General features: G+C 37.6%; 3 protein-coding genes and 1 long non-coding RNA gene across 5 annotated transcripts; 2 read left to right on the top strand and 2 right to left on the bottom strand.

The window, feature by feature from the left end:
- Window positions 1-12,818: 12,818 nt before the first annotated feature.
- LOC110711181 (eukaryotic translation initiation factor 3 subunit B-like) lies at window positions 12,819-17,756 on the bottom strand. Its single transcript, XM_021889560.1, has 11 exons — window positions 17,519-17,756; window positions 17,185-17,422; window positions 16,945-17,091; window positions 16,140-16,268; window positions 15,824-15,952; window positions 15,652-15,735; window positions 15,424-15,548; window positions 15,150-15,342; window positions 14,470-15,002; window positions 14,248-14,356; window positions 12,819-13,453 (listed from the first exon to the last, which is right to left on the bottom strand). The coding sequence occupies exons 1-11, from the start codon at window positions 17,623-17,625 to the stop codon at window positions 13,124-13,126; spliced, it is 2,124 nt and encodes a 707-aa protein (XP_021745252.1). The 5' UTR covers window positions 17,626-17,756; the 3' UTR covers window positions 12,819-13,123.
- A 3,207-nt stretch (window positions 17,757-20,963) lies between these two features.
- Window positions 20,964-22,238, bottom strand: LOC110711145. The gene is made up of 2 exons (XR_002509279.1): window positions 22,144-22,238; window positions 20,964-21,173 (listed from the first exon to the last, which is right to left on the bottom strand). It is a non-coding gene; the product is annotated as an uncharacterized LOC110711145 (long non-coding RNA).
- A 3,521-nt stretch (window positions 22,239-25,759) lies between these two features.
- LOC110711130 (autophagy protein 5-like) lies at window positions 25,760-36,501 on the top strand. Of its 2 annotated transcripts, none has more exons than XM_021889511.1 (8): window positions 25,760-26,040; window positions 28,024-28,148; window positions 29,244-29,310; window positions 29,872-29,961; window positions 31,025-31,112; window positions 32,145-32,285; window positions 34,834-34,965; window positions 35,893-36,501. In XM_021889511.1, exons 1-8 carry the CDS (start codon window positions 25,927-25,929, stop codon window positions 36,216-36,218), a joined length of 1,083 nt encoding a protein of 360 aa, XP_021745203.1. In that variant the 5' UTR covers window positions 25,760-25,926; the 3' UTR covers window positions 36,219-36,501. The 2 variants fall into 2 exon arrangements, with proteins under 2 accessions (XP_021745203.1, XP_021745204.1); XM_021889512.1 differs by lacking the exon at window positions 25,760-26,040 and adding an exon at window positions 26,070-26,851.
- Window positions 36,502-50,487: 13,986 nt separating this feature from the next.
- Window positions 50,488-54,308, top strand: LOC110711179 (NAC domain-containing protein 86-like). The gene is made up of 3 exons (XM_021889558.1): window positions 50,488-50,933; window positions 52,405-52,682; window positions 53,295-54,308. Exons 1-3 carry the CDS (start codon window positions 50,777-50,779, stop codon window positions 53,583-53,585), a joined length of 726 nt encoding a protein of 241 aa, XP_021745250.1. The 5' UTR covers window positions 50,488-50,776; the 3' UTR covers window positions 53,586-54,308.
- Window positions 54,309-72,089: the final 17,781 nt, after the last annotated feature.

Raw genomic sequence — 72,089 nt, 5'->3', positions numbered from 1 at the left:
CGTCACTCAAAAGGGTCTTGGAACAGAGAGTTGGGAGGGAAGTATCCAGAACATATTCCTTGGAACAACTCCGGAGAGTTTTCCTGAGTTCTTCTTCCCATTCATCAAGGTTTGTTAAGTTAAGCTTGATAGCTAACTTATCGGGGAGTTCCGGGCACATTTGGTTGTTGTTTGAGTTACTTGCAGACATGATTTCTACAATTGAAAGAATTTGAAGTGAAAAACCGTTCATACATCAATAAGTTGAAATTTAAAGCGTTCATGCACTTATTCACACTTATTGAACATTTTATCCACGCATTTTAAGATTGTCCCTTATGGGCGAGAATAAAATGATTCCGAGATCCCAAAGATCAAGAAATAGTTAAGCATGCTTTGGCTTGTCTTAACCATTAAATATCTTAAGGTAAGCAACCCAATTGTTAATAGCTCCAAGCTACTCTCGGTTTGATAAAATGTCGCATCTAATGCATTCCTGACATTTTATCTCTTTTTCCACGACATCTAAGGACTCCTTATTGATATCGTTGAGCTTAACCAAGACAACTTGTATACCTAGTATACCTTACGTTCCTAGGGAAGTAGTGATGCCTCGCTTTGGCGTAATCCATCACATACGCGCATTAGTTCGGTAAGTGTTGCTCTTGGAACGGCAAATTTTAGCTCAATATTCTTAAGGGACCTAGGGTTTCTATGTTGGTTGATTTAAGTGAACTTAACTAATCATCGCAACATCATAGAAAAACTAGACATGCATCTATATATATATATATATATATATATATATATATATATATATATATATATATATATATTTATATCAATATATAAGGCATAAAAATAGATGCATTTGGCAACTAGCATGACCCCTTGAAATCTTCAATTTCCATGGGTCTTCATCTTGGCTCGTCTTCGTCGAAACGTCGTCTTGAGACTTCTTGGCCAAAATGAAATAAAAGAAGCTAGCTAGAACGACTAAGATTAATCTAAATAGTACAAAAATACTTAACGGTTCGCAGACCGTATTTAGATTTACAAAAATACATAACGGAACGCAGTCCGTATTTTCTATCCTAGTCGGGCCCCACTAGTTGCCATTTTTCAAACAACCTGTTTTGAAAGCAATCTTTCATTCACCCGTTCACTATTTGTGAACGGCCCATGCAATTTTACGAAATACACAATTAAACACGCAAAACTAGTAACTAACTTAGGTCGTTAATCCAATTAATGCGCCTAATTAAAACTAGTCAAAGTGGTTTAATCCATTATTTCTAAACGCAAAATGCTAACGCATTTAATTGAGCTCCCACTAAATTCTGCATCCGTACTTAATTAATCCGATTAATTAAGTCGGCATAACCCGTAATTTGTCAAAATTTTGCAAAATCAAAATCAAGGTTTTTAGCCTCGTTAAAATAAATAATTAAAATTATTAACATGAAAAAACGCAAAATCATAGCTCAATGTTAAGCAAAATCACCCAACAAAGCCCTTGGTGGGTGCGCACCATGGCTCCTAGGCAGCCCATGGCATGGCGCCATGGTGCGTGGTTGAGGCCTGTTGTGCCTAGCAAGCAGCGCCTCAAGCCCCAGCTGCCAGGCAGCATGCTTCGCATGCTTGCTAGCACGCTAGTGCCTGCGAGCATCTGGCCTGCTGGGCAGGCGCATCATGATGCTCGTGGTGCGCTGGCTGATGCTTGCTGCCCTGCTGCCCAGCAGCTTGCTTCGCAAGCCAGCCCAGCCACCCCACGCACCCCTGCCATGCATCCCAGCCACACACACAGCGCATAGCAGCATCAAGCCTTGCCCTTGTGCGCACCATAGGCAGCCACATGTGGGCTGCTAGGCAGCCCGGCTAGCCTTGGTGGCACTTGGGTGTGTGGCCTTGATTTGCGTGCTATGACTCGAGATTTTAATCCCGATTTACGTGTGACATGAATTAATTCCAAATTATATTTTAGAATTAATTTTAGGGAAAATAAAATAAAACAACCATTAAGTCTAACTTAAACAAATTTTATTTTAATTGGTGCACAAGCCTAAATTTATCCAAAATTACAATTTTGAACAAAATTAGGTCAAACATTATGCTTAAAATAAAATGAGCTATGTCCAAAATTAATCTTGTCAATATGCAAATTAATCATGGATTTGACAAAAGGGAGTTGGAAAAATAAATTAATCATCCAATGATAAAATTTTCCAACTTGCATACTTGTGTAAAATACCAAGATTACATCTTCCAATATGAAGATTAATCAAATTTTACTCACAAGTAATTGAACATAATGGATTTTAATCAACCAAAATATGAAAAAATCAAAACTTTGTTCAACATGGAATTTAGGGTTAGGGTTCCAATCATTTAAACACTTAATGATTAGAACTTTAATAATACTAGGGAACTTAAAATACAAAATCACAACAAGTTTTCACACCTTATTGCAATTTATTTGCAAAATTGTGAAAAACAAGTTTATGTGATTACTTGGTATATCAACTTAAGCACTAATAAACACTCCATTATTATGCTCAAGGATATTTTAAAACCAGTAGATTAGTGATGCAAATGTGCATTTAATCTAACCTTGTAATGCTTGCATTAATCAAGGCTTAAAAAGAATTAAAACTTTCGTTGAAAAACAAAAAACCCCAGAAAAAAATGGGTTTCTGGTTCGAATTTGGCTTCTAGACAATCCTAAAAGGGCTGCAACAGTTCCAGAATGTCGATTCCACCCAAAAATCACTATTTTTGAGCCAAAATCTGGGTTCGACAGCCAAATCGATTATAAAATCGAGTTTTAAAATTTAATTAAAACGAGCATCTAATCTAATTAGATGAACATGAACCAGAAAAATAAATTCTTTAAAACACCTTAATTAAACAATAATTGCAAAAATTAAAAGGAGCGTGGCTCCGATACCGCTGTAGGGTTTCGTAGTGACCCGACACTACGCGGAAGGAAACCCACCAAGACCCGCCCCTTAATTAAAGCAATTAAACAAGCATAATTAACTTAATCAAACAAGATTAAGAACAAGAATTATACCTTTGACGCGTGCTTCGCTCCCAATGAGCTCTTACTTCAAAATCTCGAAAAGACGAGATCTCCGACGGATCGTACCCTCGACCCGACCCGAGCGTCCCAAGTCTTGAAGGTTAGTCAAGACCCGGACAAAATAACTATGAGTTTTACGAATCAAAGGTTTACTCTTTTCTTAAAGTTGCCTTTTTAATTCCACTCAAGGTTGTCTCAAATCCCAATACCAAGCTTGGTATTTATAGGGAAATGATCCCTTGATTTCCAATCTCCCATCAATGTGGGAGAGTTGGTAAAATGATAATTATTTAATTCCAAAAATAAATAATTAATCAACTCAATCACAAATCGACACATGGCACAAATATAGAGAAAGCCAAGTGAAGACCAAGGCTTGGGGGGACCATTGCCTTGATCCCCAAGGCCATGTATTGGTCCCCACACACCATTCCCGAAACCGGGTCAAGGTGTGCCAGCTAGGGCTGCCAGCTAGCGTGCCTTGCTGCCCAGCACCCAGCCAGCCAGCCAGTGCACGCTGCTGCTGGGCTGTGCTGGTGCTACGTGCTGGCGTTGGGCGCTACTAGCACCTAGTGCTGGCATTAGCCCCAGCAGCCCACGCACTCACTCTTCGCACCTCACTGCTAGCACAGCCAGCATGCGTGCTGCTAGCGAGCCACGCATGCTGGCCACACTGTCCCCCCGCACCATTCGCATACCCCATCGCACACACGCACTAGCATGATGCCTACGCTAGCACTAGCCAGTGCCTAGCACTGCTTGTGCTTGATGCAAGGCATGTGCACACGTACACGCACTCGCATGCGTGGCGCTGCTGCCTAGCACCCAGCCAGGAATTGCACGCACACGCACCATCCATGCGCCACGTACCACGCACTGCCAGCCCACACGCATCACATGCGAGGCTGCTTTGTGCGAGGCTAGTGTGCGAGGCTGCGAGTGCCAGGCCCTAGCATCGAGCTGGCGCGCAGCCCCTCGCGTATGCTGCGATGCTTAGTGTTGTCATGCGAAGGCTAGCACTCAAGCACACGCACATGGCGCGCCATTGCCAGGCAGCCAGCCACGCCAGCACCTGGTGCTTGCGATGGTGCTGCCAGGCCAGGCACGCACGCACGCAGCACCTAGTGCTTGCGATGGTGCGCCTGGTGATGCCATGGCCTGCGATAGGCGCCATATGCACCCAGGCACCACGCTAGCATGCTTGCTAGCTGCTATGGGCTGCCTGGTGCCTGTGTGGCCTGCGATGGCTGCCATGCGCACCTAGGCACCCATGCTAGCTTGCGATGGGCTACTAGGGTGCGCCTAAGCTGCGATGGTGCCTAGCACACCATGGTGCGCCTAGCACACACATGGTGCACCCAGGTTTGCGATGAGCTAGCCTAGCCTAGCTATGGCTACGCTCATGCTTGTCGATTGTGATTTTGCGACGCTCGGTATCGACGCCCTAGGCTCGATTTCCGACGTCTGTATTCGTAAAACTCTGTCGACTCATTAAATCCTTTCGGATTAATTCGACGTCTCGGATCGGAGATTCGATTGGGTTCGACCCGAAAGGTTCAGTTAAGATTAAGTTGTAATATCAATTGTATCCTGATATTACTGATCGAAAGCAGCCTCCACCTAGGAATTCCGATCACTTGACCTTACTGAAGAATTACCTCTGTAATAATTCTGAACCCTCTATCGGAATAATACACTTGTTGGAAGGACACCATTCCTTTCAATAGCATCAAACATTCAAACCCGAGGAAATAGAAAAAAAAAAATAAAGAAAAAAAAAAGAAATTTTGACTTTTGCTACCACTAAAGTACACCACTTTGATTTTTGCTACCCATCTAAATTTTTATTTTATTTTACTCCCACCCAAAACCCAAAACCCAAAAATATAGGTTTTACTACCACTTAACAGTTTCTGTTACTAATTCCTCTAGTGGGGCCCACTTAATTACTTTCTTCCATTTTCTTTTCTCTCTCCATGTAGTTCATTCATAAAACCCCACCCTTCGCAGCACCCTTAACTATTCTCCACCAACCCCTACCACTTCCCAGCAGCCCTGCCCATTCTCCGGCAACCCCTAACCCTTAACAGTAACCCCATCCACGCATCTCACCTCCATGTCTACCACCTCAACAACACCACTCTACACTCACAAAACGAAAAACCACAACATCCATGCATCTCTAATCAGTCATCAACACATCCACACTAACTTCTCAATACACCATCTCTAAGAAAGCTTGATGATTATTTTAATCAACGGTGATGCTTATAAATAGGGTGGGGTGAGCAACTCTAGCAATACCGGTTTTTCAGCCAACAAAACCCAATTAAAACCCCAATTTCAAATTACCCAATTGAACCCCAAATTAGCAAACCCGGGATTCCGCCGGTTAATTCAATGAGGAAAGAGAAGCATCTTGTCATCGATCGCGGAAGCTTTTGTGGGAAATTACTTCGAATCAATTTTGAAATAATTTTTTCTTAGAAAAGATTTATTCATCAACAAAAAAAGACGGTTAGTTGAGTCAATCATACCTCCAAATCGATGATAAGATGCTTGTTGTAATTGAATTGCTACTTTGCTAGGTAAGTGTAAGGAAATTTTGATCTGCGCCCTATTGTGGGTCATGTTTTTAGGCATGCCGGCGCTCCAAGGAAAAGAAGCTAGAGAAAGAGAGTTGCCAAAAAGTTTTAGGAACTTGTCAATCATTCACGATTGTGAAGGTTACACCCCATTCACAATCACAGAGATTACTAACTCCATAGTGGTCTGGAATCATGACTGGATGTTCAGGGATGATGGTACGAATTTAACCTTAAAGAGGTCAAACCCTCCCTAAATAGGCCTCTACTTAATTCTTATTGATATTCATGCGCACTTTCGATCAACATACATACATCTACGTTGGTTGATTATTAATGCACAATTAAATCTAATACTTGTGATCACTTGAATTAAAATCATATTAAACCTAAATCAAATTATTAATTATCTTAAAAGAGGGCATGATCAAACAATAACAATAAATCATCAATAATAAAGCAACATATAATTAATATAATAATCATCACAAAAATATCGTTAGTAGTAAGATCCTAGGCATTTTACTAAACAGATTAATAACAATCCTAACATGTTACTGATAACAAAATCAACACATTATCCTAAACATGATTTCTATTCAAAAAAGTAATTAAATTACTTACTTTGATGCTTCGACCTTCTTGCTATTAAACAATACACACGTTAGTAAACTTCAAGAAAGTAAAATCAATAAAGTAAATAATAAACTAAATTAATTTGGAATAGAAATATAGATTTGGGTCCAAACCCTCATAAATAAAAACCTTTCCCGTCGAGGTCGAAGACAACGTCGAGTATGGTTTGGAGTATTCGAATCACGCAAAGTATGGTGAATGATTTCGATATGCTTAGGATGTGTTTAGGCTAAGAACATGGGTTTAGGAATTCTTGTTGTGTGTTGTTGATGATGTCTGGAATCGAGGAAAACGACCTCTATTTATAAGGAAAAAGAGAGTCGAACGATCGGAAAAAATCAGAAGTCTGAACTGCGATAAAACTTCTTGTCGCGTAACGACAAGCTTGTCGCGGCGCGATGGCCTTTATCACGTCGTGACAGGGTTATCACGGCGTGATGATCCTGTCGCTATGCGATGATTCTAAAGATAGAAAAGTTCAAAAGGAGTTTGGTTTCTGATGGTTTATCTTTCCAAATATATCCGAACGCCTTCTAAAAAATTAATCTCAAACCCTTGATCTTTATCTTTTCTAGAAGTTCCTAGCTGGTTTAGGATTAGGAATATGATCATATAGGGCCTAAATAAAATATTTGGACTCCATATAATCATTGGGTCGTACTAAGGTGGGCCTAAGCTCGATTTGGGCTCAGTTTAGTATTTTGGCCATATCTCACTCGTTTTAAGTTGGATTTGGGATTATAATATATCATTGGAAAGCTCTCTTCAAGCCCCATTCAAACAAACAATAATTGGATTGGGAAAATGGACCAAAATAATCAGGTTGGACGTTATTACATTTTGGGCACAAAATAAATGTTTTTAAGGACACGAAATGAATATTTTGGGATTTAAGGACACAAAATTAATGTTTTGGGGTTTAAGGACACGAAATGGATCTTTTGGATTAAACTCATTTTGAAAAATGCTCAAGGCTTAAGGATACTTTGCGCAACTTTTCAACTCTTTGCCAAACTCGGCAATCAAAACATGAAAGGCACTCATCACTGGGTTTGGTGTTTGGGAGACACGATCAGGTGTCTACAGTAAGAAAAAAAAAAAAGTAAATGTCTGTAACCTTAATTCTTTTGGTAGTGTTGATATTCAATTTCTGTTTGAACTCTTCATTGACTTCGCCATTTGAAGGAGACAACAGGGGGCTTGGATAAGATATTGGCTTAAAAGTCAATTGTTGAACAAAGTGAAAAAAAAACATATGAATTTCCTTATAGGGGGTGGGATTTTGGGGAAGGGGGGTAGGGGTTTTGGATGGGGTTGCTGTTAAGGGGTGGGAATTGCCGGTGAACGGGTGGAGCTGCCAACGCAGGAATAGGTGGGGGTTTAATGGAGAAAGATGGGATTAAATGATTGTAGGTTGAAAAACTATAAAAATTAGAAAATAAAAGTTGGAATGTGGGCAGAATTTCTTAATGTATGCAAAACGCTGTGACGTGTTAGAAACACTATATTAGAAGCAAAATTTTCCACGACTATGGTGCAATCGGAGATGACGTTTCCCCCCAAGATTTAACAATGCGATCTCCCTTAATGTGCACTCAAAAAGAGAGATTAGGAACTCACAATATGCTCAGAACAATTTTAGAGGAAAACTGAAAATAATAGAGGAAGAAGAAGAAAGAGTTTCTGTGTGTTTTCAAAAGCCACGAAAACATGAGTTTATAAGGAAGAAGAAACCGTAACTGCCGGAGAGAATCAAGCCACGAAAATGATAATGGAGAAAAATCAGCGACAGTTACAAACGTTTCAAAATCGAGTCAAACGCTGTTGTGGGCTTCGTAACTGTACAATCTCATAAAATCTGGAACGTTAGTTACGACACACCACACCACACCACACCGCGCACGTGCCACGAACACGAACACGACGGCGGCGGCGGCGACGCGTGCGTTGGGATGCCCCCTTCTAGCCAACAACAATAAGGAAAGCACTTCAAACATCAAAGTATAAACTCAAATATTTAAACCAAGTAATATTTGCTTCTCCCACCAATGTGGGACAAAACCCCTTTTCCTCCAATATATAAACCAAGTAAAGTCTTCCTTATCCCACCAATGTGGGACAAAGAGTTTTCCTCCAAAACAAAATAAAACCTTCCTTTGCATTATTTCCAACAATCCCCCACAAATGTGAAGGAAAAAGAATTTAAGAAAAATAAAAACACCTGTTCTGAGCATTTCAATAGGTTTAATACTTAAGTACTAGTATCTTTCGATTGAACCAATACATAGTGAAAGTTAGGCAACTCCTGTGTTAAGTGGGTGAACGAATTTGGAACTCACTCAACTCAAAAGTTAATCCTAATAACACATATCTTACCTTAAAACATTGTGAGTTCCGCGATAAAAATCAACCACCAAGATTGGCCATCAAACTTGGGATGCTCATGAATGCCTTAGAAAGACTGCCCATGTCTTTCATAGAAGGTGGCCAAACCTTGTACCCACGTAGGTGATTTCATCAAGTCTATCACATAGACCACCCAGACCCTGGGATATGAAATCATTAAGCGCCTTTGCTCAACCTCACATTATCAAAGTGGTGTATTCATCAAGTCCGTCTCATTAGGACAACCCAAATTCTGGGCTATGAATTCATTAAAAGCTAAAAGCTTAACCTCACCAAATGTACAAGTCATAGGAATGGGAAGTGTACAATTATGAGTCTTTCCATGGCTTCGTTAGTCCACATGAATCCTTGTGTGAACAAGGTCGGGTATCCACCATGAATTCCTCAACTAACGGGCTTAAGCCCCATTCCCCTCGACGTATCAAGGACAAGTCTCCTATTTAGTCCTTTGGTCAATGGATTTGCTAGATTCCTCTCAGATCTTACATATTCCATAGTGATAACACCACTTACTATCAAAGTCCTCACAGACTCATGTCTCACATGAATGTGCCTCTTTTTGCCATTGTAACACTGTTTTTGGCAACACAAATAGCAGCCTGTGAATCACAATGTAAAGAAATAGGTGGAGCAGGTCGCCCCCACAATGGAATATCTGTTAATAAGTTTCTTAACCATTCTGCCTCTTGCTTGGCCAAGTCCAAAGCAATGAATTCATACTCCATAGTTGACCGGGCAATACAAGTCTGTTTTGAAGACTTCCAAGACACAGCTGCTCCACATAAAGTGAAAATATATCCACTAGTGGAGCTTACCTCATCATTTTCAGACACCCAGTTTGCATCACAATATCCTTCTAACACAGCAGGAAAACCAACATAATGCAAACCCCAATCCATAGTGCCTCGAAGATACCTTAATAGGCGTTTAAGGGCATTCCAATGTTCTCTGTTAGAGTTATGGGTATACCGACTAAGTCTACTAAGCTATGTCATGTCGAGTGTAGTTCATAAAAACATTAAACTCCCAATTACTTTAGCATACTCAGTTTGTGACACACTATCGTCATTGTTCTTTTTCAAGTGAATGCTAGCATCATAAGGAGTTTTAACAGGCACAACATCATAACTATCAAATTTCTGTAACACTTTTTCCACATAATGAGATTGAGACAAAGAGAAACCATTACTAGTTTTGGTAACTTTAACACCAAAATCACATCAGTTTCACCTAAGTCTTTCATCTCAAACTGAGAGGAAAGAAATTCTTTTGTTTCATTAACAACATCAATATGTGTACCAAAAATCAACATATCATCTACATATAAGCAAACAATTACACAATCAAATCCAAACATTTCTGAGTACACACAAGTATCAGCACGGTTTGCAACAAACCCAAGACTAAGTATTGTTTTATGAAAATTTTCATACCACTGTTTTGGAGCTTGTTTTAACCCATACAAGTTCTTTAACTTACACACTTTTTGTTCCTGTCCGGGAACCACAAAACCTAGAGGTTGAACCATATAAATTTCCTCCTCTAAGTCGCCATTTAAAAAAGCAGTTTTTACATCCATTTGATGCACAATCATATTATAGCTAGAAGCTAATGCAAGTAAAGTATGTATAGTGGCGATCTTAGTCACCGGTGAGTAAGTGTATAAGAAACCACACCGCGCACGTGTCATGAACCGAACCGGCCAGACGGCGGCGGCGACGCGCGCGTGGGTATGCCCTCTTCTAGCCCACAACAATAGGGAAGGCACTTCAAATATCAAAGTATAAACTCACTATTTAAACCAAGTAATATTTGCTTCTCCCACCAATGTGGGACAAAACCCCTTTTCCTCCAAATAAACCAAGTAAAGTCTTCCTTATTCCACCTGTGGGACAAAGAGTTTTCCTCCAAAACAAAATAAAACCTTCCTTAGCATTATTTCCAACAATGATGAACAATTTTCTGGAGGTATGATGGAGAAAGATGAGGATTTAATGGAGAAAGGTTCGTGGAGAGAGAAGAAGTTGAAAGGGGAAGGAAGTCAAGTAAGTGGGCCCACAAATAGAAATTGTAACAAAAACTGTTAAGTGGTAGCAAAACCTATATTTTTTTATTTTTGGTGGTAGTAAAATAAAATAAAAATTTAGATGGGTAGCAAAAATCAAAGTGGTACATTTTTAACGGTAGCAAAAGTCAAAATTTCCAAAGAAAAAACCAAGGACGCCATCACAAGAACAGAAAAGTATGCAATTATGCTCTTAAATGCAACCTAAAATGAACTTATGTATTTGAATTCCTACCCAAAATGGTCCTGAATCCTGATAAGTGAGTATAAAATTCACTTCTTCGACTCCCCAACCCCCTATTAGCTTAGAAGTTTGCTTATTCTCAAGCACATAGTCGGATAAAGAAAAATGAAAATGCATGAATGGTTAGACTTCTTAGTAGGGATGGCAATGGCCATTGGGTTCGGGACCCTACCTAGACTTGTCGAACCCTACCCTAATATACGGGTATGGGTCTTAATTTTCTAGACCCTATGGGACCGAGTAGGGTATGGGTCAAGGTGGCATCGGGTAGGGTAAGGGTTCGATATAATGTTTTCAGACCCAAACCCTACCCATGGACCCTTAAGACACATACCCTACTAAGACTCATACACAAACTCGCACAACATATTAAGCTAGAAGATGGTTCAAAATCAAATTTAAATGATAAAAAATAAAATAAAATAAAATAAAACTTTAGGATCTTGATTTGATGATAAATAAATCGAGTATTATATAAAAGACGACTACAATTAGGAAGCATATTAACTTTATATGTTCACTTAATGTTACGAAACTTTGATTGTAATGTAATGTGCATATGGATAACATTTTGTTTATCTATCATTCTAAATAAATTTAAAATCGCACACTAAATAATAGACGATTAACATTTGAACAAAAAAAGTTGGTAAAGGGCCCAAATTAGACCCTATTAGGCCCATAAGATCTGAGTAAGGATCTTAAAATTATAGACTCTAAGGGTCCGGGTAGGATATGGGTATGGATTAAAAAATTTGGGTCCGGGTCCAAGTATTACCAGACCTTACCCATTGCCATCCCTAGTTGTTAGTTGTTACCTAACACAAAATATTAAGGGTTTGTTTGGTTGGCACGGGGTAAACGAAATGTAATGAACAAAGGGAAAGAAAGAGAATGGAATGAAAATCCCTCAAATTTATGTGTTGTTTGCTTTAAAAAAAACAAAGGGAATCGCCACAGTCCCACCATCATACCACCACCACACAACAACCTATCTCCTTCACTGGCGGACGACAGTTTTACAGGGATAAGGATGGGTTTCTAGGATTTTACAGGGCTGGGGATGTTTTTCGAGGGAGGGGAGAGTTTTGCGGGGGGGGAGGGGCAATGAGGGTCGGTGGAGAGGCGGCGAAACACGGGTAGTGCGGTGGTTGGGTTTTCCAGTGGTGTGGGTAGGTAGGAGGGTGGTGATGTGGTGGTGTGGTGGCTAGGAAATGGGAATGAAAATACCTAGGGGGAGTGGAAGAATTTGGTGGAACAGAGAGGGTAAAGGAAATGGGGAAAAAAGCCTAACAAACAGCAATAAAGGGAATCAGGGTCTAATGAATACCTCCAACCAAAACGGCCCCTAACTACAATAGAAGGGAGGAAAGGAAATAGATAGCAACCATAGTGATTTCCTTACTATAACCTATTTTCCCATCTGCCACAAAAAAAAAAAAAAAAAAAAAAAAAAAAAAAAAAAAAAAAAAACTAAACTGAGAACAAATTGCCTCTCTAGTCTCTATTCTAAGGCCCCATACTATATTACCACATTCCCTCCCCTAAGCTTAAATTTGACCAAGTATTGACTTCTAAGACTCCTTTCGATAAATAAAGTTCAAGTGCGCACTGACCAATTTATTTTAAGGACTACCAATGTATTTGAGTAATTACATTTCCCAAAATTATGGTAAGAAAGCATAAGTATTTTAGGAGCTTCTCCAACATTTATCAGTTCTAATTAAGCCGGACCTACTACAACCAACCCTAGCCAAAATCATTCAACTATTCAAGCACCCAGGAAAACGATTAATCCAACGAAACTTTAGCAACGAATGATAAAATCAGAAAGATTAGCACTTAAAACTCCAAAATATTGTGGTTCAGTAATAAGCATAACAAGGAATAAAATTCTCTCTATAAATCTTAAAACTCTGGCACATAAATAAGATTGACATATTTGACAAACAAATGCCAAATAAAGGCCTACTCTACTGATCCATACAACGAACATTTCAATTAAAGCAAAAAAAAAACGAAAACAAAACTATCTGCCGAAAGTTGTCCTCTCAGCAGTAAGCAAGTTGCGCCTTCAAGTTATGGTGAAGCAGATAAAAAAATTGATGTGGTTGTACACCCTGCAATTAATCAACAATTTCTTCTTCAACACCCACAACCTCTTCATATTCAACTTCCTTGGCTTCGTATTCCTCTTCTTCATCATCACTGACTTCACCGTCTCTAAGCTTTTCTCTCGTCAATTTCTCTTCTTCATGGTATTTCTTCCATTTGTTGACCCATGATTCCCATTCTTCCTTCAACAACCTCCTCTTCTCACGATCTTGTTCACTCAACAGCATGGACACATCTTGGTCTTCTGCTTCATACTTTTTGCTGTACTTCTTCAGGTTCTTTGAAATTTCCTCCTCCTTTTCTGGAGTCAACAAGGATGGTGGTCTGGGGCGCCATATAAACTGAGAAAGAAAATTAATTAGACATAAAACAAGAAATAATTACATCTTCCAACCCAAATAAAAAAGTAGTCCCAATATCTCATAATTAAGAATATTCTGCGTACATCTTATCACAGAAATAAACTTTATTGCAGTCTTATTGATAGTTTGTTCAGAGATTTAAAACCAATATTAATATTTTAAAAACAGCAACAATTTTTTTCCAGAGAGCCGATTTCATAACAATCACAAAGAGTATTTGTAACAATGGTTATGACCTACAACTAAGCATAGAGGAACAATCAAAACATCATCATCAATAACAAAGACATTGACACTGTAGGCTAGACTTATAGTAATCCAACTATACTCAAATTATTAACAAACCAGTCAAAACTACAAGACCAAAAGCATATATTCAATTCAAAGGAGCATCAAGACAGCACTTGCAAAATTAACAAAACTTCTATATCGTATTTGGGGACAAATAGACAAAAGCAATATAACCATGCAATATTGACATACACAACCTACGAAACAAATAACAGAGCATATTAATTCTGGAAAACCTAGCCAATAGTAACCCAAGTTGACAATGTCACAGAAGACGGGAGACAACCGAACAACTCACATGTCTATCATGGAGACTTCACAATTCACGACCAAATATCACTAATTCAACTCATAAGTGTTAACCAAGTTTTCGCAGCCTATAGACAAAGCATCCTAATTTTCTTAACTGTCTAAATTTCAGAAGTCAAACTGTCATCTGAAGCAGGTTACTCAAGCTTTGTAACATTCAGTAATTTTCTTACCTGGAAGAAATGGTCCTTTAGTATTCTGTAAAGCAGTTTCCCATTGAACGACCATATATGAAAGCCATTCTCCATCTCATGAACTGATGTAACAACAGTTGCAACATACCTAGCAAAAATTTAAGAAAAATTTGAATAGTGCATGGCACAAAGCCTCAGATAAAAGTAAAGAACTGCAAGATATTATTGCTAATTAAAAAAACTAAAATAAACAATTTTTACCTTCCAGTAGGATCCCACTCAACATCTGTACACATGAAATGCTCAGTTGTTGCCATGGTTTCAAGCTCATCAACATTGAAAAATTCAAGCTGCCCATTGAACCCCTTCAACCCTGCTAATATGATGTACCGACCACTAGGTGACCAGTAAAGAGCATTTGCTTGCTTGCTTTTAAGAGTTGTCAACTTAGAAACTCGGCTCGTGTGGTGAGCGGTCTTCATTGAGTAAAAACTTACATCAGGTCTAGGATTATCACCGTGGATTACAGCAAATCTATGGCCTTTGGGCTCCCATGCAAACGCAATGATTTTATCATTTTTATTTTCAAGCTCCAGGACTTCAATAGGTATGTCCCGTTCCTTGATCCGGAAAAGCTCAAAGCCAGTATATGTGCTTTTCTTAGTTTTTGTATACCTGTCGACTTTAACAGCAAGGTACTCTCCATTGCTTTGCCAATACATTTTGCAATCACTGACACTAAAAAGATTTTTCTGTCTGATTTCCACTTTGCTAGGGATCTGATACAGACACACCTGCAGAAAACAGAAACAATAGTAGATGAAAACTGGCTAAACAACACAATATTAATACATTTTAAGGTTCCCAATACTGCCTATTTCCCTTCACACGGACACCAATTCATACAAGGCAACTGAAGCAGATAAAAACAAGGGACTTACCTTAGCCGGTTGGTTTCCAAGCTCTGGAACAAAAAGTGACAAAATTGGATCTGTAGGAGACCAACTGAAGTCCATAACATTTTCCACTTTTATAGACTTCTTGTCTATTAGACTAAACGTCTCAGTTTCATACACAGACACAACATTCTTCCCAATTCTGGCAAAATATTTGTCATCCCTGCCACCAGCCCATCTGAAAACACAAACAAAACATCCATGTAAGAAATATATATAAAGATATACACTGAAATCACATTAAAGTCAAGGTCATTACTTGAATATAGGCCAATTGACCCCAGTCAAACCACCAGTTCCACCAACTGCAAACTCATCAGCACTTCCTTTGAAGTCTCTCCTCACCTTTCCCGTTCTTACATCAAAAATATTGATTACAACCCTCTGACACATGCACAAAAGTTAGGTCAGTAACATCCATGTTTCAACAAATTAAAGCTTAATAGTAAAGAAAAAATAGGGTTTGGTGAAATGCAAAAACACCTACATGTGTGTCACGTGGGTTGCTTGGTTCTTGGCTGCTGTAAGTAACAAGGTAGTTTTCTCCAGGAGAAAAGTCAATAAACTTAACCTACAGTGGACTCAAAAATTAATATTGGTAGGAAAATAATCAATTTATTAAACCTCAAGCACGATACAGCTATAGGTTAGAAGCAAACCATATTATGAGCATAACGTTGTATGCGATTAAAAGATGAGGCCCCGCCCCAGACAGCAGCACCTTGGCGGTGGACAGTGGCCAAATAAGTTCCCAAAGGTGACCATTGAACAAAACCTTCAGTCCAACACTGCATATATTACAAACAGAAATTTCAAATATGTCCAATAAACAAATCAAAACAAAGCTCATATATGTAGATGTCAGTGAAAGAAAATCAAGATGGAAACTTTAGCTTCAAAACAACTAGAGAAGAAAATACAAATTGACATCTACTTGCACAATGTATAGAGGAACAGGAAGAAAATAAAACATACAGGTCGCTTATAAACGGGATCAGGCTTCATGTGTCTAGCATCGTTCCATAAGACCTCAGTATCTTGGCCAGCACGAATAACAAACTGATCACGAGCTTTTGAATCAGTGAGCCAATGATGTAGGTTTTCCTGCAAGATCATAGAAGCAGAGTAAGCATAAAAGTGGATCACAAAAGTAACTCATTCATTCCAAATTATCAGTCTGAGAGCCACCAGAATGCAGCACAACAACTTATTAGACGTTTGGCATTCTAAGGAAGCAGTGTAAAGACTAAAGAGTACCCTAGATAAGAAGATCAATACCCAGCTACCCAAGGTACAATAAAAGAGAGAGAGAGAGAACCGAAAGCTATTTAGCATGAAAACACAAACAGACACGAAAAAAAGGGAAGAAAAACAACATCTCAAAAAGTAGGCAACAAATAAATGTCTAATACAAGAATCTCTGAAAAAAATGAGTCAATCTTCAAACTTTTCACCCCAATTCTCCAAAACAACAACTCTTTTATTTCTTACAGGTTAATGCGGAATTAAGCATTAAACAAATCGTTCTACAGTTAACAAAAACAGCTACTGAAATTTTGCTTCACATGTTTCGAAGAGCCATCTAAATTCCTCATGAGTAAACAGTAATATATCCCTCATATTTGAACACGGGTGATTATGTAATCGACTTCCATATTCAATTATAATTTACTACCAAAAAATTCACTAGCAAAGCAAACACTAATAGTTTAAAGAACTAAATTACCCAACAAATTCAATACAAACACGCAAAATCAATTTCAAAAGTAATTAAACTTACAGTAGGAGTATACGGCTTTGTTTCGGGGGGAGCCCACTCATCAGGAACATTCATAAACTTCTCAATTTCATCAAACAAATTGACTGCAAAGATATGAGACTTATCCAATTTATACCCATGAGTCTTCTCCTTCGCAAGTTCAGCTTCCTATCATAGAAAATCCCAAATAACACCATCATCAACCAAATTTCATCAAAAACAACCAAATTAAAGAGAGAAAATAAAATTAAAAATACTAACCTGAGGTGTATTAAACTCAATGAAGCAGTAACCTAGGGTTTTCCCAGTTGAAGGATCAACCGGCATCCAAAATCCATCATCCTTAATCACACCAATTTGACTGTAAATTTTACGAATAACACTTTCCAACTTATCGAATTTCTCCTTCGGAACTTGCGGAAGATGATCCACCACAATAATATTTGAAAACCCAATGTCGAAATCTGAGTTTTCTTCTTCTCTAAGATCTTCGTCATCACTGCTCCAAATTCAAAACTCAAAAAATATAGAAATCGAATAGAAAAAACTGATTAAAGGATGAATTTTTACACCAAAAAAGAAGAAATCAAACAACCTTTTGATGCCGAAATCTTCGCCGGGAGGAAGACGAACAGAGTCCCAATCGATTTGGGAGAGATCGATGTTGAGGCGAGCTGCCATTGCATCAATATCCACCGTCATGGTGGCTGAGTGCAGTTGTCCTTCTTCTCTGAATTCGCCCTTTTTCTCTTTCCTTTTCTGTTTGTTGGTCCGCTAAAATTAGGGTTTTGGTGTGCGGAGTAGAGCAGAAGAGTAAATTGGGATTGGATGAAAGTAGAGTTTTATTGGGCTTAGGCCTCTATGAGGCTATGAGTTACAAATTTTTACCTAGACTCTAGTCTAGGATGAAATCCCTGCACCCTCTTGCAAACGACGCCGCATCACTATTGTTTTTAATTTCTTTCACCTTCAAACTACAGGACAATCTAACTTGATCTCCATCTTACATCTTTGTTGATCTCTATGCCATTTCTACTTTTCCGTCGATCACAAAATAACTTTCGGTAGAATTGCTACATTTGCATGCTTTAGATATATTTATGAATTGCAGAGATTATTGTGTATTGATTTGATCAAAAATTGATTGCCGTAACTTACGATCAATTAGTTCAACAAGCAAATAACGAGCTTAATCAAACAGGCAAGCCATATCAAGAAACTAACACAAAAATTATAAAAATAATTTGATCCAATATTTCCTGATTTTTTTTGTGGGATGAAGATCTGGAATTATATATGCTAGTTTACTGTTGTGGTGGAGGCGATGACGACGCAACTAAAGTTGTGGATTACTTATTGTTCCAATTTTTAATTTACTTTGTAGTTGATGCCAAATATGAAAGTAATAGAGAGGGAGAAGAAAAAGATGAAGAATGAAGCTTAGAGGATTGTAGAGTACTAAGAAAGAGAGAGAAAATTATGAAGACTAAAGCTGAAGAAAAGATACCAGAAACACCGTACCGTACTGTATAATGAATTTGTTCATGAATGAAAGACAAACATAAATGAACATATAATATTTTGTAATTGAACATTTAATTATGGTTTGATAGAACATTTAATTATTTTCATAGATGATTAAAAATTTATAAAAGTTATCTTTTTTGTATTATTAAAGGAGTTTGAGGATAATTATTGAGGCTTATGTGAAAAATAAACATATATTAAAAATTTGTGGAGTATATAAAGTATATAATATTTATACATATGAAAATGAACATCAAATAATATATAAATGAACATTTTTTTTTATCATTTTCATGAAAAGCTATAGAAAATCAAATTGTTTTTGAAATTCCTTATTAAATATGTAGAAAATATATAAAGATCGAAGATGGAAAAAGTGTGGACATTTATCAGAAATCTAATGATCGTCTATTAATATGCGAATAATGATCATATACTAATATATAAATGAACATTTATCAAAATGAAAATGAACATTCAACAAAAAGAATGTATTGTAGTTCATCAAGTAAACACTATAGGTTGTGCAATATGAGTTTGTTCTCATGTAGCTATTGATTTCACTATATTGTCAATATATCCATAACTTGATGTACATGTATAAATATGACAATGAACATGCATCCATTTCTAGATGAGCATATTTCAATACAAGAATGAACATTTATTAAAATATCCTGAAATTAAAACAAAAATTAACAAACATCTTGACCGTGCATTTAAATTATGGGATTGAACAATTGCAATACTACATGTATAAACATCTACTAAAAAAATCGAAATCTACATCTATTAATATCCTGGCTATGTATCTACATGAGAATAAGCAAAAGGCTTTGATAAGAACATCAAATTTATTTATAAGTAGTTTAAATATAATAAATATGAACATTAGACGCTATATATGTATGATAGGAAAAATAACACATGAAAAACTATTAAAAAAAAACAATTTATACATAAAAATGAACCTAAAAGAGTATAGAAACTAACGTGATCAACATATTATATAATGAGCATCTACTCACATATAAATGAACTTATATTGGAATGATAATGAACATGGCATAAAATTAATGAGCATTAAAAAATATATGTGGTTAAACATATAAAGCTCTACTCAAATTTTTTAGTATCTTACTGCTTGCATAAAATATACTTTTATCTTAGGTGTGACATACAAATGATACAGGCAGGCTAAGTAGTAAGTACTACATATACTTAATTACCTACTACTCCATACTATACATAAAAAAAAGTACGTATTCGTAACAATCAATACACATTATTTACAAAACGTGAATGAATGTCTATCAAAATTGAAATAATAAACTTATCAAAATAAAAAATGAACATTTATTAATACGAAAACGAACATTTATTAATACGAAAACGAACATAAACCATGTATGTATCAATATCGCAATAAATATATAAAATAAAGTGATCTTGTATCAATATGGAAATGAACATTTATCAATATGAAAATGAACATTAATAAAGTTAAAATAAAAATAAAACTACTTTAAGAAATTTTTTTGATTAGGGAAAGGAAAAGAAAGCAGCTATGCTTATGATAACTGTCAATTAGAAAGACAAAGTAGAATTAGAGACTAAAAAATTTAAGAGGGACAAAAATTGATGGGAAATTCAATCAATGAAATTTTTGTTGATTGAATTTCCATGGAAATTACTAGTAGAAGAACAAATCACACACTTCTAAGTTACATAAATTTTATGTTAATTTTGTTGTATTTTCAATATATATGTGTATATGTCTATTTTAATGATAATCATTGGTTTGTATTTGTTCATATGCCTTTTAAATAGTGAACAAATTTTATTATATGTTAATGTGTAGAGTTATAAAGATGTTCAGTTATGTAATGATAAATGATCATTTATGTAGATATATATGTTTTTTAATATAATAATAATATAATTGAACATTATTGATATTATATTTGTTTATTATAATTATTGCAGCCGATAGTAGAAATGCTCAAGATACTCTTATTGTTTCAAGGAATGTTCACGCTGCTTCTAACTAGTGCTTCAACAAATGTTCAAGCTACTACAAGTGTTTCAAGAACTGTTCAAGCTACTACTAGTGTTAGTTCTAAGAAGTGTTCGAAGTGGTTTAGGACATACTTCTATTAAGTATGATAAGTTCTTAGTCTTTTTTGATACAAATGTAGCTAAGAGGTTCACTAGTAATGGTAAATGAGGGAGTACATTAGGAAACCATAGCTTTTAAATTACTACTTTCATGAGACTGCATTTTATATTTTTATCATGTAATGGATCTAAGGTTGTGTTTCTATTAAGCAATGTTTTCTTTCAACCTTAATATTGTTAGTGATATAAATTATTTGCAAATGAACATTTCATAGATACAAAACACCGAGTTGTTAAATATGTTAAAAAAAGAAATACTAGCTATTTAACATACAATATTAAAAAAAGAAATATCAAATTCTATTAAAAAAAATAGAAATACCAAATAAAGACTCTTAAGCGAGTAAAATCTATAAGTTCTATTGAACACATATAAGAACATATATCTTTGTATAAATGAACATATATAAATTTATAAATGAACATGTAATACTACTCTTTTGTAATTTTTCTTGATAATCTTTTGTTGATCCTACATTCAGTGTTTTCTTCAAAAGCATTAGTTGAGTTGTGTATTGCATCCTCAGCTTCCTGATTTGGTCTACCTGTTGATAAAAATGAATATATAATATAATATTAATTGTTATTTAATAATATATAAATGAACGATATATTTTAAGTAAATGATCATTTGATGGACTAACATTGTTTGGGTTTAAGTCACAAATCCATTTTTTATTTTGATCACCAGTGAATGTTTCCATGTGTTTCATAATGTAAACTTCACAATTTGTGTAATCCTCATTGCCACTTTAAATGACACATCACTACAATATAGATTATATCAATTTATATGAAGAAAAAAAAAATGTTCAGTATGTATTTCATATATGTTCATATATGTATCTACAAATGAACATTATTTTTTAATATAAATGGCATATTTTTTTACAGGTAGATGCTCATATATGAATTATAAAATATGAATAGCATATCCATCTCTAAATTCCATCAAATGTTTCACTTAAAATGGTATAAAACTATAATCTAGCTTTGTTTATTATGCATTTAAAAATGTTCATATATGTATGTAAAAATGCTCATAATATTTAAAAATAATGAACATATTAATAAATGTAAATGCACATATATAAACTATTAAAAAAACATTTGAATGTATTACCAAGTTTTGTATGCATGCGTTCATAATGTTTTATACAAATCAATAACACATATTTAAAATAAAAAAAAATCAAATCTGAATATGTTAATAAATACATATTAACATGTAATAATAGGTAAACATGTGAATATTTTCATAATATGATATGAAAATGAACATATAGTGCTTTATAATTGTTCATTTTACCTAAGCATCCGAGACACTATTTTTACATCTGCAGCCTTAACGCTTGTATATCTTTGAAAGTGTTGGATCTACAATAGGAGATTTTTGTTCGCCGGTTTTTTTGTAGAGGTGTTTCACCATCATCTCAATTTTTACATTATAAACCATTTAATAATTTTTTTTTAATAAATTCTTGTAAATTTAAGAAGTTTGAGTAATATACTTACATTTTTGAAGAATCGTTGTTTCTGTTCTCTGAAATAGATTTCTCCAAACTGAAAAATGAAATTGAAGCAAGTAGATGTTAATTTTACTAATTATTCGAAATAATCACTTTGAAATTGATGAATTATTAACATAAATACTTACATATATACCTTTTCAGTTATTAAACTATCAATTTGTTTCCTGAAACACAATCACAAATAAATTCTCAAAAAATTAGTTTTTTTTTAAAAAAAATAAAATAAAATTATATGAACATTTATACTTACTCTTTTGATTTTCGCTACTTTTTTTCGGTGAAATTTGCTTCGGTTGTTTGACTTCGTCTCTAATGTCCGCCATGGTTGAAATTTTAAAGCTTAGATGAGAGAGATAATGGAGAGGGAAAATAAAGAGAGAACAAGATTTTTTTTTTTTTTTTTTTTTGGGTATATATATTTGTGGGGTAGAGGAAGTTACTGAATTTTTTTTAGGATTTTAGGGAATAATAGTATGCTGCATTTTGTGAGGGTATAGTACTGCAGAAACTATGAAAATAGGTAGATGGGGGAAGGGGTGTTAAACGATGTGTTTAGAGAGGGGTGTAGGGGATGATGCCTAGACTAGAGTCTAGCCATAAATAATTAGGCTATGAGTCCGTTCAACTTTGATCTGTGTTTTTATCGAATTTGTAATCAAGTTGGAATAGTGTAACTATTAAGGTTCTTGTTTAATTCATTTTGCTTTTAATTTACAAGTTTTTATATGTGGTTGGCCACACCGTGTAACCAGTTATCATAAGGGTTTATTCGTTAGTATAATACTATAGTATTAGTCTCGTGCGATGAACAAATAAAAATTGGTATAATGTCACAGTTGCAAAGTTATTAGACTAAGTTTAAATATTAATTAATATACTAAAATTTCAAATTACAAAGAAAATGAAAATTACATATATGCATTTTTTTTTAAAAAAAAGGTAGTAATTAGAGTATATTAATTAATAAAAAAAATATAAAAGTGGATCGGAGTGAAATATTTAACCAAAATTTTTATCAAATAACAAAAATATAAAAAATAAATAAAAAAAAAAATTGATGAAATCACATATATTTTAGGCGAGAAAATTTTTAATCACAACTTGACATGTGTATACTTAGGGGAAGAGATGATGTCTGCGGTTGTTATTTAGTATTATTTATCAATAGGTAGATATAGATTATAGATGGGTTATTTGGTAAGGGGTTACTTTGTCAGTGTTATAGGAGTTACTCGGTTAGTGTTATAGGGGGTTAGTTTGTTCTTTTATAAGTGGCCACACAGTACAAGACGAACTGTGTTTTAATTATTTAATCTGATTTAAACATATTTTTCCTGATGATTTTATAAGAAAATTCAAAATAAAATAAAACAAAATAACACTTATTTTTCTGTCTACTCTAATATAATTATTTCTTATTTGATTTCATCTGATTGTTTTGTCTAATTTAACCCACGCTAATCTAATGAAAATACATCAAATATGGTTTTTTTAGTATAACAATGTGTATTTTATTAATATGTGATTTTCATAATTTTTTATTACAAAGGTGAAGATATCTAGCTATAAAAAATCGCACATAAAACAATAAAGTATATTCATAACTTATTTTTTTTTACTTGAACTTAATGTGAACTAAACATGGTCTAACTTGATGATTTTAATGAAACTAGGGTGTTTACCGCGCGCATCATAGCTAGCCATGTTTAGTGAAGCCTTTTAGTTGTTGGAAACATTAATGAAGGAAAATATGTAAAACAAATATTTTTAGGGGTATAACGGTCTGCATACTGTTTTTAAGAGTTCCAATTAACATTAATAAGGGCAAATAAGTAAGAAAAACATTTTAGAAGGAAAATATACATTATCCAAATACTATTCATAAGGGTTAGATCATACACAAGGAAAAACTTAGATGCAAATTAACATCATTTCAATAGGGGCATATACGTAAACAAACATTTAAGGTTATAATTGTCCTCACATTATTCATACGTGTTGCTCATACTTTATATAAGGTAGGGAAAGTGCAATGTGATAAGTTTTATAAAAGTAATTAAGTCACTTTGACTCTCTGAAATTTTAATTTTCACTCACTTACATAAATTAAGTTTGTCAAAAAAGTATATACATGTATAATTTTTATTTATATTAGGGTAACTTTTATTTATTTCGAATTACCTTTGGTCATTTTAAAACAGTTGTACAGACAACAAATATACGATATCCATACCTAGTAGTCCATAAAACACAAACCTTCATGCCACATGTCACTTTTTTAAAAAACAATGCCATAGGTCACCTTATTTTACATTTTTTTTTATCCCTTTCAAAAAAAAGAAAAAAGAAAAATAAACTTAATTCAATTTATGTATTAAAATTCTTTAGTTTATTCCCCCAACTTATCTTCAACAAGTAAATCAATTTTCATCTCGTCTTCTCCTTTATAAACCATTCATTTTTCAATAAAATCATATTATAAAACAAAAAATTATATTATATACCTATAAACAACTTGTGCATTGTTGTACGGCCCAAAAGACTAGTTTATTATACATCCGAATATTTTAAAAGTTTGTTTTTTAAAGTGCGTTTTACTTTCATTTTTGGCAAACTAAACTATTCTAATGTTATATCTCTCTCATCTCGTGCTCCTTCACTTGGGTCTTATCCTGTTCACCACATTGAAAATAATATTCATTAAAAGTAATTTCAGTTTAGTTTAAGTAAGATCAATTCGGTAAAAATTATTTCAGTTCAGTAAAAATTAGTAATTATAAAAAAATATATAATAGACAATCAGTACAAATAATTTCAATTATGTAAAAATATTTTTTTGTATAGTAATATTAATTTAAGTTCGAAAAAAATAATTTCAATTTAGTAATAATATTTTTAGTTTTGAAAAAATAAGGTCAATTGAACAGAGCCGTAAACCTACTAATTTTTTTGTATTACTTTTCAATAAAAATAAGTTGAAAATCGTTCGAAGGGCGCGTGAAATGCTCCAAAAACAACACGGCAATGTCCAGTAATCCAGTTTATCAAGCTTGCTTGCCCAATCGGGCACAGACCAAATGGTCCAGATACCTTTCTTGAATTTCTAGCAACTTTTACAACATTGGTAAACAAGAAGGGAGTGAGTTATTTGATTCATGTTCTTAATACTTTACCATTAAGGTATTGACTTAGTGGTAAAATCTAAGGGCCTGTGTACAGTAGGTTACATGTTCAAATCCCCTCACCCCCATCGTTAATTTGTTAGTGGTTAAGACTAATAGGTCACACAGCTCACAGATTCAAATCCCCTCACCCCATTTGTACTTTGCTAGTGGACTAGTGGGTAAGACTAAAGGCTTGTGTACGAATGTACGATAGGTCACAATTTTAAATCCCTCTCCATTTGTAATATGTATTGCCCTCGTAGTTCATTCAAAAAAATAAAATTGTTCTTAATACTTCACCTATATTCATTCACATAGTGACATACACGCATATCATACACAAGTTAGTGTTGTTAATTCCTGACCCCTGACCCGACCAAGCCTGACACGAGGTTATAAAGAGATAAAACGATCTGGCCCAAACTCAATCCAATTGGACCCATATATGGTGATAGAGTAATTTTATTTTTAATGCGACCTGAAATCTAAACCTGTCTTTTTTTATATTTTTATCTTCTCAACAGGAGATCAATCGCAATCTTGCCGTGTTTGCGGTGTAATTGGGGCAATTGAGAAGTTTCGAAATTGAGTCAAACAGAGAGATGGGTAACGAAGGAACAGAAGCACTCAAATACGTTTGGAAAGGAGCAATTCCCCTTCAAATTCATCTCCATGATTCTGAAGTCGCCACTCTTCCTCCTCCTCCCCCAGTTCTGGTTTGCATTCGTCTTCATTTCTTTCATTATTCACTTCTAATTTGTTCTGGGTTTTATCTTTTTAGTTTGAATTTGGGTTTTCATGTTGCAATTTTATTAAATATGATCGCATTAATTTCAAGTTCTGTTCTTGTTGGGTTGATTATAATACTAGTTGTTAGTTTAAATGTCATTTGAATCTTGGTTTTGTTGTAAAACTTGTTAATGCAATTTGTTGCTTGTTTGTTCTTGTTGGGTTCATGCTAGAATCATTGTTACTAATTTGTGCAAAACAAATCGATGTTAGTAAGTTGTTGCCAATTATGGTTGGCTGGGCATTTTCAGTTGGTGATTGTATGTTGTGGCGTCGACTCGAATAAAGACTTAAACTGTTTCTTACTTTGTTTAAGGCAATGCGTGAAGTGAGGATAATCATTTAGGGGGTAATCATAATTTACAATTGTTGGGGTACTTTAGGAGGCGAATTACTATGTCGATTATGTCTGAAAGGGTTTAATAGGCTTTCCTATCTCGTGATCGAGCAGTAATGTACTTCCAATTAGGGGCATTAAATTCCTCCATTTGCTCTTAACCATATTCTGAGCACGACACCACTATTAGCTCCACCTTTACCCGTTGACCACCTATATTAGTTTCTAATTGATTTATGTTGCCTTTTTATTCATAATTCTCATACTAGCATGACCCAAGTAGAAAATTGATGCTGATGCTACCTCATACGAGTTGTAGTTCTGTGGGTGAAGAAGTGAATTTTTCCATGGAATGAATGATTGGCATTGAACCATCAAGTTTTTGAATGCTAGTTTGTGAGGTAAGTTTTCCTTAGTTGTGACTTGGTGCTCAACTAATCTTAATTTGGTCTCTTCTATAATAAGATGTTAATTTGGTCTCAAGAGCAGTGATGCTTGTTCTGTAAAGTGATTAAGGCTTTATTTGTGAAGTAATAAAGTTTTTAGTATATGTGATCCACTTTAGAAAGAGCTCCAGCAATTGAATTTTTTCTTATGTAGAGAGAGCTACAAGGGCAATGATGTTGATTGGATTTGATACCATGTCTTTGTATCACCCCCTCAAGACTTAACCAAGTAAGCTAGTTGATCACTCTGAGATTATAGGAGAGGCGTCCTTTGGGGTTGCAGCCCTTGCTGGAAGATCTATTGGTGTATATAATTCCCTCGAGTTAATGTCCAATGACAGATAATTAAAATGAATATTTACTCTTATGGAAATAGTGCCGACATCTATTTTTTTAGGATGGTCTGGAAAAACAGTTACTTTCCTCTTAGATTGAGTGATGGAGAGTGGAGGAGTGTGATGAATGTCAGGAAAAGAGAGTGTGTCAAATTCTGATTATGGCATCATCACAATCACAAGAAGAAAAGCAATGACTTAATATCATCAAATTCTATGACTCTATGTTTATTTTTTTTAATTAATTAAAGGTAAGGGTATTGAGAATGTAGTATGCCTTTTGCAAGTGATATGGTTACCTTTAGCTATCACGTGGAGAATATGCTTTAGATTTTGAAATGGCAAAGCAATGAAAATTAAGATCAGTCTCCTAGAGCTTATTATGAAATTAGAATTTTGTTTTAATTTGAGGACTTCAGGAAGGAAATAGGATCAATGGAGGAAAAAAGTATGTTTTATTCCCACCATTTGCTTCTTTCTCACAAAGATCAATATATTGTTATTTTGTGGTGAAAACATTTCTCCTCCATCTCCCATATGTTAGATTCCACAATAATTATAGAGTCTCTATTGAGATAGACTGAGTATCAGAGTATGTATGCTGAAGGAAATGTTTGATATGTCTGAATACACAAATTATTTTCCTTGTAATTTTTCTTTTTCTTACGGAGTGAACTTCCAAGAACTATTTCTTTCTTTTATTGTCCTTAACAGGGTTCTCTTTGTTTTACACATAACAGCAGATTTCCTTTTTTTATTTGTTGATGTATGCTGGTTGTTTTGGTATTACAGTTGTTAGCTCCACGAATAGGTTATCTGCCACTGCTAGCACCTCAAATTAAACCCCTCTTCAGCAGCACACTTCCTCCAGGGGATGATACAGTTTGGTTTGAGTACAAAGGATTACCCTTGAAATGGTAAAGTCCTGGTCTTGCTGTAAATGCTTGATTTTTACACTGAATAGCATCATCATTATACTCATGAATTTAAGTTCTGATGGATCTGTTTTACGTATTTTCTTTTACCCTACTCCTTTCCTGATGGAGATGTTTCAAAGTTAGCTGTATCAGCAGCTGATGGAAATAATGTTGTGCTTGGCAAGAAATAGCACCCCTAATCCACTTAAACTGCAAGAAATGGATGAAATCTAAATTCTTGAACTGTCAACCAGCTTATAAGAGTTTCAGCAATCTTTATTCTTTACAACTCACGAGTTATCAATTAATTTTTCTACATTATGGCTCAAATAAATGAATACATACCTCATCTTTAATTAAGTCTTTTGCATGTTAGTAAATAAATTACACAATCATGTTGACACAGCACTTGCGCAGCTTAAAAAGTTCAAGAGCGAGCACATGAATGTCATCGTAATCAAGCTACCAAACATGAAAGATGCAGCAGCATCTTAAGATATGAGGTATAGTCATTTATAAAACACCTGTTATGGGTTGAGGGTAGTTCACTGTAGGTCTGCAGCTGCATATCATCATTCAAGCATAACCGAATACTTTACTAAAAACTGTAGATCCAATGTTAAATCTTAAATGCTTTTAATGTGTGCTAATTAGTTAGGGAGTCTGCAAAACATTTGTCCCTTGTGCGTTTTAATTATCAAATTGTCAATGTTAAAAGTGATGTGCTTTCTCATCCCTTGGAATTTTTCATTGTTGTATATGTTCCCATGTTTTGGTAACAGTATACCTTGAGATTAGCATATAGACACACTAGCCTGTATTTGTAATGATGTATGACATAACTCACATATGGTACACCCTACCAAGATGTCAGTATGAGATGTCGAGTCAACTGGAGTATAGTTGTGGGCTACATTGTCTTCCTTGTCTTTGCAGTGACTATATTCATCGATCGAATTTTCTGGATTCTAAGCATTTTTAGGTGTATTTATGACCTACATTTGTACATAGGGGGCATTCAATAATCATCTTTTCCTGTATTCATCTTTGGATTTTAAATTTGGATTTTTCACCATGGTTGTGTTTCTTGTACAGGTATATACCAACGGGCGTTCTATTCGATCTTCTGTGTGCGGAGCCTGAGAGACCTTGGAATATTACGGTATAAGTGTTGGTTGATCTTCTTAATGAATGCACCTGAACATGTTGCGTTATTTGTTAATTTGGCTGTATTTATTATTTGCAATGCTCAAGTGTATCAGTAGGAAATCAAGGGATGTATATTTGATGTTTTCAATTAGGGAAGCATAAGTTGCATTTTGGTTGTTATTGTGTCTTAAGCATTTCATTTTTTAACTGATGAATGTTCTTCATTTGTTCTGCTGTCATCTCGAGCTCTTTTTGTAAGGATTTATTGTCGTCCAGTAACTAATTGAAATGTTAAGTCTGTGCTAAATTCTTCAGGGCAAAATTTGTTAAAGAGGTTAAATGATGACTTATGAGTTTATGATGGCATGTTGATGACATTAGTTTTGCTTATGGCCTGGATTTAGCTTTTTAAACAAAGAGTCCTTATCAATCACATGTTTTTCTACCTTATGGGGTCATTTTCTGTATACTTGTATGTTCATATGGAATGCCTACTAAGTAATGTTGTGTACTTTTTACGCATTGTAGTGAATCACTTCTTTACTTTGCATTTAACTTTATGTACTATATACAGGTTCATTTTAGAGGTTATCCGAGTAATACACTAGCTCCTTGTGAAGGTGAAGATGCTGTTAAGTGGAGTTTCATCAATTCTTTGAAAGAGGTAAATTGCACGGACAAAAACTACATTTTGCGTCTATAAGACATGTATATTCTCTGTACATGTATCCTTGTGAAGGTCATCTTCTGTTATTGTCACTTGTGCTTGTTGACTGAAAATAATGTATGTTGACTATCACTTGCTGGTATCATCTGTAGTGTACTTGTGCTATCTTTCTAGTGCTCCCTTCTCCACTTCCACTTGCTGTGCTTACGATCTTCTTATCTCTCACCAATGCAAATCAATAAAGCTTGATGACCTCTACCATGTGTTACCCTAGTGGTTCAAAAATTTCCATCTGGTCCAATATATACCTATGAAATTATTGAACAAAGGCATATCAAACATAGCCTTCTCTAATCATGAATGATCTCTTCCATTTACAATTCATATCTTATTTCTTTTCAATTCAGTAAACGAGCATGATGTATGAAATAATCTGCAGGAACCATATTTCCTCTCTGACACTGAATTGAGAGATGTTCAGCAGCCTTGCATATGGCAAAAATATACTTCCCTCCTTTTATTATCACAACAATTGGATTTTGACTCTATTCACATACAATCATATGACTTTCTATTGTGATATTTTTGTAAGTGAAAATACAATCATGTGGAGGTCTTTTTAGATTAATCTTGATGTTTACTTTCACAATATCAAGTCTTTATATAATTATTAATTTAATTAAAGATCATAATAGTTAAAGTTGTGCATTGTATGCATGAAACTCCAATTATTGCAACAAAGAATGAAGGAAGTTTTATGTATTTGCCTAGCTGGCTCTTGCACGACAAGGCAACAGCTATCTGATTGAAATCCTTGATTCATTGGTGCATAAGTGTAAGAATAATGTCAAGGTTTTTGTAATATGCCAACCTAAGCTTTTTAATCTTACTGACTGAAAACCTCACTGGTATTGTGTACTTATTGTAAATTCACTCTCCAGGTTTAGACTTTAGATTGGAAACACCTTCTGTTTTCTACCTCTAAAGTTGGAATTTTATTGTAGTAAGCTTGGTTGCTGTTAGTACATCATATAATTGATGTCTGTCTTTGTCTTTTCAGGCTGCCTACATAATCAATGGAAACTGCAAGAATGTAATGAACATGTCACAGTCCGACCAGTTGGAATTATGGCGTTCTGTTTTAAATGGTGGGACAGCTTATTCATTAAATTTAGACAAACATCTATATAGCTGCATATGGATTTAAATCTTTTGTGGGAGCACATTAGAAAAGATGTTGTCAGATTGTGGAAGCAGTGATATAGAATAGATGAGTATCATGAGCTAAACTTACTGTAGGGTGTTGTTTATTAAAACAAGGTAGTTAACTTCTAGTCTTCCACATTTACAAAGAAGAGAGGCACCTCATCTTAAAGTGTTTGTTCTATGCTCCAGCATTGCCCAGACCAACTTTTGCACTTCTCCACCCACTTTATACTTTTAGCCTTCTTCACCGTGACTCCGTGAGAGAACATTTTCATTTGTGGCAGAATAAAATATTTAATTCCTTAAGTGGAAAAAAGTACTGTCCTTTCCTGCACAGGCTCGTAGTGATATGTTGATTTTTCATGGCACTTGTAGTAGCCAAATGAACCAAATGAACCAAATTCTAACAAATGCCTGGATATTTATCTAAACACTGTAGGCAATTTAATTATGCCAAGCCAATATTTGGTTCATTTAGAAATAACTCAGATTAAACTAAAATTCTGGATTTGGACAGTGTTTTGGTAAATAAGCATGTGGTTAGGATCCTAGTGTGAACAAATGCGAAAATTTTTAGGATTTAGATTAAATGTTTCTCATTTTAGGAGTTCTTGGAAGTTATAGCTCTCTTATCTGCTGAAAGCTACTTTAAGTGGCTTTTTTGCATTTGCTACCTCCCAGGGCATGAAAATTCATGTCAAAAACTTAAACACCAAACTTAAATGCTGTCTCAAGAACTGATGATAGATGCAGCCTATATAAGGGACTTGTGGCTTTTTGGCTTTGACTTCATGTTCATACCTGAAAAGGTTTTTTAAAACTCAATCAAAGAACAATTTCCTTGATAGGCCCTTCTTCTGATTGCTTTTTATCTCCGGATTTTACTATTTCTTTCTCTTTTGAGCTTATCGTCTTCTAATTCATTACAGAATTTGTGCTTGTGCATCAATAGTTTACCTATCTGGTTGTATCAGGCAATTTGGACTCCTTCCTCAAGGTGACATCAAAGCTGAAGCTTGGAGCCATTGAAGATGATTACACAGCAAAACTGTATCCGTCGTTAAAATCCTCGTCTGATACTGGTAATACAGATAATCCCGGACTTGCCAAAACAGGTAATCCTATACTTCAAGCCTGCCTAAAATTTCCAAATTATATCATCTATACACAAACTCTTATGACTCCATAAGGGTTCATCCCTACTTTACTAGTGCATCATATAACTTTCCTGAACTTACTTGCATGACTTCTGCTTTTGTCCCTCTGTGGTTAAATAGAGAGCCAAACAAACTTGTCAAGGAAGTTGTTGGATCTCCTTTCTTATACTTTCCACCTTTTAGACATAGCTAAGATAGGAGTAAAAAAAATATTTGTCATTGACAACTTTGGAGAAACATGATGATGGTTATTCATGAGCCTATAGATGATTATTAAATGAACTAAAAACAATCATATTCACCAAGGATTCTCTACCAAAATTTCACGCTTACTGTCCAGAGCAATGTCAGAATCATCATTTTTTTTGGTAATTATTCAAGAAAATGGCAGTAATAGATGCATAATGTAAGGCAACTGGATGCTTTTAAGATGGGCAGAGCAGATATTTCAATCCGTGTAGAGGGAGTCATAGCTGGTAGGTTGAATTGCTTATGGCTTGCTTTTGAGGAGGTAGACTTGGGCCGCAAGCTATCTGTCCCCGACAGCAAAAGTAGCTTGAGCCAAAGGCGAGAGTGAGGCCACCCTGAGGGGTGGGTAGGGGCGAGCGGGGATGTGGGCGCCCTTCTATTGAGCGAATTTCATTTAGGAAGGTAGTATAGAAGGGTTTCATGTTTGCGCTCATTTCGAATTGTATTTCTCTGCTTCGGGGAAAGCAATAGCACTCGGCGTACCAAACTCAGAGGAAAGCGTAAACCAATCACCAAACCCCTGACGTTTACCATCCTTTACTGGATGACAACACTCGATTCCAAGAACTAAACGAGCGGGGAGCATTTGGGCTCTTCTCGCGGTAAAGCCTCTCGCCTATTGCGTATAGGCTTATTCACTCTTCTATAGCGCTTATTGAGGGAATTGTTCTTCCTATAATCCTTCTTAAGGGAAGGCTCTGAGCCTCTTCCTGCTGATCGGACGGAGAATTCCAGCCATCCATCGGTCCGAGTTACGCGGGGTACAAAAAGAGAAATAGAAGCAAAGCTAATCGAGAGGATTGGCCAGATGGAAAAGAACTGGAAGGCTTTTAAGAAAGATGAGGACATTGTGGGCGCATCATCCTTGGTTGTGTTCCCCAATGGGCTACCCCAGAAGTTTCAAATGCCTGACATGGACAAGTTCGATGGAACGGGATGCCCTAAGACACATCTCCTCATGTATGCCGGGAACAGCTGTATAGTTACTTCCATGAAGACTCAGTTCTCTTCACCTTAGTCGAAATCAGATTAGACCAGACTAGATCAGACAAATTCAGAGAGATTAGACAAATTAGGATAATGAGTTAGACCATAAATATAAATCAGACCAGAGCTTAGAAAGTTCAGATGAGGAAAACCTGAAATAAGGGTGAAGAGAACAAATTCTTTGACCCATGTTCAAATATACATGCTAACAGCCATCCAAGACCTAAAAATCTCCACATTTACCATTGAATGGGGTACTTTAGCCCCCCCCCCCCCCTCTCTTCTGCTGTGGTTCCTGAGTAGGTTTAATTTAGGAACTGTTTGCCGTTTACAAATGAGGATCACATAAAGTGACCCACATACTTGTTGGTTCATCTTTGTTAAATTGACCCACATTGTGTTAAATTGTTGAGTTTTTGAACAACTTGTTGAACACTCACATAGTTATGAACTGACATAATTTGACCTATTTAGTGATGTTGATCATAATGATGGTGCTTATGATTGATAATCTGAAAATGTGAACTAGTAACCGATGAGCATAAGCATTTGAGAGACTTGACCCTCCCAAAATACAAATTAAAACTAAAAGAGAATTCTCATCAACGTCCACCATGATTCTCTTTATCTCCAATTAGCTCTATTTATAGAGCTATTCCTGTAACTAAGTAGCTTATTAAGTTATTACCCAAGCCACTAGATCATACTGCAACTATCTAAGTTGCCCCTCCCTCTAATATCAATTCATAGCACACATTGAGAAATGACTAATACGCTCATGTTCCATAGGAAACTGTTTTGCTAAAGTACTTCTCTACATTAAAAGCTTCTTCAAAATCTTCATTGCGATTTCAGCGCTCTTGTTTGGGCAACTGGTATATGTTATGCTAACTTTGAGTAATGTGAAATTCGTTCTTTTCAGGGTAAATTTCCCTTCCACCAAATTCTACATTTTGCGTTCCCATTAAAGAGTCCTTACAGCTACACACATGTATTATGTAGATAATTGTGGCATTAATGTTAAAAACTGGCAAAAAGTATTGCATAAATTGTAAGAATTGGTGCATTGTTATTCTACATGAAAAATTATATGGTGTATAGATTATTCTAGTGCCCAGATAGTATGAAAACGGATGAATTTTAGATTTATGGTACCTTTTGGATTAATCTCTCCCTTCTTTGTTCCCTGTCTGAATTTTTATTGTTGTTAGTCACTATTTGCCTCTCTGGTACAACCGTTTCAATAGCCATGTTTGACCAATTATGGCAGGTAGGATTCCAGTTCGGTTGTATGTTAGGATTTTTACCAAGGTGTTTGATGACTTGGAAAATGCTCCCGAGATTGACAGCTGGGAGAAAATTTCTTACATAAACAGACCCATTGGACTCAGTAAAGATGAAGGTCAGTATAGATTTCATTTCTTTAAATCAAAGACATTACTAGCAGACCAAATTCTTAAATCCTGAACAGCCCCTTTCCTTTAAGTTTAAATACCTGTTATACTCTTAAGACAACAAAACTCTAATTGTCTGGTGATCTGGTCAATTAGGATGTTTAATATATCCATTGTGTAAAAGATGTCAACTACTGTTATTAATGCTACAAGTTGTACTGTATGCCCTCAGCCAGTCATTAATCATGTATATTTTCTGTTTCTGTTTCCCATGTCATTTTTGGCAACTCTGTGCTTTCTTCTGATTACTGGCAAATGACAATATCATTCATTTGGTACAATCACTACAACAGATGGAGGTTGAATTCTCCTTTGAATTATGAAGAGAGGCATTGATCTTTCTACTTAAAGCTGTTTTCTCTTTTTCCCTTGCACTTTTTCTGAACATAAAAATTACAATGGTATTGAATATATTATTTGTGCTGATTCTGAAATCACAGCAGTTCTTGAAGAAGTCTGATTAAGCACTTAATCGGAATTGCTGACTTGGTTGCACAAACTATTGTAACACTTTGTTTGGATTGAAGGAAATGGAGGGAAAGGAAGGGAAGGGAAATGGAGGGATGAATTCTCTTTCATCTGGATAATAAATAAGGAATGAAGGGAATTGGAGTGGAGAGTAATGGAGAGAAAAAATTGTAAGAAATTGTAATTGGTTTATAGGCACCAATTGCTATGCAATTTACTTGGAGTATAACTGAAAAACTGATTACCATCATATAAGCTTAGAGGTTCTCTTTGAAAAACCTTTGCTTGGTTTTCTGACCTTTTACATCAGTAATCTATAGGCATGTACCAAATGGTGAAATGGGTACTGAGAGTGAGATTTCCATTTTTCTGGAGACGAAATACTCAAAATGTGAATATCACTGCAGGAAAATGCTCTACTTTAACTGATGCTATGAAGACTCTCCTGCCAGAGTATTTTGGAGAAGGGACACTCAACAGTGAGAAAACAATTGAAGAGGAGGTTCAAGACGTGCATCCAGAAGATGCTGGTGACACAAAAATTACAGAAGAGGTGACTACATCTGTCAGTGAACGTACTGAGGCCAAACAACCGTCAGAAAGTGCTGAAATCAAGCTCATACGAATTCAAGGTATCAAGCCAAAACCCGAGATCCCTTTCTCTTGGGTAGTCAACAACCTAATGAACCCAGATCACTACCTTCACATATGTGTGTCTTTGATCCATCACTAGCCTTCGCTATACAAGCGTTGCTTTACATAGACCTGGTAACTTCTGTATATTTCACTTAGCTGGCCTTGTGGCTTCCACGTTGGTTTATTGAGTTTGCACACCCTTGCATTATTTGTTTTCCTATGCAATCTGTAAAGCACAATTAGTCTGTACATAACAAAATAACCTTCTTTTACTTAGATTGTTTCCCGTTAAAGACCCCCCTTTCTTCCATGTATTGTTCGCATGACGCACTTGAGAAAACGAGGGGTGAATCAAATGACAAGGTTAAGTTTCTATACGAGCCGACCTTTTTAAGCTCTCTGATTCGTATACATGTTTGCTAAATATAGTCAGTTAACTGTACAAGTTGTGTTAATTGTGTATTGTAAAGTTAGCTATACACATGGATTTTTTTTTACACAATTAGTCTGTACATAACAAAATAACCTTCTTTTACTTAGATTGTTTCCCGTTAAAGACCCCCCTTTCTTCCATGTATTGTTCGCATGACGCACTTGAGAAAACGAGGGGTGAATCAAATGACAAGGTTAAGTTTCTATACGAGCCGACCTTTTTAAGCTCTCTGATTCGTATACATGTTTGCTAAATATAGTCAGTTAACTGTACAAGTTGTGTTAATTGTGTATTGTAAAGTTAGCTATACACATGGATTTTTTTTTTTTTTTTTTTTTTTTTTTTTTTTTGGCAGTTTGATTTTCAAGATATTTACATCCACCAAAATTCTGTGTGAAATGGTCCTACACCTTACTAAAAAAAATACAGTGAAAAGAATCATCTCAAGGCGTTTCTTTAATAAAGCTGAAAGACGCAATGAAACAATACTGATATCAGATAAGCAATAACTCCCTCCTCGTCCTCTCCTCGGAAATTGTCTCATACAACGGTTACAACCCTCTCATATCTTCCACGGCTCCCCGCCACCTCCCTCCTCCCACCCGAAAATGAAAGAAAACCTATCACGTTAATCATACAAATGTGCTTTCTCAATTCTAATCACCTACATAAATTATTACCAAACACTTGATAATACGAATGTTATAAAGTACTATACTTCATGCTTAAATTTTTTTCCTACTTCGCAGGCAATATATATATGCAAGTATGCCACAAGCATGAATAAGAAACATAGCAAGTGTTTCGGGTGAAAACAATGGGACCTTGCCGAAGGTCCGCTGAAACGGAGAAGACTGGATTCGGTCCAAGTTATGTTGGGCCGAAGGTTTCCTGCACAGTAAACACACGTAAGCTAGCCTCGGGGGTGTTGCCGAGGAAGGCCCCTCCGATGCTAAAGTCAGTACAATGTGTATAAAGAGAACAATATGCAAGAGAGTTTGTTGCTTGAGGCTTTGATGGAATATATGAGAATATATCAATCAATGAGAATGTATGTGAATCTATGAATCTATATATCTGAATGTATGAATATTGATGGCTTTTATACCTCTTCATACATGGAGAAGTTGGGCCTTAGCCCAATTGGCTTGCTTTGTGGGCTGACCTTTGACTTTAGCACAATTGGAGAGTTGAACCTTGACCTTGGACTTTTAATTGGATCATTTAATGCCTAGGCCCAATTGGACTAAATTGGACCCAAACAACTTGCCCCCCAGACCCGATTTGGAAGGATGACGGGTCGGGTTTGATTTAATTCAGAAAAGGAGGGAAGTAAATGATTTAATTAATCCAAAAATTTGAATTTAAACCGTAATTAATGAGATAACAACGGTTAAGGCGGATGATTGTGGAAGTTGGACGGATAATGGGCAGTTTAATCACAAGATCATGTGTTTAACGGTTACTTAGTGGAGTATTTAAGAGAAATTGAAACGCAGACTCCTCGTATCCCATTCCTGGAGATATAAACAGAGGCGCGTCATCTCTCCTCACTTATTCACCAACACAAACCCAGAATTCTCGAGAGAGAAACCAAGAACCCGCATCAAAACTTCGCAAATTCCCCGAGCATTAAGCTTAGAAACTGAGACTTGCCACTACGAACTCGTAAATCGGCAACTTTCGCTTCAGATTAAGGTAAATTCCTTTGATTTCAGTTTATTTTTCTTCGAATTCGAACTCATTCCCCTTTTCTTTCGACTTTTTTCTTCGAAATAATCAATGGCAAAAGGAGTTAGAGGTAGAGCCCGTGCTCCAAGAAGAGCAAGGCCGATTCCCGATCCTAGGAACAGGATTGGGACCTGGAATGGACAAAAGTCAGAGTCTGACCCTGCTGAAGGGATTAGGGCGACTCCCCTTTCCTCGGCTAATCCTCAGAGAACGGAGGGGCCGAGCGCTTCTGGACAGGATGATGAAGTTCCCGCTGTCCTTTGGGATATCCTCCCCGGGTTTTCAGAGTGGGAGAATGCCGAAGTTGCTTCGGCCATGATAAAGAACCGCCCCTACTCATGGTGGGTGGAGAATGCCGATCAATATCGATTTGCCGAGCAAATTGAGTTGCATTACGGCATTTTTGAAGCTGATGGGTATTGGTGCCGAATGCCCTTGGCATCCGATAGAATCCATCGTCCACCCCCGGGGTATGTGGGGGTGTACACAAGACAGCTTCAGTACGGGCTGAGGTTCCCTTTGGACGTATTCGTCCGAGACTTGCTGATCCATTACAACATCTCTCTATGTCAGTTAACTCCCACCAGCATCCGAAGGGTGATGACATACTTATGGGTCTGCAAGTTCTTCAAGTATGTGCCGAACCTGCACTGCTTCAAAAAGCTCCATCGGCTAGTGCCAAATATTCAAAGTGGGCACGGAAGCCATGGTTCTGGGTGGTACCGGATTGAGTCCCGGCCCCAATACCTAACCATGTGGCCAATCAACTCTTCAGACAAGGACTGGAGAGGTCAATGGATTTGGGTTAGGGCACCCACAGATCCGGGCCACCCTTGCGTCTTCAGCGCTCCCCGGTACCTTGCTGAGGCTGATCCCGAAATGGGAATTCTAGGTCCCCCCGCAGATAACGGGGCGGATCTGAACCTTGATCAACAACATATCTTCGGCAAGCAGCCGAACCGGGGGGGCAGTGGCCGAATGCAGCATATCCCGGAGACTTGGCTCCCCGATACGCATTATGTTTTCCAAGAGAACATGCTAGCAGCTGTTGGCCTCAGCCGAAAGTTTAAGGATGGTAAGCTTCTTCGGCTGGGGCCGAGGCTTTTTAATTATCTCTTTTTCTTCTCTCGCTTCGCTTTTTTATGCTGTGCCAACCTATCTGAACTGACCTTTCCCCTTTTCTTTTTCAGAGCGGGACGAGACCAACGTTGGCATTAACTACGCTCGTCTTGGTGTCAACCGAGAACGAGTTGTAACTGAACGGGCCCCGTCTATCACTGAGCCGAGGCATAGGGAAGTTCATCTAGACTCTTTCCACTTCCAAATTGAGGCTGTTGCTCTGTATCAGAGGCAGAAGCCTTGGTGGAAGAAGAGAGACCCCTGGTTTCAGCTGCTGGACGAAGAAGCTGAAGCTGCCCGTACAGCCGAAGAGGTTGCACGGGTTCTCGAAGCTTGCGAAGGAGGAGAAGGGTCCTCCAGAGCTGCTGAAGCAGAAGCTGCAGCAAGGTCAGCTAAAGAAGACGAGGCTTTGCTGAAGACCTCGGTGAGCTTTCAGACTTAACTTTGTCTTTCTTTTTTTTTTTTTTTTTTTTTTTTTTTTTTTTTTTTTTGTACTCACATTCTTCCTCCCCCCTGTCTGTTACAGTATGAAGAGAGTAACAGACATAGAGAAGGGAAAGCTCCTGTTCGTCCCGAAGACCAAATACAAGAAGAGTCTTCAGACTCAGATATGGACGAGCAGCCCCTTCAGAAAAGGCGCGGAAGGATGGCCATCATCGGCCCTCATGACTTTCAGCGGAGGCCGATGACCATCGGCGTTGCAATAAGGGAACCCGAGGAAGGCAATGGATCGCCGAGGGTTCCCCGGCCACCACCCCAATCACCTCCAAAGACCCCTCCGCCACCTCCTGAGATGGAGGTGGATCAGAGAACTCCCGAATCTAAGGGAGGGGTCGAAGAAGCAATTCAGGAAAGTGCTGCTGAGCACAAGAATAAAGATGCCGTGATGCCCAGTGCTGAGGGTTTCACGGCAGACATCGCAAGAGAGGTTGAGGCTTTCGTCCTCACCCCTGAAGAAGAGGAGGTCATAGTAATTGACTCCTCTGAGAAGGATGATGCTGAGCCATCCACAGCTAAACAAGCTCCATCGTCATCCTTTCCCTCCTTCCAGACTCTGCAATCTGGAGAAATGGGTTTCTCGGCCCCCCGAATTCCAATCCCAGATCACATCTGGGACCTCATATGGGGTCAGAACCGAGAAGGAGCTGCAGCCTACTTCGGCGATTTTGCTGGCATGTCCGAAGTAGATAGGGCAAGGATCTGGTCGCTGAAGGCCACTGCTGGGATGGGCGAATCCAGCAGATCAGTTCCTGACCCAGCCAGGTCTAACCAACTGCTGATGATGCAGGTAATTTTCCTTGTCTTTTATTTCCTCTGAAATTCAGCTCTATTTTTATTATTATATATTTTTTTTTATTTTTTAACTTGTCTTCCTGTTTTCAGTTCGTGCACAATCAGACTCTCACTGTAGAGCTGATAGATACCCTACAAGATAGGGTAGACGCTGCTGTGCACGACAAGAAGGTAGCTGAAGAGGAATTAAAGCTTGCTAAGCTGAAGCAAGCAGCAGCTGAAGAGAAGCAGCAGAAGGGTGAGGAGTACGAGAAAAGACCTGCTGAAGCCCTCAAAACCTTCTGCGACGCTATGGAGAAGGAAGTTTTTCCCCCACTGATGGAAGGGGAAAAATTCCTCCAGGAGCATATGGGAGTGGACGTCTCCAAATTCAAGGCTGCTGTTGAGAGCCGTATTCAGGAAGGAGCTGCTGCACAAGCTGAAGTGCAGCAACGACTAGAAGCTCTTGAAGCCAGCCGAATGGCTGCTGAAGAGCTGCTCCAGGCCAGAGATGTCCAACTCTCAGAGGCTGCTGCTGCTGCCGAAGCTCAGAGAGCTAAACTCCATGAGGCTGAGGATCAACTGATGGCCAAAAAAGTTGAAGTGGCCCAGGCTCAGACAAAGGCTTCCCAAGTTCAGCAGGAGCTGAATGAGCTGAAAGGTTCCTCCTCCAAGCTCGCTGATGAGCTGAAGAAATCCAAGGAAGACTTGGAGGAGACCCAGAAGAAGCTGGCTGATGCTGAGGCTCTACTCAAAGTCCGTGTCTATACCCAAGAGGAATATGAGATGGGTTTCAGAAACGGGTTCAGAGTATGCCGAAGAGTCTGCCTTCATGCTGAGCCGAAGTTGGACTGGTCCAAATGTGCTGAATGGGTCCAGAATCCCGAAGACCCTCATATGAAGTATGCAACTCCAGTCGAAGCTGAAATTCTTAAGGCTGAGGAAGCCGAAGAGGAAGCTGAGAGAATGGAGTTGGAAGCTGAACAGAGGGAAAGGGAGGCTCGGCAGAGTGCAAAGCCTGCTTCTTCTGCTGCTGGGGCTGAGGCCACCATGGGGCTCAACGCTGATCAGTCTGATCCTCAGGCTGAAGCATAGGAACTCGGGCAGTCGTCTTCAGAATCTTGCGGTTCATCATGCGCTTAACTTTAGACTTGCCGCTTTCTGAATTTTTTGCCTTGTTTTTTGCTTCAGCTTGCCTTGTCGTACACCAATTTATTTTTTTGCTTATGTACGTATTTCGGCAGCTGTTATTTTCCGCTTGTGGGCGGCTGCCGATACAGTTTAATTGAACTTGTAGCTCAATTTCTGAGCATGAATTATTAATTTGATGCTCTTTTCTTCAGTTGCTTTGTTTTTGAATGCTTTACTGTTTCTGTTTCTTCAATTCTGCCGAACATACTTGCACTGATAGTGCTTCTTGCCCCCCCAGAAATTGAAGTATGGCTTCAGCTGAATAATCAATTTCTTCACTTCTTCAAAATGGGTATCCGAAACACAGGGCCAACTGAAGGCAATGCTTCTGGGATACAAGTCTTACTGAAGATTGACTTCATCTGAAAGTTGGATATCCGAAACACAGGGCCAACTGAAGGCAATGCTTCGGATATTAGCTTTCTGGGATACAAGGCTCAGTTAAGGCAATATCCCAGAATTGTCCATGGACTCATGTCTTTGGAGAACAAGTCTTACTGAAGTTTGACTTCAGCTGAAAGACCAGTGTTCTTTAAAAAGACGCATATCCGAAACACAGGGCCAACTGAAGGCAATGTTTCGGATAATGGCTTTCTGGGATATAAGGCTCAGTTAAGGCAATATCCCAGAATTGTCCATGGACTCATGTCTTTGGAGAACAAGTCTTACTGAAGTTTGACTTCAGCTGAAAGACCAGTGTTCTTTAAAAAGACGAGTTTTGTCAGCAATCTGAAACCCAGTTACCTGAAGGCGAAGGTTTCAGACGAGGCTGATTTAAAAATTTTCAACTGTTGCTGTTATCCTTGATTTTCTGTTTATCTTTGAAAAATGGATACCCGAAACACAGGGCCAACTTAAGGCAATGTTTCGGATAATGGCTCTCTGGGATACAAGGCTCAGTTAAGGCAATATCCTAGAATTGTCCATGGACTCATGTCTTTGGAGAACAAGTCTTACTGAAGTTTGACTTCAGCTGAAAGACCAGTGTTCTTTAAAAAGACGAGTTTTGTCAGCAATCTGAAACCCAGTTACCCGAAGGCGAAGGTTTCAGACGAGGCTGAATAAAAAACCCTTAAAGAGTAGATAGAACAAAGAAAATTTTGAAAGGATAAAAAGTGGTAAACATTTATATAAATGGCGGCTCCAAGGCCTTTCATTAATTCAAAATGTACTTACAAAGATTGTTCTGCCCCGAAGGGTTTACACATGGTATTTTTTCAGTACATCAGCGTTCCAGTGATTTTTCAACTCAGTTCCATCCAACTGCCGAAGTCGGTATGTCCCTGGCTGAAGCTCATCATAGATTTCATAAGGTCCTTCCCATGCAGCTGAGAGTTTCCCATGGATTCGGCCTTTCTGAACTGCAGCAGCATTCCGAAGGACAAGGTCTCCAATTTTGAGAGGCCTTGCATGGACCCTTCGGTTATAAAATTTGCTGATTCTTTGCTTATAGGCGGCCATTCTGTCTCGGGCTGAGTCTCTTACCTCGTCGAGGAAATCGAGAGATTCCCTCATCAGTCGCTCATTCTCAGCCGAGAAGTGGTGCACTCGAAGGCTCTCAGAGCCAATTTCCACTGGAAGGACGGCTTCGGCACCATACACCAGTTCAAAAGGTGAGTGGCCCGTTGCCTCTTTTTCAGTTGTCCGAAGGGACCAAAGGGTTCCAGGGAGCTCCTCCAGCCACTTGGACTTTTGATCTTCCACCCTCTTCTTGAGGGCATTTAGGATCTGTTTATTTGCAGCTTCGGCTTGTCCGTTACTTTGCGGGTGGCATACCGCTGAATATGCCAGTTTGATGCCGAACTGATCTGTATACCGCTTCAGCGGTAAGTTATCAAATTGCCTCCCATGATCGAAGACAAATACTCTCGGGATGCCAAATCGAGTGATGATATTCTGCCAGATAAATTTTCTGACAGTTTGCTCTGTAATGTTCGAGGCTGTTTCGGCCTCGATCCATTTACTGAAGTAGTCGACACCAACTATCAGCCATTTTTTTCTGGTACACAGCCTCTGGAAATGGTCCCAGTATATCCAGTCCCCATTGGGCAAACGGGAGTGGATTAAGGATCGGCTGAAGATCCCTTGCTGGCTGATGGATAACTGGAGCGTATTTTTGACATTTTTCGCATTTCCGAACCAGCTCCTTAGCATCTGCGATCATGGTGGGCCAGTAATATCCAGCCCTCAATGCCTTGTGGGCTAAGTTTCTTCCCCCAATGTGGTTCCCACAGATGCCGAGGTGAATCTCCCGTAGGATATAATCTGCATCTGTTGGCCCCACGCATTTCAGCAATGGGGCTGAGAAGGACTTTTTCAGAAGTTCCCCCCTGAAGACAATGAACCTAGAGCTGGTTCTCCTCATCTTGGAGGCCAAAGCTTTATCTTCGGGAGTTTCTCCCCGAAGCTTGAAAGCTAGGATGGGGTCCATCCAACTAGGCTCTGGGTCAGCGCAGCACACTTCAGGTGCTTCGTCGACACTTCTCTCTCGACACACTTCTACATATACAGATCTGTTCAGCTCGGTTAGAGATGAACTGACAAGTTTGGAGAGTGCATCGGCTTGAGTATTCTGACCCCTTGGGATCAGCTAAACCTCAAAAGTTTTCAGCTCTGCAATGGCTGATTTGATCTTGGCAAGATAAGCTATCATGGAGGGCTCTTTGGCCTCGTAGCTGCCACTGATCTGATATGCAACTAGTTGAGAGTCTGTTTTTAGGCAGACATGATCAGCTTCCAGGGAGATGCACAATTCTAGGCCGGCGATTGCTGCCTCATACTCGGCCTCATTGTTCGAGGCCTTAAAAGAAAACTTTAGTGCATACTCAAAAGATTTGCCTTCGGGAGAAGTTATCACTACTCCTGCCCCCGAACCATTTTCGGTGGAAGATCCATCCATAAACACGGTCCAGACTTTCTTTTCACTGTCTAGCGCTTCTTGGTATGAGCATTCGGCCAAGAAATCCGCTAGAGCTTGAGCCTTTATGGCAGCCCTCGGACGATAGCTGATGCTGAATTCGGTGAGCTCAAAAGCCCACTTGGCTAGCCTACCAGATTTTTCAACCTTGCCGAGAACTTTTTCCAACGGCTGATCAGTTAGGACCACTATCTGATGGCAATCAAAATAGGGCCTCAGCTTCCGAGCAGCTACTACTACCGCGAAAGCAACTTTCTCGAGTAGAGGATAGCGAGTCTCGGCATCCGTCAGTGTATGACTGACGAAGTAGATCGGTTGCTGACTTTTACTTTCTTCCTTCAGCAATACTGCGCTGATGGTGGCTGGGCTAACGGCCACATATAGGTACAAAGTTTCTCCTTCAGCTGGGCTAGCCAGCGTTGGGAGTTGAGCCAGATGCTCCCGAAGCTGTTTAAAGGCGTCTTTTTGCTCTTCCTCCCAAACGAGCTCTTTTGTTTTCGGGAGTTTCAGGGCTTTGAAGAAAGGTAACCCCTTATCCGAAGCTCTGGAAATGAACCTCGAGAGGGCTGCCATTCTTCCGGTGAGCCGCTGAACATCCCGCTTCGTTTTCGGCTCAGGAAGGTCGAGCGCCGCTTTGACTTTAGAGGGATTGGCATCAACCCCCCTTTTGCTGACCATGAACCCAAGGAATTTCCCTGACTTCACGCCGAAGACACACTTCTTCGGATTCAGCTTCATTTGATGCTTTCTCAAGGTGGCGAAAGTTTCAGCCAGGTCCTTTACATGGTCCTCTGGTTTTTTGCTTTTCACGATCGAATCGTCAACATAGACTTCCATGTTTCGGCCTTTTTGATCGGCGAAAACTTGATCCACCAGCCTTTGATAGGTTGCCCCCGCATTTTTCAATCCGAAGGGCATCATTTTGTAATTGTACACCCCAGCGTTCGTGACGAATGCTGTCTTTGCTCGATCGTCGGGGTGCATAAAGATCTGATGATACCCCGAGAATGCGTCCATGAAACTAAGCAAGGCATGGCCACTTGTCGAATCAACTAGCTGATCGATCCTCGGCAAGGGATAGAAATCCTTTGGACAAGCCTTATTTAGGTCCGTGAAGTCAACGCACATCCTCCAGGTACCATTGGGCTTCTGAACCATCACCACATTTGCCAGCCATTCTGGATATTGGCAAGGTTCAATGAATCCTGCCTCCAATAATTTTTTGACCTCGGCTGCGATGTCTCGGTTCTTATTGGCGGAGTAATTCCACTTCTTTTGCTTAACTGGTCGACACGTTGGGTCAACATTAAGCTTGTGGGAGATGAGGTCTGAACTTATCCCGGGCATATCAGCTGCCGAGAAAGCAAACACATCTCTGTTGTCCCAAAGGAGCTGAATAAGTTCACAACGGGTGTTCGGATCAAGGTCCATCCCGATTGTTACACATTTCTCAACGTCTCCTTCGGTCAACTCAACTGTTTCAGTCTGTTGGTCGTCCATGTCCATTGCTGAGGGACTGGACTCTTCATAATCTGGCCTGCTGCCAATGTCAGCAGGTGTCCCAGTCTTTTTGTTCTTCGGCTGGCTCTCTGAGTCTTGCGGCTCAGCTGAAGAGCTAGCCTTTTCCCTTTCGGGCCCTTTATCTCTGGGTACAGATCCTTGGGCCGAAGCACTTAGGCCTTTCGGCTTTTTTGTGCTCGGCTCTCTTTCTTTTTCTTTCTCCTCCTCATCCTTGTCATCTGGGCGACTAGTGGATGGTTTGAGGTAGTTGCACCTTCGGGCGTCCTTTTGGTTGCCCTGTATCCTTTCGGGGAAGCCGGCGTCTGAGACGTAAATCATCAGCTGATGATAAGTTGAGACGACCCCTTGGATCTCGTGAATTATGGGTCTCCCCAAAATCACGTTGTACACTGAAGGAGCGTCGATGACCAAAAATTCAATCATGACGTTCCTGGCTGCCTCATCGCAACCGATGGTGACAGGAAGTGTCACCTTCCCATCTGGATAAGTTGAAGCCCCATTGAACCCGGATACCGGGTAGGGTACCGGCGTAAGGTGCTTGGGCTTCAACTTAATTTGATTGTAGGCCTTTCGGAACAGAATGTTTGCTCCGCTGCCACCGTCAACAAGGACCTTACTGACGTCGTGGTTGGCCACCGTGGCGATGATCACCAACGGATCCTCGTGAGGGAACGTAATCCCCCGGCAGTCGGCGGCTGTGAACGTCATGTTCGGCACCGGCGACTGGGGAGATTGAATGTCAGCGTTGTTCACCTGGTGAGTCAATGCTCTAAGGTGTCTCTTGTGCTCCCTCCGAGAGTATATTCCTCCCGAGATAACATTGATCGGAGGGAATTTCCCCTCCGGCTTTTTACTGTTTTTCCGGGGGAAGTCGAGGTCTTGCCGAGGGTCCTTTGCTGACTTCTCGGATTCTTTTTTCTCGCGGTGATCCGCGATGCATTTTTTCAAGTATCCCTTCCGGACCATGTCCTCTATCTGGTCCTTCAGTTGGATACACTCCTCAGTGTTGTGTCCCGAAGACTCGTGGAACTCGCACCACAGATTTTTATTTTTTCGCTGATACCACTCTGGGAGTGGTCTCGGCTTTCGGTAACTCTGCTCCTCCTTCGTCACGCTGTAAATTTTGGCGCGTGGAAGAGAGAGCGGAGTGTAGGACTCGTATCTGCCTGTGTATGAGGCAGATCTTTCCTTCTTTGGGTCGCTGGCCAAAGATTGCTCCGGGGCCTTTGACTTTCCCTTTGCCTTATGGCCTTGGCCTTCAGACAAGGGTATTTGTCTTTGTTTCCCTCCCCCAAATTGAGGTTGGGTTTTCGCTTTGTTCCATTCTTCGGCTCGGATGAACTTATCCGAGGCATTCAGAGCTTCCTCCAAGGTCTGCGGGGTATGCATGACCATGAAGTCTAGGAACTTTCCGGGCTGAAGGCCATTCTGCATTGCAAAAACGGCTAGCCCCTGGTCCAGCTGAGAGACGCTGGATGACTCGTTACTGAAACGGGTCAGATAGTCTCGGAGGCTTTCGGTTTCCCCCTGCTGTAGACTCATGAGCTCTGCCGTAGTCTTCTCTCGGCGGTTTGCCGTGGAAAACTTGCTCCTGAACTTGGAGGACAGATCATCCCACCCTGTTATGGAGCCCTGCCTTACTCCCTTGGAAATCCACGCTTGCGTGACCCCCTTGAGAGTGGTTGGGAAATATTTGCACCAAGTCGCCTCGGATCTGGGGCAAAGATGCATATGAGTCTCATACGAGGCCACGTGATCCTTCGGATCCGAGGTCCCGTCATATGTGATGTGCGACGGTATTTAACCGTAGGCACGCGCTCTTCCAGTATCCATTGCTCGAATGGTGAACTGGCGGGTAACATAACGGCCTTGCCCTTGTTCCTGGCCGATGGGACCGCGCTCCGCCCTCTTAGAGAGGTAGGAGTGGTTTTCGTCCCTGGCTGGGAAGTCTGGGCCTCGGCTGCAGGGAACGAGAGGCGACTGCGCACGCTCGGTTCCTTGCCGCCGAGTCGGTCGAGGACGCTTCGGCGAACAGTCTCAGGTTCTCGGTGAGTAGATTCTGGCCGAGAAGCTGAGCTGCTGCTCTTATGCGCTTCTGGTCTTGAGGATGAGGATCCTTTTAAAAATTGAGGGTTCTTTTTCCTCACTTTTTCATTTTTCCAGGAATCCTCTTCCCACTCTTCCAGTTCCCGGAAGGAAGGAAGCTTCCCACCATTATGGTCTAACTTCCTCCGCTGATGCCGGGTATGCGGAGGAGTTCGATCACGAGGTGGTGGCATATTTTGTGCCCTCATCGCCTCCATGAGTACTGCCAGCGCTCTTGCCACCTCTTCCGAGCTGGGCCCCGTCAAAGGGGTCCTCGGCCGAGTATGGGAATGAGGGCGCGCAGCCGATGGTTGGCTTTGGGGCACTGAATGTGTCCTATGATCGGACTCACCCCTGCTAGACCGAGAGTAACTCGGCCTATAATGAGAGTCATGAATTACGGGAGAAAGGGAATCCTCCTTGTATGATCCTCCCCCCGAGCCGGCACCCTTGGGAGAGTTCCGGTCCGGCGAGGGTGATGGTGTAGGGGTTTTAGGCTTTTCGCCCGCTCCTTGACGGAGGCTTTTGCTCTTGCGGTTCTTAGCCATTGCTGTTAAGATAATTGCAAGATGATTTTGGTTAGAAATTTGGCTTAAAGATTTTTGAAAGTCTTCCCCACAGACGGCGCCAAATTGTTTCGGGTGAAAACAATGGGACCTTGCCGAAGGTCCGCTGAAACGGAGAAGACTGGATTCGGTCCAAGTTATGTTGGGCCGAAGGTTTCCTGCACAGTAAACACACGTAAACTAGCCTCGGGGGTGTTGCCGAGGAAGGCCCCTCCGATGCTAAAGTCAGTACAATGTGTATAAAGAGAACACTATGCAAGAGAGTTTGTTGCTTGAGGCTTTGATGGAATATATGAGAATATATCAATCAATGAGAATGTATTTGAATCTATGAATCTATATATCTGAATGTATGAATATTGATGGCTTTTATACCTCTTCATACATGGAGAAGTTGGGCCTTAGCCCAATTGGCTTGCTTTGTGGGCTGACCTTTGACTTTAGCACAATTGGAGAGTTGAACCTTGACCTTGGGCTTTTAATTGGATCATTTAATGCCTAGGCCCAATTGGACTAAATTGGACCCAAACAGCAAGTAAGAATTATAAATTGTTCATGATTTATTAAACCGAAATCAATTTTTAACCTGAAAAATTAAATCCGAGAAGGTCCAAAACTCGGCTTGAGTTCAATTTGAATTGAATGTAAGACCATGACCAAATGATCTGAAACAAATTCCCGAATCATGTACATGTTAGGAAATGATCAATCTCAAACTTGTTATCACCCTAGACATGATGTTTATTCCATAACTATTTAGGCTAAGTAGATCAAGTCACCAACTCATATAAGATAATTAAGACAAAGGAAGGAAGAACCAGGCCAATTACACTATAATCACATGCATCCGAAAGCTGTACTAGCATATATCACCATATCCTACGCTATCTTAGGCTAACTAGGTAATGTCTTTACAACAATGTTAGCTCCTCGTGATTATTACAGACAAATTAAAAAGAGATTAACAATCCCGATTGATGTTTAATTATCACCTATATATGATACTAAAGTGTCGGCAATCTAATATAAAATCTGATACCAAACATAAGATATATTTTGGATAAAGGAAAGAGTGTAGCAGGACAAAAAGAGGCAAGCTAACAGTCTTTCATGTTTATAATTACGTAGACACATGTTACTTTTAACATCATCAAGAGTACAAATTTGTCATATAAATCTGTGTGAATGAATGCAAAAAGAACTCTTTAGCAGATCATCTGAGAGATAAAAGATCTGAATTCGATCATAGAGAGCGAAAGACGACGATCGAGTACAAACATAACCACGTGGCTAATTAAGGTCTTACCTTTGGTAGATTCCATAATAATACCAAAGGGCAGAACTCAAGCATGGGATCAACAATGTGTTTTTTTCTTAGAGAGAGAAAGCGAGAGAGCTTCAAGTGAACGATAACAAGAATCATATTATCACGAAATAAAATAAAACTAGTTAATAAGATATAACAACAGAGAAAAAAGAGCAAAAGAAGAGATTTTATTTTATTGATATTATTTGTGTGTATTATATTTTATTCACGTACTTATATATTTATTTAAGAATATATAGGAAGAATTGAAGTTGCTTTTCTTTTTGTTTTACATCTCTTTCTTTTTGTTTTATTTTATATCACAATGTATCTTCCTTACATAAGCTTTCCTGCTTCCTCTACTCATATTCTCCTCTCTCTTTCCTTTCTCAGCTTTTTTTCGTCGGTTTTCATGATGTAAGTGAAGAAGACACTGAAACTGAGTTAGCTGAACCCATTCTATATATATTATATTATACGCTATATAAAGCATTACCGGGTGGTTGTACGATAAATGGCACCTGTTGCATTACCACCCGGTTTCCGGTTTCACCCGACGGATGAAGAATTGGTGGCTTATTACCTCAAGAGGAAGATCAATGGTCACAAGATTGACTTGGAAATAATCCCTGAAATTGATCTTTATCAGTTTGAGCCTTGGGAGTTGCCAAGTACGTATGTATAAATCATGGAGTTTATCCTTTTTTTTTTTTTTTTTTTTTTTTTTTTTTTTGCATGTTTGCATGATTTATTTTACAAAATTAATCATGTACTAAGCTTACTAACCAACTCTAAAAAGAAATGATGTGCACGAAACTGATTATTGACTATTTGTAGTCCATTAATTTATTAGTCTTAATTTCACAGTTTGTGAAAGATGTTGTACCTAATAGGATATGGGTCAATTTGCATTGGGTCAATTCAAATCAATTTGTATCCATTCGTTATGGGAAAAAACAAACTTGCCGGTTATTAAAAATTGGTTTGGTCAATTAATATGATTAATAGGGTATGAGTCAGCTTTGTCAGGTCTACACATTATTTAAAATATGTATTTTCATGAATTTTATTTGACATACAAATCATTTAGCAAATCCATGTACACAAAGTAGTGTGTGGCTCGCTTCTTGCTACAACATTCTGCGTAAATAAAGGTAAAATTATAGTCTTTAATAGTACTAAAGTCAAGTGTATTGATACAGAAAAATTCAAAGCATAAGTAAACTAAATAGTTAAAAGGTACTTAATTACAGGGTCAATGCATTACCAGTTTCATTTTCCTTAGCACAAAAACTTGACATAATAGGCACATACAATTCGATCATCTAGAATTACTACTACATTATCTAGTTCGTTTCTTTTTTTAATTTAAATACTCCCATTATCTAGATTTAGTCGTCACATATCCAGCTTTAAGTTTATTATGCTATCACTGTGACTATTAAATTGGATAGTCGTGGAACTAAAATCTATAATACTATACAGCTCATGGATGAATGAGGGAGAGGGAGGGAGACCGAGCTGAGAATCTGAAAGAGATGAACAAAACTGAAAAGAAGAGATAAAATAATATATAATGAAAGAACATGATCATTGTAATTAACCCTCTATGTACTTTGGCAACTTTGCTAATTATCTGAATAATTTTGTTGCATGATCATCATGATCAAATCATAATCATTTTCATAAATCATAAAAATCATAATTTATATTATAGTTAAGTAGCAAAATGGTCTACATCAAAGTAGAACTACTTGCTTTTTTGCTGTCTATACTTTTCTTCCTAAATGAGGCTTCTACTTAATTCTTCCTTAGGCATGTTACTTTCATTTTACTCAAGCCATCATATATAATATAAGTTGAACTAGTTAATGCATCACTTTACATTAATCAAATAAAAAATCAGTTATTTCAACCATGTTGATTGCATTTTAAGGCTCTTAAAACAACAAAATTTTAATTTTATTGAGACAATCACAAAATTTCTTATGTAATTTAATTTTAATTAATCATGCTCTTTTTTTTTTTTCTTTTTTAAATATTGAGGGTTTTTTTTGTACTTTTAACAATGTCGTAACATAGATTTATTGACCTAGCTCTTAACATAAAACATGATTTGATGATATACATACATTTTTGAAGGTAAATCATTATTGCCAAGCAATGATTTGGAGTGGTATTTCTTTAGTCCAAGAGATCGAAAGTACCCGAATGGATCAAGGACAAATAGAGCAACCAAGGCAGGTTATTGGAAATCGACGGGCAAAGATCGAAAGGTAAACTCACAAATGAGAGCAGTAGGGATGAAGAAGACATTGGTGTACTACCAAGGGAGAGCACCTAATGGCCATAGAAGTGATTGGGTTATGCATGAATACCGCCTTGACGAGGGAGAGTGCGAAATTCCTTCTGGTTTACAGGTAACTTGGACACTCGTACATCTTAAATTATAGAGTGTCATTGTTTGATTTTTGGGTTTAGAGTGTAAAACCAAGCAAAAAGAGTTAGTAGTTCTACTTAGAGTGTAAAAACTGCAAATCAAAAATCTTACATTTTCAAAATTGCACAATCAAATCAAACCTGTGAATTTTTTTTTCTTTTCCAATATTCACCAATTCCATGCATTAATAACATGTAAAAAAATTTAAAAAGTCAATTTTCACTAAGTACTCAATATTTTTGAAGAGTGTTGATAAAAAAAAATGCATAAAATTCTTTCTTATACTAGTACAAGGTTAGGTTTTTAAACAATTTCGTTAGAAAATTCAAACATAGATTGATAACACAACAATTATTGCACCACATATTTGTTCAACCTTTTCACAAACTAGTAATGTGGACTTTCATTCTCTTGTTGCTCGAATTAGATTAAATGGTTAATCTTGCGGGTGATTCTTGAACTTGTGAACGTATCTCATCTACATCATTGCCTTTTGTGACTCTGTCCACGCAAAAAAATCAACACTATTATTTTGCACCAACGATTCCCCTCCCTTATAATGATACTAAATGTTTTTCTTGTCCAAACGTAGGATGCCTATGCTCTATGTCGAGTATTCAAGAAAACCTCGATAAACATCTCAAATAATATTGCATCTTCATCACAAGAACATTCATTCACCAACATAGTTCAAATATCAAGTGATCAATCGTCGAGCATCGACATGTACACCGAGGGAAGATGTGAAGATTTTGAGAGCTCCGATTATTCAATCCCTATTGAAAGATGTTCAACTAGTGCTACTCATGGATCTTCTTCATCACTATGTGATATAGGAGATGGGCAATGGATGCAATATTTGAATGAAGATGAATTCTGCTAATTCATTTTATCATCATAATTTATGTTCTTCATGCTATTATTCATAGTGGATAAATTATGCATGAAGTTAATTATCATACTAGTAATTATTGGGTTTTTTTATTACTTGAAAATGGCTTGGGTTAGTAGCTAGGTGTTTTGATGTGAATTTAATTTTATTTTTTAAAAAAATATAGAAAAAAAAAGCATTAGGAACCCTCTTCACGACTAAAGAGGGGAATTGCTTTGATGTGAAATTGGTCCATAGTTTTTCAACAGGAGCATTGTATTTATATGCTTATTATGTATGTTACACTTTTAAAACTAATTAAATTCGCCATTTGATTGGGAAAAGGGGTAAAATGATATATTGTAATTTAACAAATTTATTGTATCCTCTTCTTAATACAACACTTGTATATATGATATAGATGTCTCAAAATGTTTGCAAGTTTTTTTTATTTTTTTTTATTTATAAGTTAATATTGTTGGGTGTGGCCCAAATTTTATAGGTACATTATTTTGATGGAGTATTGGTTGATGTTCTTCAATTCCGGATACATGTAGCATGGTTGGTATTGCACCACGATTCTCTAGATCTTTCTACAAGTTCGTATCATGCAAGCCACTAAAATGATCTAGGAAATTCTTGACACGGGAAGTAACTAGAAATATGGTTCGTGAATTTTCTAGAACATCATGGATACTAAGAATGATGAAGGAATTTCTAGAATCTTCCGGCCATTTCTTCCAAGCTTCATGTAAAATTGTAGACACGAGTCATTGGCATTAAAGACATACACACAAGATGACAAGAAGCCATACCATACACATAAGTCTTTCACCTCCTTATAATTCTCTACCAATTTACCTTCTCTCTACAAATTCACTATTCCTATTTTTGTACTACTATTTTGTGAATTCCTATAGTGAGAGTTTTCTTTTACTACTGACCAGGGTTGTTGTACTCTCCTATTTTTCATATAGTGGTTTATATTGGTGCTCGTCGTTTGTAGGTTTTTTTTACCACGTTAAATACTATGTCCATCTCTTTACTACTTGTCTTGCCTTTATCTATATATCTTCTAATTACTTTGCTTTCGATGTGCATTCATTAACCCTAACAAATACTTTCCATAACACATAGAGAAAGTGAGTAATGTTGAACATTTATAGTATAAATGGAGTTTATGGATCATATTTAAAGTTTATATTTGCTATGAGTTGAGGAGGATATTAGTACAATATATATTCTAAATCTAAAGACAAAACAAAACACATATATTAAAAAAAAAATCAATTGATAGTGCTCCCGGAAAATGTTTCCCGATTGAGCGTGCACAAGTTAGGAAAAACGGAAATTAAAAATTCAACCTTTGCACTTTCTTCTCTTAAAAATCCAAGCTTAACTTTATTCCACAAAAATCTAACCTTTACGCTAGAGGTGATCATTGGGTGGGCCGGGCCGAAGCTAAAAAATTATGCCAACCTCTCGGGCCGGGCCGGGCCAAGCTTCAGGCCGGAATTTTTTGTGCCTAAACCGCCCAAAATGGTTGGGCTTTTCGGGCCATTTTCAGACCGGGCCTAAAAAATTAACTAAATATGCATAAAAACGCATTCCTAAATCTGCCTAAAAAAAATTGGGCCGGACCCCCCAATTTTGGGCCAAAATTTTCTGCCCAAACTCGGGCCGGGCCATACTTGATCAGGTCTACTTTACGCCTATCTTCATCTAAAGATCCATTACCTGTTGTTAATCGGTTTTTGTAAGTTATATGCCACGTGTCAGCTATTAATACGTCAATTATTTTTTTAATTATTAAAAAACAAAAAAAAAAAAAAACAAAAATAATTCAGAAAACCCAGCTCCGCCCTTCTTCCTTGACCACCCCATCCCCACCGGCCACCGGAACCCAACAACCCCATTCTCCTCTCCACCGGACAACCCACACTATTCCTCTCGCCGGCCAGCCGCCTCTGCACTGCACAACAACCCGCGCTACTCAAACACCTGACCACCGGACCACCAATCACGCCAACCACCTAACCACCAGCCCACCGACAACACCCTCTAAATCCTAACTCCATCTCCCCTGAAAGTCTGAACCAACCACCCAACCCATGAAATCCCCTTCCACAAAAATACCCGCCCATGAAGCAACCTTTGAGGGCTTTGAAACCGACCACCCAAACGATCAACTTCAACCGTTTCTTCAAATGTTTATACGACAAAAGCTTATCTCGCCATTCTGGCAACATTTCTTCGAGCTGATTGCTCGAACTCTTCCCGAAATTCATCCGATCAAGAATCAATTAATCAATATTCAATTAAAAAATCACAAAATCGTCGTCGAAAAACGTCGAAAAATCACGAATTTGATGCAGTAGTACGTAGAGGAAAAAGAAAATCACTAGGGGTGTGGTTTTTGGGGTCGGGGTTGGGTTTTGGAGCGGTAGGAGGGTGGCGCTGGGGATTTTAAGGCGACAGGTGGGTGGGTCTTGGGGGTCTCAGGCAGGGAGGCGAGCAGGGGCTGCAATTTTTGATGCGGTGGGTTGTTTTGGTTATTTCCGTTTGTGGTGGAGGAATTGGTGGGTTGTTGGGTTGTTTCCGTTTTTGAGGAGAGAGCAGACAGAAAAAGGAGGAGTGAAAAGGGAAAGTGAAAGAATTAAAAAAAAAAAAAAAAACTTTTTAACCTGTTTAACAGGTTAAAGGTTGGATTTGTTGGTGAAGATGGGGTATAAAGGTTAGATTTTTGTGGAATAAACTTAAGGTTGGATTTTTTAGAGAAGAAAGTGCAAAGATTGGATTTTTTATTTCCATTTTCCCCACAAGTTAAGGTTTCTCAATTATCTTATTTTACTATGGTTTTGTGTGCCCAACCGGGCGAAGGGTGGTGACAAATCTTAAAGAATTTTTCCATACCTGACCAGGAAAAGTTCACATTTGATGGTTTTTAACGGATTTTGAACAATTTGCTTTGTGAACAACTATATATGTCCGTTGGATAATGATTATGGAATTTATATGACGTATATGTGAAATCATACTGGCTTTCAGAGGAAAATCTGCAGTAATTTTCTTGGAGTGAAACAAACGCATGTATTCGATTAATTATAATGTAGTCAAAGTTAATAAATAAATAGTATAAAAAGTAAAAAAAAAAGTACATGTATTGTGAAACAAGGTGCTATATAACTTCCCTTAAAAAAAGAAAGGTGTTATATGAGATGTCAAACATATTGTGGCACAATTATTTCAATCCACATATGAGTTGTTCTCATAAAATGGGTTATGAATTTCAAGTAAGTTTTTACCCTTGACCCTTATTAGTAGGAGAATGGTATAGGCACCTCATGCCAATACCATAAATATTTTATATTATTTTTACAAAAAATAAAATTATAATAAAAAGGAAAAAGGGAAGAAAAGTAAAGGGGATAAAAAGTTGGGTAAACCATTTCTCCATGAAAAAACACGGGGGTTGTTAAACGTCGCTCCCAATTTACCAATGATCGAATAAGCATCTTTTCGTGATGCCGTACCCAACTGCCGTGTAATGGACATCATCAATAACAAGCTCATGGAGGAAGGAAGGATGAGTGCGGTTTCCACTCTTGTCCAAAAACAATGATCCTCGTAGTACTAACCACATGTATGCAGTGTAATGGACACTGAAGGGCCTCTGCGCCTCCAAAGTCGTACAAAAAATCCTCTCAGTCAGCACCCCACTACCCTGCCAAATGGTTTTAGTACCGCACTTCTCATTCAACTCTTCCACAGTCATATCCATGGTAACCGAGCATGCGTCCCGTATGACGTCCGTTCTAGGAGTAGTGGAAACCATGGAACCATCAACACAAAGCCCAAGAATATAGTACACATCGTGCCGCATGATCGTCATCTCCCCAAATGGCATATGAAACGTGTTCGTATCTGGCTGTCATCTCTCAATAAAAGCAGAAATCAACGACCAGTCGAGACGCTTAAACATAATCCCAGGTAAGTGAGACAAAGCACTGCCATCAATCAATTCGAGGTGCTCCTGTGCAAGACGACCTCGCCAGTTAACAAATTCAGAACACAACTGTGTCCTACTCAAACAGCGCAAAAAATTTCGCTCCGTCCCGCCCCATATATATGATGCCACGTGACCACCAAAACTAGGGATAACAGTCTCATCCTTAGGACCACCTGCCATCGACTGCTGCACTAATCATGTCTCTGCTGAGCTGGTAGTAGGTTGACTAGCTTGACTACTAACAAATCTCCCATGCTGACCCCTATATACCGCATGATAATCCTAAGGGTCATACTCTTCATCTAGATCAGCATGACTTGCCCGCTCTTCGTCCTCATCATATCGTCAAATGTAGGCACTCCACCTGACGAGTACATGGGGAGGCTCCCTTGTGACTGATGCTCTCCCGACCAACTACTAGGAGACCCATATTGCTGCTCATGACGAAACAGTGCCCTCGTAATTACTGAACAACCTGACTCCCTCCTAACAGACGCATTCAAACGTCTTGATATTGCATGACGAGCACCTGAACCCTCAATCTACATTAAATAAGTACAAAATCAAATATCAGTAATAATTAAAAATATAACTATGATATTAAAGTTGAACAAAAAATAGTCATATTAAAAAATAATAATAATAATAATAATTACAATAATAACAATATTAATAACAATAATGATAATAATTATAAACCACAAATTTCGCAATATACTAATAACAATATTACAAAACAAGAACAACAACAATAATAATAATAATAACAACAACAACAATAATAATGATAATAATACTAATAACAATAACAATAACAATAATAATAATAATAATAATAATAATAATAATAATAATAATAATATTCCCAACAATAATAATAATAACAACAACAATGATAATAATAGTAATATTACTAATAATAATACTAATAAAAATAACAGTCCTAATACTAATAATATTACTAATAATAATAATATTAATCGGGTTTTTAAAAAATATTAAAAAAAAAACAAAATCAGAAATTTTCGGAAATTTGGGACATACCCATCCGCCTGAAATTTCCGGAAAAACAAAGGAGGATCCGCCTGAAGTTTCCGGATCCTCCTTGGGACATCCGAAAATTTCAGGTGAATGTCCCAAATTTCCGGAAATTTCCGATTTTTTTTTTCGATTTAAACAACAAATTTCCGGAAATTACCCGTTCGCCTCCAATGCTGCCGCCTCGACCACCGTACGTCACCCTGATTTGCCACGGGTCCGCCATCGCCGGATTTCTTCTACCCTCTTTGGATTGGTGGTGGGTTGTGGGTGTTTTTCCTTATGAATTTTCTGGTTTTTTTTTTTTTTTTTTTTTTTCAGATTTTTTTTTTAATTTCTGATTTTTAAGTTTTAGAGAGATTTTTAAATTTTAGAGAGATAAAATGAGAGTGAAGTATGAGCGTGAAATGTGTTGTAAGTGTCGTGAGTGAGTGCCGTGAGTATTTATATACGAGGGGTAAATACGGAATTTCAAGGAAAAGCACCATAAATTAAATTTTTACGAAGGGAAGGGACATACAAAACATTTTGCAAAGACAAAGATTTTCCAGAATTTAATTTAAGGAGAATTTTTCCTTTACCGAGAACTTCGAAACTATTAGAATTGCCCATGAACACCTAATCAGCTTTGGCAAACTCATGAAACTCGGTGAAAAGGTCTTTGTCCGAACAGAGTGCTTGGTGGCTCCGGTGTCAGCGACCCATTCTACTTAGTTGCCGACAAGGTTGATTTCAGAAACGACGACAACAATGACATCATCAGATTCTTAAGCAATATGGGCTTGGTTCTTGTTGAGGTCTGATTTATGCCCATTGTTAGATGCATCTTTGCGATTGTAGCATTACCATGCCTTGTGGCCTCGCTTTCCATAGACATAGCAGCCACCATTAATTACTCTTCTAAGATTTGTTGTTTTTCTTGAAATTATTGCTCCTTTTGTTTGAATTCCAAGCTGTTTTTGATTTTGGTTCTTCTTGGAATTTGCAGCAGCTTTGTCTTGTTTGTTAAACCTTCATGTTTTGAAACAGAAGACCACAATGTTAGTTTTAACAGAAAGTTCATAAGGGGAAGAATCCTTATCCTTAAGGAAGTTGGCTTTTTCACTCTTCATATGACCGACTAGCTCCTCAAGTGACACATCCTTCTTCTTGTGCTTGAGATGGTTGCGGTAGTGTAGACACCTAAAAATGTACGATGATGAATAACCTTTCACCGCCATTATTAGTCGGGTCGAGTATATAATCTCGGGAGTGCTTAAAACCCATATTCAGTCAAACATATTTAGTTAACAAATCAGTCAAACCATTTATTCAAACTCAGTCCAACTCATATCCTAGCCCAAACCCTTTTAATTCATTTCGTATTATTTATTAATTAAGCCTGATTAGTAAATAATAAAAACCCTAGGCCTGAAAGTATCCGGAATAGCTGAAACGGCGCATAAAATATCACGTTCTTAGTCATTAAGCAAAGAATAAAATGAATCTGGACAATTTTCAGGAAAACACGTGCACCGTGTCACGGCAGATATGCCGCGTCACGGTATTCTACACCGTGTCGCGGTATTTTGCACCGTGTCACGGTATTCCCGTCGTGTCGGCGCGGCACACATGCCGTGACGCGACATTTTTCTAGGGTTTCTCCGTGGCGCCTTTTCACTTCTAGGGTTCCGTGCTTCACCCCTCACATTTTCTTTATAAATACGAACCTGATTTCTCCAGTTTCGGGGGACCAAAAATCATTCTCTTTCTCCCTGCACTAATAATCATCCTCTTCTCTCTTTACCCTAAACACTAACCACCCTCTTCTCTCACAATACTTCCACTAAGCACTCCAAGGAGTCCATACTTGACCCGAAGTTCTATACTTAAACCAAGGCGTGAAAGGTAAAATTAACTGAGGGTTTGGACCAAATCAACTCTACTTTTCACTTAATTTAATTCAATTTGATTTATTATTTATTTAAGTTACTAACAGTTTATTCATGATGTAGCAATAAGGAAACGCGCAACGTGAGTAGTTAATTCACTTAATTACTTTTTTTATTATTTTTATTGCTAGTATCATGATTAGGTTTATCATTATTTGATTTGGCTAACGTTATTATTGTTAAATTTCTTCCAATGTTGATGTTGATTTTTATTATATTTATTGATCACCGTATTGCATGTTTAAAGTGAATATGTAATTAAATATCATGATTAATAAGATAATTTGGACGACCGGTTTAGGTTCCTTTTTACTCTTGTTGTTTAATCGAAGTGATCATGATATTTTAGAATTATATGTTGCTTTAACATTAAACCAATTTAGCTTAATATTAGTTTGGAGCAAATTGAATCTTTGTTTGCATGTCTTTGAGATCGCAGGAATCACTTTTCACAATAATAATTGAGTAGAGGCTAATACGGGCGAATGTGATTCCATGACTCACTTCGTACCATCATCCTCGATCTTCTTTTCGTGGTTCCGAACCATATGGAGTTAATAATATCATGGATTATGAATGGGGTGTAACCTTCACGGTTCAATCGTTGTTGCTTTTTGTTGTCCTTTAACGTGGTTGCCTTAAATGATCCGTGAACGGTTTACAAGTTCCTTAAAAACTTGTTGGTGGCTCCCTACTTTCCTTGTCCCTAATCGTATTATGTCAATTCCCACTTCCTATGAGTGCCAAGCATATTCACAAAATGCTTAAAGTAGGCGCGCTTCGAATGACGCCTACAGGTAGTTGGACCACGAATCAGGGAGCTTCTCGATCAGAACGTTGGCTTGCAGCACCTTGCATATCTTCATACCCTCAGCCTGAATGTCAGCAACCAGGTTCTCGTACTCATAAATTTGCTCCGTGATTGGTGACAGGATCTAGTCGTATCACTTAATCAAAAGTAATTACCTAAGTCCTCTAACTAAAGTAGATAGGGAAGTAGGGTCGAATCCACAGGGAAACAGTGTTCTTTTATTCCTAATCAATAATTATAATCTAAATTATTAAGTAACCAAGTTGTGTTTGTGTGAATTAAACTAATAATAAAACTAAGCAAATAAATCAAAGGAATAATCAATAATAAAGAGCTCTAGGGTATAGGTTCACCAATAAATAATACTCCAGGGTTAAACATACGATCAATTATCAATGCATAAATTAACCAGATTATAAAGGGCTGTCACTACGTATTATAATCACATAATCAATCTACTGGTATTAAATCTCATCTCTCGAATCTCGACCTAACCATTAATAGATTAACATGCCTATTGAAACTAAGCCTAAATATCAATTCTCATCTCTCGAATCTCGAATCAATATTGCAAAACTCATACAATTAAACCAGACCTAATCTAATTGCATAGCATTAAATCAATCAATAGGAAATTAATCAATCATCAATAATTAACAATAATAAATTTACCCCTTCGTATTATTCATGGATCCCCACAACCCTAGAATTAAAATCTACTCACACATAATTAAATCTAAACTAATCATAGTAATCAAGGAATGCATGAAAATAACAAATTAATCAAATTGCGGAAAATAAAGTAAGCAAGAAATCGTTACCAAAATTAATAGAAATAATAAATTGCATAAAACTCAAGAGTGTAGAGAGAGAAAGTGTAGAGAGAGAGAAAGTTGAGAGAGAGAGAAGAAGGTAAAGAAAAAGTGGTCCGTGTCAAAAGACGCCCCTTTAACTCACTTAACAAAAGCGTATTTATACTAAACTAAAATCCTCAATAAAGAAAAAGAGAAACGAAAATAAAAATCCTAAATAGAACACGCGCCCGGTCGGGCAAAGGGCCGCCCGGCCGGGCGCGTGTTCTATACTTCCTAAAGCTTCCTCGCGCCCGGTCGGGCGCACATCCGGGCGAAGCGTGCCCGGGCCTTCTCCTCTCGCCCGGCCGGGCGCGCCTCAGGGCGAGCACTGCCCGGTCGGGCGGATACTTGGGCTTACACTTCTTCGTCCTTTGGGCCTTGTTACCTTAGCCCAATTCGTCATCCTTCTTGGATCGAATTGCCCAAGCTCCAAATCTCCTCATTGAGCCCTTAATCACCGGATTGATTCCTCAAATACGGTCCTGGGCTTCGGAATACGATCATAGAAATGCGTCTCGTCTCCAATGCTCGCGGTGGCTCCACTAAGTGCCGGAAAATGTTTCCAAATCTGCAGTTTCCTGTAGAATAATACCACAACTACGAAAACACTAGAAAACACATATTAGTAATAAAATTGGCTATAAAGAGCCAAAAATACTCCTAACTATGATCACGGGTCGAGGATAAAATAACATATAAAATGAATACATCAATCGGCTTGTCATCAACAATCTGGAATTTCAGGCACTTTCCCTAATTTTTTTTAATAATAATAAACTTCTAGTTTTCAATTATCAATAATTCGAAAAACCGATCATGGGTCGGGAAATATATAATTATTCTCTGCATTATGATTAAGAACTATGATGCATGGGAAAAAAACTACTAGTAATTTGTGAAAAGAAAATCATACTCTTTATGAAAAAGGAAATTAGTCAAGGATTCCTTCTGAAAAAAAAAAGGATATTTGTCAAGGTAACAAATATGACATTATTAAAAGCCATAAAATACAAGTTAATATCTTATATAGAGATGCTAATCGAGTTGAGAAGATCGCGAGCAACTCAAACTCGACTCGAATTTAGCTTGACCGGAGATTTTAATGAGCATGAGTTGAGCAATCTCTAACTCGACTCGTTAAGCTCGTGAGCAAATCGATAATATATTTGTCAAGAATAAGCTAACCTGGTTAGCTCAAAATAGTCAAAATAAGTTAACCTTTTGATTAATTAAAAATAAGTTAATTTTTAAGGGATATTTTCTTTTATTATGTCAAATGACCTAAAACCTACATAACGAGTCATTTTTTTATTGAAAAATTATCTATTTTCATTAATTATTAAATTTTTATAAGAAAAAACCACCACTAGAGAGTACAGACCATCCCTACTCCACCCCCACTCCCACTCTGGCCACCGCAACATAGACCACCTCCCCCACGGATCCTTTTCTTTCTCTCGGTCTCTCCCCTCCCACCGCCGCCCTTACCCACCCCTAACCCCTCTCGATCTTTTCCCCCTCCCTAAAGCTGACCGACCCTTTTCCCTACCTCCTCTCTTAACATCAGCCTTTGCTGGCTGAGATCAATCACACCAAAACCCACCTGAAAACCACCATACATAACTCAAATCCCCACATTACTCTAAAATACCACCATAGTTACCCCAAACCCACCTCCTAATCACTGAAACCAACCCCTAACCACCAAAAACCCACCCCATATCGGCACATCCCGATTCAACCAACCTAAAACACGTAAAAGAAAATAGAGAGATGGGCGAGGAGTAGAGGCGACTATTGTGGGAGGAAATTAAAGAGAGAGAAAGAGATCGGCGATGGTTGACAATGGAGCTCGATGTGGCCAGCGCGGGTTAGATGGGGGTCTGTTTTACGGTGGAGGGAGGAGAATATTTGTATAAAAATTAATAAAAAAATTTAATCAAACAATTAATATCAGTTAAATTAAAATGACCTTATCCTTTTATGACATATGATATACTTGACCTAAACAACCGCTTACCCCTAAAACCAACAAGTCATGACTTATTTTGGGAAGATATATTATAAAGGTCGACTTATCTTTGGTTAATCAAAAGCTTGACTTATTTTGAGCTAATCAAAGCAAAGGTTGACTTATTTTTGACAATTCTTCCTCTTTTATTGGTAAATAATTTATAAAAGTTACCATGTTTAAAATAATTTATTTGATACTTAATAAGAGTTCGTTAATCTGTTTTGTGCCGATGCTTTCTCTACTTTGATTTCGAAAGCTGCTAGAGATAATTTGATTCATGGGGCAAGGGTTTGTATTGGTGCGCCTCGGGTCTCTTACTTGTTTTTTGCGGATGATAGTATACTTTTTGCTAGAGCAACTGTCCAGGAATGCTTGGTTATAGCTGATATTATCAGCACTTATGAGAGAGCTTCGGGTCCGAATGTTAATCTAAACAAGATGGAAGCTATATTTAGCAAAAATGTTTACGCTGACGGACAAAAAGAGTTAATATTTAATAATAACAAATAACTAATAAAACCTTATAAAGTGAAAAAAATAAAAGCCTCTAATTTCAAAAGGACCACAAACCTTAACTAGCAGATCGTGAGTTACTCGACTCTGCTCAGAACTTTAATAAGCACGTGTAGAGCCAGTTTTATTGACTCAAAACTTTAGCAGCACGATTTGAGCACATGTAAAAAAATTTCGAGTCTAGTCGAGCACCCATCAGCACGTGATCATGTCCTCTAAGCTCTACATTTTTTCATAGATGCTCCATTGTTAAAACCTAGGTACCCTCGATAATATACCTACCATTTGGGTTAACCATTCCTTTAATTAATGTATTATTTCCTACGGTTTTCTTTGAATTTGACGACGAAACCGCCATTGGGCCGCGTGCTGGTGTTCATGGAAGAAGGGGGTTGTTGGTCTGGTGGTGTTGATGGAAGAAGAAACAAGTGTATTGTGCTTTTTTTTTTTGAAAGAATTGTGCTACTGTGCTAGAGTTTCAAGGAAGAAGATGAAAGAAAAATGTTTTTTATTGCTAACATAACATAAAATTGTCAAAAATAGAACGACTTTTGAGACGTCTTTCACAAATATAATGACCTTTTGATTATTCCAAAATAAAATCACATTTGACACACATTTGCTCAAAATAGAACAAAATAATCGGTAACCTGTTTAAAAGGCCATACCTAAACACGTGGCGTCTTGTGATTGAGTAGGATTTTTTTCATTTTCTTTTTAAAAAACTGATTTTTAATTTTTAAATTCTTTCTCCTCCTCCTCTTCCTCCCAGTCATACCTACTCACCACCTTCCATTGAAGCGCACTCATCTCCAATTCTCCATTTGAGGTGAAATTTATCCTCCATTGAGATGAAAATTTTCCCCACCTCAATTTCTAATTAAACTCGTAAAACCTCCAATGTTTCAATCAATTAGGCTTTTCAATCAACCAAAACCGATCAAAGCTCCCAATTAATTGTCACCCAAAATCCTTATAATTTCCCTAAAATCTCCATCATCTTCCATTATCATGGAGGAATCAGAGAAGAGAGAGACTAAGAGCAATGTGATTAGAAGCAACAACTGATGCTGTTTTCTCATCTTTCCCCAACAAACCTTAATTTCAATTTTACCATCGCCATTAATAGAGCTCAATAACGAAGATTCTACCGCCGCCGCAGCTGCTGCTACTACTCCGCCTCCGCGATTTGCTTATTACACCATATCCACCCCTAAACCACCTCAAAACCCCCTTCACTCATCCCACACACCCCGAAACAACCCCATTAAGGCACTAAACAACCCAAATCGCAAACGTTGAATCCCACGGAAAAGGGTTGGGGGTTGGGTCGGTTCGTCGATGTATACAAGGGTGAGGCTAGGTTTTCGTCGACGGAGGCAGGGGTGGGGAGCTGGGCCTGGCTGGTTTCGGTTCGCGACGACGTGGGTGGGGCCGGGTTCAACAATCATGGTTGTAGGGGCAGGGGTTGGTATTTTTTTTATTAAAATCATTTTTTTAATAAAAGAAAAAGAAATTTGAAAAAAAAAACAACCTACCGCATTACAACATGTGGCACATTAACCTGTTTAATAGGTTGTCAACCGGTAGCGTTCTATTTTTAGCATATGACTATCAAAGATCATTTTATTATGAAATAATCAAAAAGTCGTGTTATTTTCGAAAAACCGCCGAAAGGTCATTTTATTCTTGACAATGTTCCTAACATAATTAGTTTATATAGAATATTAACTGGGTCCGGCACTTTATTTCAATACCTTTAAATCTCTTATTTATGTTGTATTAAAGTACTTATTATGTTATGAAATAAATTTTCTCTATCTTTAAAATCAGTTGACTTTTGTACACGGCTGATTGAGTAGCATATCGAGTTACTCACAGAAGTAGACAAAGGAAGATTAACAATATTACATAGTTGGATAAAGTACGACAATGTAGTAGGGTTATTTAAACTTATACTTAAGAGTAAATGGAGATCGTCTTTCTTGAAACTCATTGATGCAATTGATTACGATGGCCATTCAAATCCTTTTCATTATGCCGCAACTAGTAACCCATGATGCGACAGAAATTGTGAAACTTCTAGTTGAAGCTTACAAAGAGCAAAACCCAAGGCTGGAACAAGTCTATTTGCAGCCATGTTTTAGGAAGGATAGAATAAACTACGGACCTCTACACTTGGCAATATGCAACCATCATGAGGACCTTGCATTATATATATTGTCATTACACCAGTCTCCTCATTTAAATGAACTTCTAGATTCTTACAAGTCGGAACACTTTCAGAAATTCTTGCGTAGGCTTGGTCCACAATAACCTGAGATTTATATACACGCAGAACTAAAGTTATTTGGAATATAGTGATCGTAATTTTAACATAGTATCGTCATTTTTTAACATAGTAACCTTTATTAAAACTTGTGTAACCTTTAATGTTATTTCTGTTTATATCCCAAAAATTTAACCTCTTATACCTTTTATAATTTCACAATAGCTTTTATTTCAACATAATAACCTTTATTTTAATGCAGTGAACTTTTTTTTTTTTATTAATAAAACAATCATAATATCTCTAATATTAGTGGTCCACAATAAATTTGTGTGAACCAAGTCTATTTAAGAATTTGTAAGAGAAGAATAAGATGGACCAAATGTTTTAGGAATTCCTCTGATGGCTGTAATATTTTGCATCCGGCTCTACTTTTGAAAGGTATTTATTTTACTCCAGCACCATCCACTTCTCAAAATTAATGTGATGTTCCTTTTTTCTTCTAACTATTGGTATATATTATGAAAATGTACAGATATAGAGTTTGGGAAATGGCTTGTGAATGAAGCACCTGAATTCATCACCGAAAAAGACAACAATGGACGATCACCTTGGAAAAGGGCCTTTGAAGTTGGTTGTGCATGGTTTATAGAAGAAGCCCCAATTCCTCATCATAAGGAACACTTTTGTTCCTTATTATGGCATTTTGGAAAATAATGTGATGTTTTTCACTAGTAGGGATCGCCTACGTGTCATGAGTGGAATTCTGTGAACTTGACACATATCCCATGAGGAACAAAACTTGTTCCTCACAATGAGGAACAGGGAATTACCCTAGAAGAAGTCTTGCACAAGGATCCATCCACGATTTATAATGAAACCATGGCTTGGATGGAAGCATGTAAGCACGGTCACGTCTCAGCTCTTTATGCCTTAATTGACTATAACGTTGGAACGTTTCGAGAACTTTGTATCCAATATAAGGATTCTCCGCTGCATCATATACAACTCCCATGTTTGACAAATTATGAGGAGTTTCTCAAGACTGAACGCGTGAAAGATTTTATCAATGTTCAAAATCTCCAAGGGGAAACACCTTTACATAGAGCAGCAATACAAAGACGAGATATATTCTTGACAGAAACATTGCTCAACATTGACAAGATAATATATGACATCAAGGACGAACAAGCTGTAACTGCCATGGATCTGCTGGCACATCTATGATCTATGCAAGGAAGATGATGCATGGATATGTTTTTTTTTTTTTTTTTTTTTTTTTTTTCTTTTCCGCAACTTCTCTCATTGACAAGCGCATGCACTCATTAGTTTTTATGGTTAAGCTGCACATATGTATATAAAATGAAATGAGTATATAGTAATACACCATTGCATCACGAATGTCAATCAAAGAAGGAATAATATAAATACTTGATCTACATAGGTAGGTATAAAATCACCAATACATAATGTATCATTTTACTATTCCATTGTTGTAGATATATCACTTTTCCTTTTAGTTAATACTCCATCTGTTTTAAAATACTTGTTCTATTTCTCCATGCGCGGAGTTTTAGGAGAACTGGATATGGAGGTATTGGGGTAGATAGAAGAATAGAAAATTATAAAAAACAAAAGTAGTTGAGAGAATTATATTGGAGGAGAGGGAATATGAAATTAATAAAATATGACTTATGTTGGGTCCACTAGACGAGAGAAATGAATTAGATACTGTAAAAGCTTTCCAAATAAGAAAATAGAGCAAATATTTAAAAACGGACGGACAGAAATGAAAAGTGGAGCAAATATTTAAAAACGGAGGGAGTATAATTTTCTCTCTATCTTTCTCATATCACATTGGTCCCTGACGAGAGAAATGAATTAGATACTGTAAAAGCTTTCCAAATAAGAAAATGGAGCAAATATTTAAAAATGGACGGACAGAAATGAAAAGTGGAGCAAATATTTAAAAACGGAGGGAGTATAATTTTCTCTCTATCTTTCTCATATCACATTGGTCCCTGACGAGAGAAATGAATTAGATACTGTAAAAGCTTTCCAAATAAGAAAATGGAGCAAATATTTAAAAACGGACGGACAAAAATGAAAAGTGGAGCAAATATTTAAAAACGGAGGGAGTATAATTTTCTCTCTATCTTTCTCATATCACATTGGTCCCTTGTCTCAATACTCCAAAAATTGCATAGGAGTCCGTAAATTAAAAAGTGATTCATCGTAAAAAAAAAAAAAAAAAAAAACTGGAGGAATTCAGTAAAATTTGTTGAGTAGTTTTTCTTTTGCAATGCTAAAGTACGTGTAAAGTTGATCAAGTTTAATTTAAGGTCTAAGACGTTTTACATGCATGAACATGATCTGATCTAATGGTGGTAAACTGGTAATTGCTTCAAAAAGACATTATTGCTTTATTATTTGGTTTAGAGTGAAATGGTATGATCAATGATTAGTGCAAATTGTTATTACAGGACCTCATGTGCCAAAGAAACGGACTTGATCTAAGTATAAAAACAACATATTTCCAACATAAGACTAATCTGTTAGATGTGCGAACATCATTGTTTGATCCGATTGATTGCGTAAAGCCCACGGTAAGTATCTCAATTTCAATTCAAACATGGGTTTTATTTACGTGGCTCTAGTGACCGCCATTATATTCGCTGCTGGATTCACTCTCCCAGGTGGATTCAATCAAGATACGGGTGAAGCAATTTGGGGAAGAAGGCATCTTTTATTGTGTTTTTGATATCAGATACATTAGCCTTGGTTTTTTCAATGTTGGTGCTAAGTTGTCTCACATTGTCCATGGTCTACGAACCTAGTAAGTCGCTGATATTGATAGATCGAAGCATGGTGTTACTTAGGATGGCACTCAACTTCACCTTAGTGGCATTTATGACTGAAGTATATATCGTTATATCTCCGAAGTCCTTGTGGGCAACCATCCTTATTATCGTCATCACAAGTTCTCTGATAATAATTTCATTTGACAAGAATGTGTTGTTCAAAGTCATGGACAAGTTCTTCCCTGCGCAAATAAGGAGTGCAAAGATCCAATGCGATTGGTCCAACTGGTAATTATTAATGACCTTTTTTTGTTTTATATTCTATTGAAATCACTTAAGTTGTTTAAGTTTATGATCTGATTTGAGGCTGTGTACAGTACTTTTTATGTGAAAGGCTAATCTCTGAATTTTGTGAAATTCACTTAATTTGATATGTGACAATGTGTAATTTTTTATTGCAGGGGTATGAGCAGGATTCCCTTCTCTCTGATTATAGTGAGCATGTGTAATTCAACCCAAAGCACAGAGCTTCAAGCCAATCAACTTTAAGATATACTTATTTTAAACCTGTGTGATGTACAGTTTAATATATATATATTTTTTTTTAATAAAATTTTAAATAATCATGTTGAGATCTACTGGATTTAAGCTTGTGAAATTGTATTCATGGCCATCCCTTTGCTAGGAAGGCTACCTTCACCCCCGACTGTTCGGTGTTTGTCCTCGAGTAAAGCTATAGGCCTATAGTAGACTGAGACTTGCATGTTCTTGACTTAGCAGCAGCTTGATCACCAAGTGTTCAACCACTTGCTTATCCACATTAGCACATTATAACATAGTTGCTAACTTGCTATCAATGGTGTTGTTTACACAAATTTCGAGTCTAAATAAATAAAGACGGGAAATAAAGTAACAAATGAATTTGTATTCATATTTGAATTGGATACAATATAACAGTTTATAATATAATAAACTAAAGCTTCTGATTATGTTCTGCAACTTGATGATGACACGTGTGTGACACCTGTAGGATGATGTTTGATGACGTCGACTTGAATTCGAATGCAGGGTGACGTTTGATGATGTCAACCTTTATTCAAGGGTGTTGTTCGAATACACCTGAACTAGGGTTTATGAAGCTTAATCCCATTTAAATGTGTTTGAGTGTATTTGAACAAGTTGGCACAAATTTGATGTGCTTGTTGACTTATCTTAGAGAGAATTCCGTTTGAGTTTTATGAGCTCTTGGGGATAATGATTTCTGGCTCCCCTCAACTGATGGAGGAATGATATATTTATAAGAGATGAAAACCCCTTGAGTGGACTTAGTAGGTTTGGACTTGGCCCATTTAATGACTTAGAAGTCTTTTAACCTGGTCCATTTGATTTATTTATAACCCGATTTGTATTTGATTAATTCGGATTATTTATTTTAGCAGGCCAAAAATAATTAAAATGAATTATTAATATGATTTTAACCCAAATTAATTTATTTAATTTAATGTATAACACTCATAAAATTTCCTTGCCTACAAGTGTATTTAGAACTCTTAGATTGGAAGGACACTTATCAATACAATAATACTACATAGACAATAAAACTACTTTAGGAGGCACTAGTTATATACTCCATATTATATCTTACCTATATGCATCACCCTTTTTTTTTTTTTAATGGGTTCTGCAAAGACAATGTAGTAATCTTTTTTGGGAATTTTATTAGCATAAAAATAAATGAAAAAATAAAACTTGTTGAATTGTAAACCATAGAAATTATTACGGGTAGCTTTCACTTGTTTGATTGTTTAATGAACAAAATTGTTAGTGAATCAGAGAGCCTCTAATTCTAGAGAGAGAAAGAGGTAGAAGAAGAAAGCAAAGAATAATATGTTGCATTAATCTGGAAGTGATACAAAGGAGGGTATATATACAGTATGTGAAACTAAATATGATGTAATAAAATTAACTTTCCTAGCTAAGATCACTAATAGCCACAGATTTGTGGGTATTACAGCTCAGCAATTATTACCAGCTACTCTCATACACCCCCCTCAAGCTGGACTTGTGAAAGAAGACCAAGCTTGGAAGTTAGGACATAATGCTGATGTGAGGGAAGAGCTTTGGTGAGTAAGTCTGCTGCTTGTAGAGAACTGGGAATATGAACTGTATCGAGAAATCCTTCATCAACTTGTTCCCTGAAATAATGAAAGTCTCGTTTAAGATGCTTTGTGCACTCATGAAATGCTGGATTATGCGCAATGAACTCTACAGACCTG

This window comes from Chenopodium quinoa, unplaced genomic scaffold (assembly GCF_001683475.1).
Source record: "Chenopodium quinoa cultivar QQ74 unplaced genomic scaffold, ASM168347v1, whole genome shotgun sequence".
Lineage (NCBI taxonomy): Eukaryota > Viridiplantae > Streptophyta > Magnoliopsida > Caryophyllales > Amaranthaceae > Chenopodium > Chenopodium quinoa.
This window is presented reverse-complemented; position numbering and strand designations above follow the sequence as displayed.

Coding starts and splice junctions, on each gene's coding strand:
- LOC110711130 (XM_021889511.1), top strand. CDS start 25,927: ATGGGTAACGAAGGAACAGAAGCACTCAAATACGTTTGGAAAGGAGCA. Junction 26,041..28,023: donor CTCCTCCTCCCCCAGTTCTG/GTTTGCATTCGT, acceptor TTGGTATTACAG/TTGTTAGCTCCACGAATAGG. Junction 28,149..29,243: donor AAAGGATTACCCTTGAAATG/GTAAAGTCCTGG, acceptor TTTCTTGTACAG/GTATATACCAACGGGCGTTC.
- LOC110711181 (XM_021889560.1), bottom strand. CDS start 17,625: ATGACGGTGGATATTGATGCAATGGCAGCTCGCCTCAACATCGATCTC. Junction 17,092..17,184: donor TTGAGTTTAATACACCTCAG/GTTAGTATTTTT, acceptor TTTCTATGATAG/GAAGCTGAACTTGCGAAGGA. Junction 15,953..16,139: donor ATCCCGTTTATAAGCGACCT/GTATGTTTTATT, acceptor TAATATATGCAG/TGTTGGACTGAAGGTTTTGT.
- LOC110711179 (XM_021889558.1), top strand. CDS start 50,777: ATGGCACCTGTTGCATTACCACCCGGTTTCCGGTTTCACCCGACGGAT. Junction 50,934..52,404: donor TGAGCCTTGGGAGTTGCCAA/GTACGTATGTAT, acceptor ACATTTTTGAAG/GTAAATCATTATTGCCAAGC. Junction 52,683..53,294: donor AAATTCCTTCTGGTTTACAG/GTAACTTGGACA, acceptor GTCCAAACGTAG/GATGCCTATGCTCTATGTCG.